Here is a 57,746-nt window from a genome sequence, read left to right on the forward strand (position 1 = left end):
AGTCACACAATCACAGAATCGTAGAATAACAGCATCACAGAATGCTTTGAGTTAGAAGGGACCATGAAGGTCTTTTAGACCAACACCCCTGAAGTGAGCTGGGACATCTTCAACCAGATCACACAGAATCTCAGAATGCCAGGTTTGAAGGGATTCCAGGCATCATCTGGTCCAACCTTTTAGGTAATAGAGAGTTTACAAAGGCATGTAGTGATAGGACAAGGGGGAACGGCTTTAAATTGGAGGGGCAAAGATTTAGACATTACGAAGAAATTCTTCACTATGAGGGCAGTGAGACACTGGCACAGGTTTCCCAGGAAAGCTGCGGCTGCCCCATCCCTGGAGGTGTTCAAGGCCAGGTTGGATGGGACTTTGGGCAGCCTGGTCTGGTGGGAGGTGTTCCTGCCCACGGCAGGCGGGTTGGAGCTGGATGATCTTTAAGGTCCTTTCCAACTCAAACCATTCTATGATTCTATGATTCTACGATTCTACGATTCTACGAAATGAGATAGCCCAGAACCTTGTCAAGCTGAGCCTTAAATGTATGGTGTGGGCTGCGTGGTGCAGGCAATGCTGTGCAGTGCTTGCAAAGAACGGCCACTTGCTCTGAGGCTGCTTCCAGGGCAAGTGGCAACTGAGGACATAAACTGTGTTTCTGCAGCTGACAGCCAGGGCCAGGGCAGGGAGAGGGCTGTAAGCTGCCTAATGAGGTGGTAGTGGTGAACTGGGAGAAGTAAAGATGCGTCCTGGCCTCCCCAGTTCAAGTGGGATGCACAGATACTGGCGTGGGTGCAACAGTGAGGCATCAGGATTTCAAGTGTCAGGAGTGCAAATCCTGGGAAAGAGAAGGGAGATGGCCTAACTCAGTCTGGCAAAGAGAAGGCTGCTATCAGCCCTTGGCCATCAACTGTTTGAAGGGCAATTTCACAGGTAACAGAGCCAGAATCTTATCAGTAGTGTTAGACAGAATCGCAGAATCACAGAATGACAGGTTGGGAGGAACCTCAGGGATCATCTGGTCCAACCTTTTAGGTAATACACACTTTAAATTAGATGGCCCAGAACCCTGTCAAGCTGAGCCTTAAGTGTCCAGTGTAGAGGAAACCACCACAGTCCTGAGATTATTCCAATGTTTAACTGTTCTCATGGTGAAATTTTGTCTTCTGGAATAAAACTGGAATCTCCCCAGAAGCAACTTATACCCATTACCCCATGTCTTTTCCATGTGACTCCTCAGTAAAAAGGGAGTCTGCTTCCTCTTGGTAGACACCCTTTATGTACTGGTGGTACATGGTAGTAAGGTTTCCCCTAAGCCTTCTCTTCTCAAGACTGAACAAACCCAGTTCTCTCAGCCTTACTTCATATGGAAGGTTTCCCTGTCCTCTGATCATCTAGTGGCCCTTCTCTGGACCCTCTCCAACCTGTACGCATCTTTTTTGTAGAGCAGGGACCAATCAGATCAGGTTGCTCAGAGCCCCATCCAACCTGACCTTGAATGCCTCCAGGGATGGGGCATCTACCACCTCTCCGGGTAGCCTGCTCCTGTGTTTCACCACCCTCAGCGTAAAAAAATCTTCCTAATATCTAGCCTAAACCTCTCCTCTTTAAGTTTAAAAACATTCCCCCTTGTCCTGTTGCTATAGGCCCTGACAACAAGTTCACCCCCATCTTTCTTATAAGCTGACTTTAAGTACTGAAAGACCACAATAAGGTCTCCCTGGAGCCTCCTCCAAGCTGAACAATCTCAACTCTCTTGGCTCTTTTCATAGCAGAGGTGTTCCAGGCCTTTGATCATTTTTGTGGCCCTCCTCTGGACCCGCCCCAACATATCCTCCTGTGCCGAGGACCACGGAGCTGAACGCAGTACTCCAGGTTAAGTCCCATCAGAGCAGAGTAGAGAGGCAGAATCCCTTTCCTTGACCTGCTGGCCATGCTTTTTTTGATGCAGCCCAGGGTTTGGTTGGCTTTCTGGGCTGCAAGTGCACGCAGCCAGCTCATGTCGAGCTTCTCATCCACCAGGACTCCGCAGCGCGGCTCTCAGTCTCTTCAGCCCCAGCCTGTATCGATACCGAGGGTTGCCCTGACCCAGCTGCAGGACCTTGCACTTTGCTTTGTCGGACCCCACAAGGTTTTCACAAACCCACTTCTCCAGCTTGTCAAGGTCCCTCTGCATGCCATCCCATCCCTGAGGGGTGTCAACCTCACCACTCGGCTTGGTGTCATCCATAGACTTGCTGAGAGTGCGCTTGAGGGCCAGCATCACTTGCCCTCTGGCCCAGAGGGGAAATCAGCAAGTCAGAGAGGGGAAGCCATGGGGGCAAAGGAGTTGTCTGTTCCAGGACCAGGTTTTCAGGCCTGAGAGCAGAGCCTGGCCCCCACTGCCTCAGCCCACACACACTAAGCCTGTGCTTGCTGCTCAGCTCCAGCCAAATCTGACGCAGGGAAAAAAACCTGCTTGCAGTGCAGAACCTCTGAAAACTCATCCCTGGCATGCCCCCGGCCCCACTCCAGGCTCCCAGCCCTGCTCCAGGCATGCACATTGGCCGCTGCCAGCGGTGGGGATGTCTGGTGGTTGCGGGGCAGGTGGAGGACACCTCCACACCAGCCCCACATTTCCCCAGCACCCTCAATCCAGCATCCATCCAGGCCCTGGGCAAGGCTGCAGAGCTGGCTGCAGCCATCAAGTGGCTGCCTAGTAACATTCTATAAAATACTTATTTTTTTTAAAAAAAAACTTTATTTAAAAATAATAAGAAGAAGATAGTGCAGATTATTTGTTTCTGCCTTCTCCCTCCCTTTCACACCCAGCTGCATCCTCAGCCCCAACATGCTGCTTTGCCCTGCAGCACCTGCTCCTCCTGCTCTGGGCCACCCGGAGCATCCCACGTCCCCTCCGAAGGTGTCACCAGAGCAAGCCCACAAGGCACTCACTCCTGGCAGACACTGGCCGAGGCCCATGTGCAGAATACGGCTTGTTTGCAGCAGGGTTGAAGTCCTTCCAGAAGGTGAGAGACAAATATTCAGAAGAAATCAAGCAATCCAGGCCAGGGCTGCTCAAGAGAGCAAGCAAGCTCCAGAGAGGCCGCGGGGGAGCCCATGCTGCGTTCCTGGCAGCATTCCATGGCGCTCTCTCTGTCTTTCCAAGACGGGAGGAGGAAGACAACAACTCACTCCGGAGCATGTCGGGTGATTGCGCCATCTGTGATTTGCCCCAAACAACAGCAGCTGCTCCCAGGCAGCAAGCGGGGAATTTCCCTGGCTGAGATGAGGTCAGGCACACTCTGTCTCCATTCCCACAGTGTCTTTGGTTGCTCGTTCCCTAATACATTGCACGTGCTCCTCTGGCATGGAGAGGGGGCAGGGAAGGGTGGCGAGCTGAACAGCAGAAGGAATGTGGAGATAACCATGCGGTCTCTGCTTTTAGCCTGGGGGAACCTAAAACACAGAGAAGACCCATGCCCTAAGTTTTTTAACACCATCTCAAGCCAGGGGATGGGGTGGCACCGTAAGGCAGCAAGATGTCAGGCATGATAGCAGAAGCAGGGATCCACGTCTGGTCTTCCTGCACCTCCTATGCTCCGTCTTCAGCCCTGAAGCTCGGCAGGACAGCACAGGAATGGAGCACCTGGCTGGGATGCCCCAGCTCTGGCCACAAGCACAGGAAAGGCTTTGCAAGAGGGGAAGCCCCTGTGCTCCCACTCACCTTCTGCCGTACTAATGACCCGAAGGAGCCGGCAGGCTGGGGAAGCCCCTGCAGCCCTCATGTGCCCAGGTGCCCAGGGTAATGCTCAGCCTTCTGATGCTGTGGGGGAGCGTGGCAGCTTAGATCACATGAGACCTTAGGCGCCCACAGCAAGAACAAACGTTTATTAGAGTGAGCGTTAATTCTTCTCACCCCACACTAAATCTGATGGCATTTAGAGGTGCCAGAGGATGCATTGTCCATTGTACAGTGTGAAAAGGAGTCCTCTCCTGCTCCTTCCCTGTGTAAGCTACAGACCCCCACAAGTCAGACCCATGGCGGGGAGGAGAAATTCAGTCCTGCTGCTGGACACAAATACTAAAAGAAAAGCCTCCCCTGTGTAGTGCTCATAGTGCCACCTTCTTCCCTCTGGGAAGGCAGCTGGGGCTAACAAAACTTTTCCAAAGAGGAGAGAGCGGGGATAAGTCTCCCAAAGTGGCTCTGCTGCCACTGAACTGCAGTCAGGCAAAGTCCCAGCGGGCAGCAGCACAGAGCGAGGAGTCAGCCTGATGGGCCAAAGGAGTCCAAGGAGTCCAGTCACTCATTCAGAGCACACGACAGGCTTTCCCGAGATCTTCAGGTCATCGAAGGGCAGCAAGGCGAGGAGCTGCAAAGGCCAAGGGTGTGGACATTTAAGGATCCAGGGTCATGTCCATGTTGGGCTTAGGTAGGGGCCCAGACCTGCCCTCCCAGCCCCACAGCCTTCCACCTCCCCGGGGAAGTGCCAAGAAACCCTGGTTGGACTTTCCCTAGAGCTCAAGCCAACAAGCACCCACGCACCCCCAGAACGAATGCCTGTACTCTTTGGGGTAGGATGGGTGTAGCTAGAAACCCCTAGGAACTCTTCTCAAACCTTCTGATTCCTGCAGCCTAACATGCTTGCAGAACCACAGGTCTCCCCCTTCACAGACTCACATCGTCGTTGCCATCAGCCAAGTCCTGGGCTGTCTCGTTCTCCATGTTCCTCAGCAAGGTGTCGGCTCCAGAGTGTGAGAGGATGGCAGCGATGGCAGCATCCTTGCGGCCCACAGCCAGGTGGAGTGGGGTGCACCCATTGTACATCTGGGCATCCACATAGGCCCCATTGCGCAGCAGGAACTGGACAGCCCTGCGGTTGTGGCACTCCACGGCCAGGTGCAAAGGGGTCTTCCCACTTGTGCCCTCCTGCAACCCGCAGACCAGAAAGGCATGAGCGTGGGATCTCCTCAGACAGACCCTGTAGAATCCACCCGCATCCCTTTGACAGAGTGCAAGACAGGCAGTCCCCACCCAACTGCAGTCATAACATCCAACAGCCCCACAAGGACCTTTCCTCTCCTCTCTTCTCCTCTTCCTCAAAACTCAGTGCCTTCGAGCCCCACGGCAGTCCTGCCACCACCCAGCAGTGCCTGCCCCAAGGCTGGAGGGCATGCTTAAGGGAGCCACACACCATGCCTGACTTCAGACGAACAACGCACCATGGCCCCAGCCTTACCCGAACATCGATGTTGGCACCGCTCTCCAGCAGAAGAGACATCATTGGGATGTTCCCCTTCAAGGTGCTGATGTGCAGGCAGGCCAAGCCTGCAATGAGAAGACAGAAGAGAGAGCCACAGTCAGCCCAGAGCATCCTGAGGCACACCAGCCCTGGCCCTGCACTCGCCTTGCTGTACTCCCAGCACACGCAACGCACCATCTCTGCCCCAACTTGGCCGCTGGCTCCACACCAGGCTGCCCTCAGGTCTCACCTTGCCAGTTCTGGAGCTGCAGGTCCTGGTGGTGCCTGTGGGGCTGGTCTGTGCCCTCCGTCAAGGCTGTGCCCTGCAGCAGCTGCTGAGCACACTGCAGGTGCTGCTGCTCGCAGGCCAGGTGCAGTGGGGTGTTTCCATTGCGATCCTGCAGCCCAAGGTTGACTCCCTTGTGGATCAGTGCCTCTATCACACTGGGCTGCTCCAGGTACACAGCGAGGTGTAGCGGGGTCTAGAAAGGAGGTGAGGACAGACGTTGTGAAAGCAGAGGATGCCCCACAGGACACCAGAGTGATGAGCTGTGCCAGCCTACAGGAGCCAGCTAGGTGGCCTGGGCAATCTGCCGCACAGGATCCCATCGCTGTCCTGAGGTTAGGCGTGGCTGACACCGGGGATGTAAATGGCTTGCTGTCCCCCTGCATCTCAGCTCAAGGATCACTTGTAGGGGCAGATCTCACTCTCCCAGGTTATCTACCCTACCACATTCAAGCCATGCCTCCTCCACCCTCTGGGGTGGTCCAAGACATCCTGGGGCCTTGTAAAGGACCCCTTTATCCTTTGGTGCTGGGAGCTGTCCCATCCTGAGAAAGAGCTATCTCCTACACCCTTATTCCCTTCCTTCAAAAGGTGCTGCTCACGTGGGACCTTTACCATAGCCTGAAGGAAGAGGGTGGGGGGGTCTTGGGGAAAGGGCAGATGGATTTGGCATCTATCTAGGGAGCAGCCTGTGGCACCTGCCTTCCTCCCATCTTCTGCCCACCACATCTGCTTACCTGGAAAAGATCATTTTGTATCTCCAGCACCTCCCTGGGCAGCTGAGCAATGCAGCAGAGTGCCACAGCTGGGACACAGTGGATAATGGCCAGGTGAACCAACCTACAGAGCGGATAAAGGGAATAGGGGAGGAAAAAAATAAGAAAAATGAGTCCTGAGTGCCAAATTCGGGAGCAGAAATCCTCCACTGCTGTATGGAGGAATAACCTCCCCACTGATCCGAGTCCCCTTCCATTCCCACCAGTTCAGAGCTCGTCCATCCTGCCCTCTCCCTGGAGAAGCTTAGCAGCAGGGCAAGGCAGGAACACGTCCTGAGGCTCCCCAGGGCAGTCCTTCACTCTGATCAGCACAAGGAATGAAAGCTCCTGACCCTGCACAGTCCTCCCTCAGACCTCACAGCATGCACAGGGCTTGGACCCAGCGCTGCCCAGAGCCAGATCTCCAATTGGGGCAGGTCCAAAGAGCCTGGGATATGTTTTGCAGAGCCCAGGGGGCTGGGTTTGGCAGCTGTGTAGGGAGGTCTGGGCTCTGGCTGCTGCCTGGGGAATTCCAGCGCCCCACTACCGGCTGTGCACCATACTTCTGCTTTCCCCTCTGTGAAGGCAGGCGGCCAAAGCTAGGCAGGGGGCCAACACCAGTCCAAGATCACCTGCGCATCACAGTCCTTGTGCCAGCTGATCTGCTGGCCCACACCAATTTCCCCTTCTCTCCCTTACATCCTTCCCTTTCGGCACTGCTGCGGTAGGGCTGGCACTCAGCCTGCCAGTGCAGAGGGATGCCAGAGGTGAGGCTGCTGGACCTCAGTGGCCAGCAGCGAGCCCATATTCTCAGGACTTTGCCCCCCACAGCCAGAGGTTGGCCGAGAAGCACAGAGTCCCCCAGCCCATGAAGAGGTTTTATTTCCAGCTGGGTCTGATGTTGGCCCCCGGTGCAGTCAGAACAGAAGTGAGAGTGCGATGGAGGCAGAGCCGAGAGGGAATTTCCAGTCCTGTCCGCCAGCCTGCTGCGATCCTGGGCCCCCACACAGAGGGGCTGCCCCCCCGCCACAGGGCAGTGCGTCTGGGCCAGCCACGGCGGGCAGCAGCGAGGAGCGAGCAGCAGTGAGTGAGAAGTGGGCAGCATCTCCTGCTCTGCAAAGCACTGCATGCAAGACCCGAGCCTCCTGCTATCTCCTCATTGCACACACTGGGGGCCCTGTGTGGCTTTTCTCTCTGGCAGGGATAAGCTCTGAACCAAAGGCCGGGCTCTAAGTGGACTCATGCCATTGGGTGGGATGAGGAATAGAGGGCAAGAGCTGCATCAGCCCCAGAAACACAACCTGCTCACCAGACAGCCCAGCTTCAGGATACCACTTGCAATGTCAGGGAGGGACGGCATCCCTTTGCAGGTGGGAAGACAACCTAGCTCTAAAGCGCAGCAGCAAAGGAGCGGAGCTGGGGCTGACCTTGCCAGCTGCAGCGAGGACATGGGTGTGCTAAGGGGCCCAAATATCTTTTATCCACATCCTGCAAGCACTGCCCAAGGCTTGAGCCAGCATCCAGGATCCCAGGTACCCTCAGTTGAGCCCCATTTTTCATGACACAAGGAAGCTGGTTCCTCTTTGCCCTGCTTCCAGGGGAGAGACTGACAGGAGAGGCTGCATCCCCCACTGCCAGGTCACACACAGCATGGAATTCCTCACTGGAAGGAAAGGCCACCCACATTTGCCTCTACACCACCATGGGGTGCCCCCTCACTGCCAGTGCTCCCCAGAGAAGGGGAGGAGGTTGCAGACTGCAATGGAGCAGGCCCATGAGCAGGGTCTAGCTGCCCTCAGTGGACCATGGGGCAGCAGCACAGCCAAAGGGCCCAGGCCAGGCTACCACAAAGCAGGAGCAAGGTGCAGAGCTGGAAGACCAGCTGTAAGAATACCCTCCCCTTCATCAGGCATTCAGTGGCCCCAGTCCAGGTATGATCCAGGCAGGGAGATTCCCTACTGGGTTTTGCATCAGGCTCCTTGTCCCTGCGGCAGCACCTATGCCAAGTTGTCCTTTGCCCACTTGTAGGGACAGCCCCTGTTTCTCCAAACCTGCTCCCAGGCACCGCATGTGGGAGGAGGCCACGGGATGTGCCTTTTTCAGGTATGGCAGAGATAACGCTGCTCAGACAGGGGACTTTCCAAGGCAATTTGGCTTGAACTTTAAACCTCTGATACTTTCACTTTCCAGAGCCACACTGAGCTCTCAGGGGAGAGAGCAGCACCCGGGGTCGCGCCCTCCTGCAGCAAGACCCTGTGTTCCTAGGAATCCCCCTGGCCCCTCTGCCACCACCCACGCCACGCTGTGCAGTCATGTGGGGACAAGCGGGGCAGTCACCCAGGGGAGATGGAAACCCCAGGCAGCCTTCCACCACCACTAGCATCTCGCTCTTCCTGGCTTGGGTGGCTTTGCAGCTCAACAAGGCAGTGGAGCCCCTGGGGGCTCAGCTGATGCTGAGCAAGTTTTGCAACAGAGGTGAAAGGGGTGACCATTCCCACGCAGCCAGAGCTCAGGCTTTCACCTTGAAGCTGGGACATGCCTGCTTTGAAGGACTGCTTTCCCTCTCCTCCTCTTCCATCTCTACCCAGGCACAGCCCTCTCCTGTGCTTTCATTTCTGCATTCATTCCCCTCTTTCTTCATTTCCAGCCCTCAACTTCCTGAAAAGGCTGTGAAAGCTGTGAGCTGCTCAGAGGAGTTGACACTCGGATGAAAGCACTGGGCTGGGATGAGCCCACCAAGAGCGTGTGTTCACTATGGCACTCTGTGATGCCAATCAGGAATCGGGACGGTCTCCTGTTAACCCAGGAAACCTCCTACCCCCAGGAGACTTGAGATGTGTGCACTGTGCAGATCTCCACTTTCTGGCAGCACGGCTACAAGCACACCTCTCTCTGCCATGTGGTCCAGCTGCTGACTGGCTGCTGCATGCTGGCACACTGCTGAGCCCCACAGCCAGGGCTGCTCACTGCCAGACACCCCTCCTCACCCAGTTACAGCCCTGCGCCTCTGCCAGAACAAGCCCTCCACCCTGCCACACTTGGACCCTTGCCCTCCTCTCAGCTGTATCTATGCCTCTTCTCTGCCTTCCCCTCCTCGCCTGCTCCCACCCTCCCACGCTCCGGCTTGCACCTGCAGCCATGGGGGTGGGTGCCCAGGGGGAAAGGGCAACAGGGAGTTTGGAAAGCACAGGGGATGGAGGAGCTGTGGCCAGAGGAAATGTAGTCAACTCAGGAGTATGGACTGCTTGGCTTGTTCGCAGCTTTTCCACTTCCTCACCAGCTCTATCCTATCATAATGGGACTCCTTAGTGCTCTGAATCACAAAGGTCCCACGGGTACAGGGCATCCCTGTCAGAAGGTGATCCACCTGTCACCAGAGAGATAACAATCCTGGAGCACAGGGGTCAGGGCTGTCCCTGGGGATGTCCCTGGGTCTGAATATGCAGCACTGTTATGCCCAAAGTGGTCCTAGTTTAGGCACAGAACACCTATTTCCACAGTGCTGTCCATCTCCCAGGCTCCTGAGTGACCTCAAGCATCTAGTAGGAAAAGCATCCACATCTGAGGATGCCTGCAATTGGAGGCAAGGAGTAAGGGTATGGGTGACACCCAGCTCTGACACACAGACAGAACCCTCTGGAAAAGGGGCTGATTATGGAGATCCCCCCAATCTGTAAAGTAAGACACCTTGTTCCCAAAGCAGCCTCTCCCTTCACCATCTCATCCCAGAAGCACCTAGGACAAGGGATCTAGCATTCAATAGAAACTGCTTGAACAGATTTTCCTCCCTCTCTAGAGAAGTTCTATGGCTGTAGTGGGAACAGTTCACTCCTGGCTCCTTATTTTGGCTGAGCAGAGCAGTAGGAAATCATGTAAACGATCTGCACAAAAGAAACTCGTTCAGGGGAGGAAATGGCCCCAGCAGCAAGAGAGGAGAGCAAGGGAGGAGGAAAACAGTAGGGGAATTCCACACTTACCCTGCTCTCCTGTTCCAGCCCCAAAACCTGTGCTGCTAACCGCTTCCTCAGCCATCAGCATGAACCTCTGCCAACAGATTCGGCAAAACCAGCTCCATCCTGCCCTGCAGCCCTCTGCCAGCCCAGCCTGGCTCCCTTCCTGCACACCAACGTGATGCTGCCCAGTTCCATAAAACTGTGCCAGCTGCCCTCTGGCAGCACCAGGGGAGCAGCTGATCCCAGCCAGCTGTAGGCTCATCCACATGTTCTCTGCTCTTGCCCTGGGTCTCCTGCAGGTTTCTTCTCGCCTTCCCTGAGCAAAGCCCCTTCAGCCCCCTGATCTCCAGCCTGGGCAGCAGCTGCTTCCCAGCCTGCTGCTCCTGGGGCCAAATGGAGGGGTGGAAAGAAATGGGCAAGCAGAGGAGACAGCCTCCACTTTTCCTGTGGTGCTCTGCAGACGGTCTGATCAGATGCTGGTGAATTAGGGGTGCTGGAAGCTGACTGGCATGGAAGGCATTGTGAGAGGGGTACGGGCACCTCGTTTTTCACTGAGATGGAGGTGGAGAAGGAGGTAGGGGGAGATGAAGGCACCCCCATTCATCCACATACTGCGCCCCTGGCCTTATGACCTGTAGACTCTGCACCTATGTGTTTGAGTATTTTGCTCCATTTCCAAGTAGGTGATGAGTCCTGGATTGCAGAAACACTAAACACCACAAGCACATGGACTGTCCCCCTGCAAAACAAGGGGTCTGTCCTGCGCTACCATCACTGCAGGGAAGAGACAAGCTAGAAAGCAGGTCACTCTGCCCCAGGCAATTGGAACTGCTTTCACAGACATGGGCTGAGAAGTGAGACAAATGATTGCAATAAAAGCAGCAAACATCCTGAAAGGTTCATTGGCCATGGCAACTCCCTTTCAAATAGAGCAAATTCCCATTCTTGCTCATCAAGAGGGAAACATATCTCTATGTGCACAGAAACTGTAGAATATCTTTAGGTCAGAACAGCCTCTTGGAAGAGGATAGTGCCTGGACTTTGCCAGAGCCAGCACAACACACCCTAATAATCATTTACAGCCACACACGTAACCTCACTGCCTCAGGATTTTCTTTTAATGAGGTACCAACCATGGTCTAGGATGTCTCAAGGCCCCCCTTCAGTCTCAGGGCCCCCTCCTTCAGCCCTGCATCTGCCGCAGTCAGAGGGACTTCCCATCCCTGGGATGCAGAGAGCATCCTACGCAGCTCACTGAGAGGTGCCCAGTAACCAGTCTCATAGTTCAGATCCCACGGCCTCTTGTCCTACACAGTCACATTTGACTCTTCTTTTATCCACATTGTACTAAAAAAAGCCCAAATGAACAAAAATCAAAACCTTCTTTGTTAATTTAGCTGAGCTTAACCCTTTCTCAGCAGCGTCCAAGCCTGTCTCCAGAGCGCAAGGACCTGAAGCCCTTCTCACCTCAACTGATCCATTACAGCCAGGCATCACCAGGCTTCTGCACCCCGGCACATGGAAATTTCCAGCCATTCTTTCCCTTCCTCTATGCTGAAGTCCCCTGTGCCTCTCCCCAGCTCCAAGGCAAACCTATGCAGGCGGAAAGTCTGAAGAAACTTCCTCTGGGCCAGGTTGAAGTCATCCAAACACAGGGAAAAAAATCTCTTCTTGCCTGCATGATCTCAGAGAGCTGCCAGGACTTACCCATCTTATGCCAGGCTGTATGTGTGTGATGCCTGTGGCAGTCTGCAATTTCTGGGACATCCCAGAGGAGCCTGTGCAGAGCAGCCTGTCCTCGCTTGGAGGGGCACTAAGCCCTCCACAGCTCACTAAATTCCTGAGCACACACAGAGGAATTGCTGAGAGGCCATTTCTCTTTCTGGCCAGCCCCACATTAGGGCTCACTCTTCTCTGCTCCACAAGAGCGGTGTGCTAGGGAGCAACCCATGATGGACTCTAACTCCCTCAGCAACTGGGCAAGGAACTTTCTGAAGCCCTCTGGAAAAAAACAAGAGTATCCCTGCTTCCCATTAACTATGGCCATCGCGCTGTTGGGCAGCCAGCAACAGCCCAGCACAACTGAGCCAGGGGGACTCCCAGCCCACCCAGCAACCAGGTGTGCTCTCTGCATTGGATTTCTTTAATTCTTCTCCTAAACTATGTCTCTCCAGTCCTCCACTTCTTTTTTTCCTTCTTTCACAGCATCACACACAGAGTGTTCCTCCAGGCACACGTGCTGGGATCCAGGGTTGTAGGGGTTCAGCAACACCCCTGTTCAGCAGGTCAAGCACCGAGCAAGCAGTCACAACAGAGCAGGCAGCCTAAATGGGGATAACCTCTATTTCCCTCCACGGGGAAGATCTCTGGCACAGGGCTACACAAGGTGGTATGTTTACAGCTGGCACGTGTCAGCGAATAGTTAGAAGTGGCTCTTGGCCCCACAAGATGAGCCTTTGCACTCCAACAGCTACCTTCACAGGCAAGGGCTCACGAGGAAAGACCCCTTTGCTACCATAATGTGGAGAAGAGCTCAGAACATCAGCTCCATAGGGCCCCAGTTTTACTCGATTAACTGTCCCCAAGCCCTTGTTAAGGCATCTCAGCCCACAAGTCACTGGCACGTGATTTCTTATCAGCAGACGGGGCAGCACTTGTCTCTGGTGGAAGGAGGAAGTCAGGCTTCCTCTGCTCCCCTCCCTCCCTGAAATGTGCACCCAACCAAAACCACTCAGTCCCATTTTCCATTTGAGGGAGGCCACGGTCTCTCTCCTGTGACTGAGCTGGGGTCCCTCAACCTTCACCCTCACAGAGAAGCAGCATTGTTTTGCAATACAGAGACCTGTGCAGAAGACAGCCACCCTCCTGCAGACACGCAGCCCCCAACCGTTCACAGCATGCACAGCCAGAGGGCCCAGAGCAAGACTACATGTGCTCTCTGCAACTGCCCAAGGTGTCCATCACCACGGCATCAGGTACGGATGGCACAAGCTAGTGTGTGGCTCAAAGACCAGCACGAGCAGAATAGAAAACATGTTTAAGACAGATTAGAGGAAGTTCAGCTTAATCTCCCACACTGACAAAACAATTCTGCCCCTCCAGAGTTGTCGGAGGTTGTCATAAGCAAAGGTAAATAATGAGGTCTTCCCTTGTGATGGAACAGTCAGTTCCATCACACCCCATCCTTCTCCAAAGGAAATGGTCCCATACCCACACCTTTCCCAGGACACTGGACTTGTGCCTTTGCCTGGTAAGCCCAGGAAGGTGGAAGTTCCCTTAGTGAATCCTAACAAAGCTTGAGCCTGTCCAGAGGCTGGTGCACAGCAATAAAGCTGCCTGCAGCCTGCTCAGAGCTAGCCATGCCTGCAGCTGGAAAGCCCCTCTCTTTCCTTCCACGCAGAGCAGTCCCACTGGGATCCAATTCAGCATAAAAGATGTTGGTTTACAAAGAAAAGATGGATGCTTGGAGCAGACCACTTGGTTCACAAGGAAAAGATGGATAACTGGAGGAGAATGCTTGAGTGCACAGGACTTGCTTTCTGCCCTGCTGTGGAATACATACGATACATATCGCTGCCCTAAGTGTACCACCATCTTCTGCCTGTCACCCTATTCCTCATCCTTGACCTCTCCTGCCATGCCAGCTGCGTCACTCTCTCTTGAGGACTAACGTGCTGCAGCCCAGCTACAGCAGATCTGACTTCCTCAAGGCAGACGGACCCCCAGTGGCACTGGGAGGTGTTGGGGGAGAGAGGCACTTTTGCAAATGATTCTTGGAAGATGACACCCACACATTTCACTGGCCATCACACCCACATCTTCCTTGTTGGTCAATTTCCTTCTTCCAGAAGCGGGACCCCTTCTAATTTTGAGCACAGGAGGAGCCAGTTTTAGCCCCATTGCTTCACTCTGCCTGGGCTAATCCTCCCCTGCTGCAGAGGCGGGCAGGAAGGTATCCAAGGAAGATCCTGCTGACACTCCGACCGCCCAAGCACATGATCCTCTGCCTCCATCTCATGCACTTCCCCCACAATCTGACAAATACAAGCCCCTTGCAGGCACACCTTTTGGTGGCACAGGTAGATGAGCTTGGCGATCTATGGACGAGCCAATACTTCTGCCAGATGGAGAGCCAAGACTTTTGCCAGCTCCCTCTGTGTGAGCCTGGTGCTGCCCTCTGCTTAGTACCAGCCAGGGCAGCAGGGGAAAAAGGAACTATTTGGCCAGAAAACCTAAATTTTTTGTATTTTCAGAATTACAACTACAAGAAAGTGTCGTTGCCCAAGTCTACCAAAATATAATGATAGCATGATCTTAATTCTCGGCCTGGAAGTGCTTTGTGGCAGACATTCAAGGAAGGAAATGTGCAGCTGACAAAGATGAAAAGAAGTCAATGGGTTTGTCTGGCTGGATGAAAGGGATGCAGCCTGCAGCCATCTGATCCTTTTTCTCTGGGGAACTTCTGTTGCTGGATGAGCAATTGCTCCTTAGCCTTCAGCATTACTATCAGCCCCCATTTGTTTTTGCATAGAAAACCGGTGGCAGTTCAATGAGTCGCTAGGCACTTGCAGCCTCCGTTTGCATTGACCGGAGTGGTGGATGTTCAGCATTTCTAAATATAAATACCGCCTACCTCTGCCGCAGCGTCAGGAGAGACAGGAATAGCAGAGGCAGAAATCCACAGCCTCAACGCTCTAACCACAAGAATAGCTTTTTTCCCCAGCACTGCGAGTGGATCCCTGGAAATCCATCCCCCTGCACGGACATGGCCAGCCTGAAGCTGCACAAGCTGCACCATCAGCAGACTTTTCACTCCCTCCCTTGCTCTCTACAGATTTCCTGTTAAGAACTGCACTGTGAGTGAGAGAAAACAGCAGAGCAGATGCAACCATGTGGAGAGAGATCGGAGAGCCTCTCCTGCCTACAGGAACCAAGGCATCACCGGTTAATGTTTCCCTACTTAATGAGATGCTTGTGTTACGCTCTGGCCAAGCAAGTCTGACAAGCAAAGCACTCAACCACCTTACAAGACTGCCCCGAGCATCTCCAAGCAGCTGCACGTACCGGGCTCACTAAAGAACAGCGAGAAGGAAACCTTGGGCAAGCCATGATGGACTGGCCTGGTGGAGGCTTTTCTGTGGTGTTACTTCCACGGCTCTGCTTAAAAGACCCCCGGGCTCTCTCCATGGGCACGCTGGCTCTAGCATTACAACCAGGAAAGGTGGTGAAGCTCCTCTGTGACGAGGAGCCCCAGAGCAAGCCCGTAGATAGGACAGCGATAGAAAGCACCATCCAGGCGCCTGGCTGGGGAGCGTGGGAGGCTGGGTTTAGTCTAACCTTGCTTGCCATGAGACTTTCGGCCAATCCTCGGAGCAGATCCCACAGTGAGCATTAATGAACTAATTAGCAGATTCACAGGCTCCTTCCTAACCAGGAAGTAAACACTCAGGCTGGCTCCCAGCTCATCTTCAGCCTCAGAACCAAATGCGCTCTGCGAGGCAAGGACAAAGGCTCCTTGCTTTTCCCAGTACCGAAGACATGTGTTTGCTAGCATTTGTGCCTCCTAGTTTCTCTTCCTCTTGCACCATTGCTTGGTATTGAACTCCAGCCTGGGTTTGGGGCAAAGCTTTGCTCTTCCCAGCTGCAAGCACATTTCATAGAATCATAGAATCACTAGGTTGGAAAGGACCCACTGGATCATCGAGTCCAATCATTCCCAACAATCACTCACGCTCTGCGCACGCACTCATGATGAAAACGTTCCACTGAGGTTCCACGCATGACAGGAAAGAGCCACGATTAGCCGAAGGCAGTTATCAGAAGCCAAACTAAACACCTTCGGCGTGATGCTTCTGCCCTTGAGTGACCATTACGGATGTGGGAAGCCCCCCTCCCCGCTATTGAAGAGACACGCTCGTCTCCGTCACGGAGGCTCTGGAGGGCAGCCCCGCACCAGGGCGTGCGTCACAGCCGTGCCAGGCGCAGCGCCTGTGCAGGCAGGTTAACAAAGCAAGGCGATTTTCCACCTGAGAACAAACAGTTCTTGCACTGCTCCGCTGAGCAGCATCCGTGGCCTCAACGCAGCCTTCTCGCGAGGTCTTACCCTGCAAAGCCAACCTTCCTTCGAGCCCCGCTTATGCACCATCGGGGAGGAAACGTTGCGTTCTCCGGGGGAGAGATAGCGGGGGCCGGGGAGGGGGGCTCTCTTTGCTCCCGCACCACCTCCCGGTCGCTAGCAGCCCCTTAGCCAAGTGGAGGTCGGCCTCCTATATCGGGTTCACTCGGTGCCACGTTGCCCTGGGCTCCTTTCCCTCCCGCTGCGGCCGGACCGGGCTCAGCTGCCCCGCCGGGGTCCGAGCATCCCCGCAGGGTCGGGGGCGCTCCGGATCGGGGGCTCGGGGAGGCCTCGGGGACCGCGACAGCCACAGCTCGGCTTATCGCTAGGCTGTGAGGGGCCACGCTCGGCGCCGGGGAAGGGGGGTGGGTTAGGGGGAGGCGGTGCTCGCAAGCCACCCCCGGGGAGGGATAGAGGGCAGGGGCCGCGGTCACTCACGTGTCTCCATCCTCCGAGACGTAGGTGAGGGCTTCGAGCTGCTGCCGGCTGAGCCCCGGCGGCGGCGGCGGCGGCTCCTCGGCGCGGCAGGCGGCCGGCAGCCCGGGCAGAGCCTCGGGGAGGGCTCCGGAGCCGTAGCTGGAGTCGAGGCGCTCCTCGGCGGCGCCCTGCGCGGGGGGGACCTCGGGGGGGACCTCGGCGGGGGTCTCCCTGCCGCCGGGCAGCGACCGCAGCGACTCGATGCCGGAGTCGCACTGCCCGTCCTCCGCCTCCCAACCCGCCGCCTCCTTGCGGCTCTCGCCGCCCGCCGCCCGCGACATCGCTCAGCGCCCGCCGCCCGCCGGGCCCGGCGCCGGGGGGCTCATGGCCGCGCAGACACCCAGCGGCGCCCGGCGCGGAGGCGAGGGCGGAGCGGCCCCTCCTCCTCCCGCCCCTGCGAGCCCTGACTCAGCCCGCACCGGCCCCGCCTGCCCGGGATTCCCCCGCCGCTCCGCAGGCTGCGCCCGCTCCCGCGGAAGGGGGGATGCTCGCCCCGGTCCCGCTGCAAGGGGGGGCGGGTGCTCGCCCGGACCGCTTTGCCCGGAGGGGGGCGACGAGGGAGCACGAATGGGGCGGAAAAAACACCCGTGGGGTGCGCGGGGGAGGTGGCTGAAGTTCTCCCCGCTGCCCCACTGGGTCCCCCTCTCCCCGCACCCGCCGCACTGGTGGGATGCTCACCCCGCTCCCGCTGCACGGGGGGAGATGCTCACGCGGACCGCTTTGCCTGGAGGGAGGCAGCGAGGGAGCAATAGTGGGGAGAAAAACAGCCGTGGGCATGGCAGGAGTGGAGTGCGCAGGGGAAGTGGCCCGGATTCTCCCTGCTGGCCCACCGGCTCCCTCGTACCTGCTGCTGTGGTGGGATGCTCCCCTGGACTGCTTTGTCTGGAGGGGGGCGATGAGGGAGCACAAGTGGGGAGAAAAAACACCCGGGGGGCACAGAGGAGGTGGGCGTACTATGCTTCTCAAAGCCAGGCAGTGCCTGCCAGTGTGTCATGAACCTGCCTCCTGCCCTGCCCTGTTTGTCTGGGTTCTTTAAATAGCAGGCAGGTTTGCCAGGGGAGGGAGAGGGACCTCGTCAGACCAGGAGGTACATGGGGGAGGATGCTCTTGCGTGCCCAGGTGCTGACGGAAGCTGCGGGCTCTGTGGGAAACGATATGGTGGATGTTACTTACTGGTAGCAGAGATAGGTGTGAACGAGACTGTTCGCTTTTCCCACGTGCACGGTTTAACCTCTTTCACCCGCTGAGATACCTTCTTGTCTGTCCTGCCTGTACAGGCAAAGGGAAAGGCCAGGGGGTCACTACAATTGGCTGTACAAGTCACTTGGTGCAGCCGCTTCCCACCGCTTTTCTCTGCTGCAAACAGAAAGCTCAAAGCTCAGAGTGGCTGCCGGGGCTCACCCAAGAGCAGCAGGGACACAGAAATTAAAGCTGAAAATAGAAGCTCAAACAAAGGTCCAGCTCTTTGCCAGTGAATGATTGACCAGGCTGCACTTCAGGGCTCTTCTCCCAACATCGACATTGTGTTCTTCGCAGATCTGTGTAGACTTCATCCAGTCATGTTGCAGTGGCCCAAGCTCATCCTTGACCTCTCCCACCATGCCAGCTCCATTGCTCTCTCTTGAGGGTTTTCCATGGAAGACAACTTAGCTAGCTCTGAATGCAGTTGATGCTTTAAAATCAGTTTCACTTGTGGCTTTTATTGCTTGAAGTGCCTCTACACCTCCACAGGGTGCCCATCTTTCCAGTTTAGCTTCACAGGATTGGAAAGATCACTTCCTGTCATTCACCTGCAAGGGAGCTCACCCGGGAAGACCTTGGTAGTGGGTACAGGACCAAGTTCACACAAGCCACATGCAAAGTGGCAATGACTTCCCTCTCCCACACTGCAGCTGCCAATTTGTGTTTGCATCAGTCCCCCAGCACTGGCCACCAGGCCTTAAACTGTAGCCTTGCTGCAGGCGAGCTACCTGCAAGAAATGTCTCTGACCAGGCAAGAAGAAAGGTTTTGGGCTGTGGGGGCAGCAGGAGGTAGGAAAGAGAAGTCCCTGTGGATATCAACAACCTCCAGACACAAGTTTCCCTTCTACGCTCAGAATCTGTTTCAATGTCTCTGTTTTTATCCCTGGCACTGCCTCGTTGCAAGATTACAAATGCTAAGGGAAAAGAGTTTTTTCCACGTCTTACCAGTTCTGTCCAACACAAGGCAGGGATCTGGGACATACATACATGTCACTCCCTCCCATACCCTGGCAGTGGCTGCACCCCAGCTCCATGTACATCTGCAGTTGACTTTCTCAACCCCCACACAGAAGTTCTGCTCTTTCAGAGTTCTGTATCCAGCTGCTACTAGTTCAAATACTATCAAATACTTTAAAAAATGCCTTTGCCATTTTCTCTTTCAACATAGTAGATATTACTAGGGATGCAGCTCCATCATGGCCTTGTTCCTTAGACAGTTTTGCATGGACGAAGTCAGGTATTGAGAGAAATCCACTCTGGTCAGATCAGCACAAACCTGTGTAGTGATGCACAAAGATTTCACTTTTCTCTGAATCAGTTGCTTCTTGACTTTGTAGCAAAAATCAGTTGTCCCTTGATTATCTTCTAATTTCCTGTTCAGTTGCAGCATACATGCGGAGCCTGCTTCCAGGGCTAGCACAGGTCTGGGGAGAGGTTCAGCCAAAGCACAGGGCCTGAACTGGTAAACTGTGGACCAGCTCTGCAGGGAGGCAGCTCAAGGTCACTTGGGATTCTACAGTCCAGTTCACAGCATGCTGTCTGTGTCTCTGGCCACCAAGCAGCCACTGGAAGTGGCCTTCCTCTGCTGTTGATGTGCACGTAGCTGGAGCTAGTGATCTTCCAGCTTTCCTGAGGAGAGCCTTGAATTTTCTTGACCTGGTTAGCATTTTCACAGGCTGGGTTGCAGAGATCTGCTAAAGCTGAGCTGCAGAGACGAGGCACTCCCCATTAAAACTGGCTATGCCACCCAGGCACTCAGGTCCAGCCACTCTGTGCTCTGATATTCAAGCTATACCGACAAATACCCAGCTCAGGCACCATCTCATTGCCATCTCTCTTCTGGCTTGGTGTGCTTCTATTGGACCTTTGGACAAGTTGACTGGTGGGTCTGAAAGACTAATTTGGCTGTTCTGACCCATTTCTTGCCTTCTGTCACTTGTTCAGCAAGGCTTGGTCTTTGTTCCATGCTGTCCTCCTAAAAGAGAGCTTTTCTGCCTGGCCACACAGAGTTTTCAACGTTCATTCTTTTCAGAGGCTTTAAATACAGAGAGATACACATATACATCATGCATGTGCACATGCACGTGTATTTTATATATACAAAATGTATTGGCAGGTAGTGGTAAAGGAAGCAAAAACTTATAAATATAATATGAGGCCAATAGTGATGTTCTGATTTGCTTTTGAGGATTTAAAAAATGAAACTCTAATTCTGGTCTGTCTCCAGTCCCCTTTAAGATGCGTCACCTAAATTAGTTAAAATTGCAGGGAAAAAAATAAAGAGGAAGCGATTTATCCCCACTAGAGGTCAGTGTCAGCACAGCCCGCTCGAAGGCACCGGGAGGTATTCAAAGTAACCTCTCCGGCAAGAAACTCGACGCAGAAAGCCTTTCCCACCACACTGTGTTGCCAGGAGCATCGGGGAAGAGCCTGGGTGTAAGAGTGGCCCAGGCGACTCCAAAAACATTCTGTCTCCAAGTACAGCCCTCTGATTTCCTCAGTGAAACTCAGGTCTCTGCCTGACTTCTTGAACCCAGCTCTGTCCACCTCTGTTGTAGCCTCGCCTGGCACCAGCATCTTCTCCACCGTTTCTAAAGCTGTTAGTTGAGTGAGATTTGCGAGATGCAGCTGACAGAGATGGAAAAAGGGAGTTTATGCTCAGATTGTGTCTGGTTTGAGTGAAAATAATGGTTCTTTGATTCTCATCTGTGGTCCTTTGCCATATTTAAGCAACACAAGTTACCTGAAATTGTTAAAAGCAGTTATTGTGACAGTAATTCATAGCAGGTGATGTGACTGGTGCTACGTTCCCCCAGCTCAGACTATCCACAGCACAGCTATGGTCCCACGCAAGTATTGGGCTGACCTGTTCCTTGGGGGTGCGGCACTTTTCCCGCACCCCCAGCATCAGAAGTGCTGAGCCCATTAGAAAGGTGCTAGATCCCTGTGAGGAAACTCCTACCGGATTTTCCACATTTGAGGTGTCCTTAGGTACCCCAAGCAGTGATCCAGACCTCCGTCTGAACCTCCAGCTCCAGGTCAGGGAACTCAGCTGAGAAGCCACGTGTTCTGGCCTCTTAACTGGGAGAGCATGGAAAGCCACAAGGAAGAACCAGGCTCTCTCCTTTGACTGCTGTTCCATATATCTGACAGCGAATCAGCTCTGTAGTGCAGCAAACTGGGTCACTTCACTTTCTGCCCTAACAGAGTAAAGCAGGAGCATGTATTTTAAAGATGCAATGCTCAGAAGCCAGGGGGTAGCTTTCTAAGAGAGCTATGCAAAGCAGGTGCTCCTCAGCTAGTCATTTTTGGGGATTGTCAGCCCAGAAAACGCTGGCTGCCCTCTTGTGGTAAATCTGACTGAAATCACATGGACCCGCTGAATCTCTCCAAGGATGTTTCTCCACATACCTGCATGCTTTTGCACTAAAGGAATATTTCCAGTCGGAGTTTCCTGCTAGCAACCTGTGTTGGATGCCTCTCATCCTTTCGCTATGTGGTCCCATAATGTTACAGGACCCATTGCGCCAGTATGGTGACGCAACCCAGAGCAGATCAGGTTTGTCTGTATGTGGTAGGTGATCAGCAAGTTGCCCAGTTAATGTCCTCCCCAATAAGAAGCCATGATTCCCACTGCTGCTCAGAGTCCTGCAGCAGATGTGGCAGTTTCTAGCTCCTTCTGTCATTCACTGCTCTGTGTGTGACATACAGGAGGTTGGACAAAGGCATCTATTGATTTTTTGAATGGGGATCAGTGCTAACACACCCCGTTGTCAACCACAGCATTCACTTCCACAAGCAGAACGAAATCAATGTAAAGGTGCACTAAAAATCCTTAAGCTTAGAAAGCAAATGAACAATACCTCCATATATTTTCACAAAATTTCATTTTAGATCAGATCTCCTTGTGTGACTCCTGTCCGGTCAGTGGCTGCAATGCTCTCTGCTCACATCTGAGTAAATGCATGGCTGATAAGGCCTTGATACATATTTATGTACGCGCATGTGTGTGTGTGCAGCTGTGTGTGCTCAGAGCTCTCCCAAAGGAGGTGGCAGATGTGGTTACAAATGGGGAAAGGGATAGCAGATGGTCTTGAAGAACTGATAATAAAACTGTGTTTAAATAGATGGTGAAACTGTACCCTAGGTGAGAAATCTCATCACCTGGGGCTCCCTTTATAGCTAGTGGAGAGACATACTCACTTCCAGAGAGTGGCTCTGATAACCTCCGTCCAGTCACACCGCTTTAACAAAGAGTGCTCCTCCCTCTCTGTAGAATAGCTGTGGCAGACAGTACTCCATCGCTGGGCTATCATTTATTCATGACCCTCCAGGTACAGTTTATCCAGCACAGTCTGTCTGAGGCAGAACAAAAACCTCAACTCACCCAATGATTCCTCAACTCACCTTGTCAGAGACTGCAGGATGGATGCTGCCAATGCTGCATCCCAGGCTTCAGCATCACCACACTGGACCTGATGACTCTTAGAAAGGACTATTCATTAACTTCCATTTTTGCATTGCTTCTGCTTGATTTCTTCGTGCTTCATCCCAGCCTTTCACTGCAGCCCTGCAACTGCTCGCTAGCCCAGTCCTTGCCTCCTTGCCTCTTAACAATGCTCCAAGAGGCTACTCTTCTGGTCCCTAGCAAGCTGCGCAGTGCTGCCAGAGGTATTACTTGTGCAAGCTGAGCTCTGCTCTCAGGAGAGTTGAACCTCCCAGCTGCCAGACTGAATTAGAGCTTTTGTCTCTCCACACTTGCATCAGAGTGATTTTGGAACAGGCCTGGTGGAGCCACACTCCTGTAGGCAAGTGAGGATTCCAGGCAGTGGTCAGGAGAGAGATGGAAGCTGGGTGGCTCACTTAGGATGGTTGAGAGGCAAGGCAGGGGTGAGCAAGCTGTTCAAAATATTCAGGCGCTGAGCAGGAGCACAGAGCATGCAGAGGACAGGTGGCCATCCCTTGGGATGGAGGAGCCCCGGTGCCATAAATAAGTGATTAATTAGTCCATGTTGCCCAGGTAACAGATGCTCCTAGCACACTGAAGGTGGGATTGCAACCATTCCTCAAGGTAGGAGCACAGCCATTCCCCAGGACAGTGTCCCCGGTCCTAGCTCTGTCCCACATGATGGCACCTAAGTAATGCAGACAGGCAGAACAGTGGTGAGGTGGCTTTTAGTCTCCTCCCCAGAATGGCCTTGTCTCTCCTGCCTGCCCAGGTCTGTGGGGCGAGTTGGGTGATGAGGGGTTGCTTCCCCAGACCACAATGTGTTGTCTGCAACCACCCAATATGAGGAAGGCAAATCGCAACAGAAGCCTGTTTTCTGCTTTTAGGGAAATGACTCCCAGGACCGTAACTAGGGACAGGCTAAAATCTCTGAGCCTTTAGTCTCCGTGGCTCATTCCTTTCTGGGGATAATGGGCAAAAAAAAATGCAGGCAGAACAAAACATTTGCTAGCGCAGGATTTGGCTCAGTTTCCAGGCACTTGGGGAGGTCAGTGCTGCTCCAGAGTCATATCAGGCAAGATATCCCAAGGACTGTCAAAAAGCATCTGGGCAGCTCTGAATCCGCTTTTCATTTCTAGGGGGGATGTGAGGGAGGGCCCTGGGTACTCTGCTGAGTTCCTGCAGAGTGAAAAGCGATTTAACCTGAGCCAGAAACCACTCTGGAGCCTCACAAATAATTGCGGTGATGAAGAAATAGACTCTCATGGGGCTGGATGGAAAATAAGCAAACTGCATGCAGGCAGCCTGTTGGAAAGGGAAGGATCAGAGCAGGGATCAAAGAGTTTCCAATGGCAGCAATTCCCATCTGTGAAATACACCCCAGAGCAGAGGCGACAAACCCAACTGCTTCATGAGGTTTCAGACTTTGAGTGTTTCTGGAATGTTGGCATCTTGCCCATGGAGATGTGGACCATTGTCTAGTAGTGCTGAATAGAAACTAATTCTCCAGTCACAAATTACTGACCCCTGCAGGTTTCCTTCCCACAAAAAAAAAGGGCACACCTATATCTCCTTCCAGCAGGCATGAAGTCTGAATGTAGCTGTGGAAAACGCAACTAATGGCACAGATTTCCTTGAGGACAATGATTGCAGAGGTAAATGGCACCCGAACAGTCAACACCGCTGAGTAGCAATGGCAACGATACGTTGTATAGGTGGAGCAAGAGGCACATTCCTTCACCCACGCTCCTCTTGTTGCATTAATGAGGAGTAATTTAATTGGAGCAACACATTCTGGAAGGCTCAGGCAAGCAGCATTAAATACACTTGAAATTTCTAAATGCAATAGGCATTAGTTTCCAAGCTCAGAAAATCCTGCATCCTAACACAAGGGGATTCTCTGCTACCCATCTGATTAAGAGAGAAAAAAGGCAGCAGATTGCTTGGAATCATTGATTGCTTCGAAACGAAAGACTAAAATTTGATCACACTTGGCCTACTGGACAAAATAAAGCTAAACCCAATGTAATACATGATGCTACAGAAATTTACTGCAAAATCCAGTTTGGCCAGTTAGGCTACAAATACCAGCCCAAGGACAGGTATCGGTATTCACCAGGATTAAAATGTAGCATCCATCAAAATTTTTCCAGAAATTAAATGCAAATTTACTGCATAGATAACAACTAAAAACATATTTAACCAGGAGCTAAAAGGCTATTTTCTGTAACTACTAGAGACAGAAGGGTGAGACCTTTTCTGGCTTGACATATTATGGAAAGTGAATGGAGAATACCATTAATATGAGCTAGCGCTTTACATCTGCTTGGAGCCAATACAAATGTCTCTGCAGAGGGGCAGATGGAGGGTATCAGGAGAATAAACCTAGGTTATGGGTTGAACTTGATGACTCGAAGGTTCTTTCTAACCTGAAGTATTCTGTGATCCTGTGATTCTGTGATATCCCAGTAAGAGCACCAGCTCTACTTCAGCTGCCATGTCTTCTTCAAAGCCTTCCTACTTTTTTTTTTTTCCAGCCATTTTGTCACATCAGAACTGCCCTTCTCCCAGAAATGTCCTACTCTCTAACATGATCTAACAGCAGAGCATCCTCAAACGTACAAGAATAACTAGGGGGAAATCTCAGATATTAAAGCAAAGATGTTTTTGTCTTTTTTCCTCAAGAGAAAGAGGAGGTGAGTATTTAGGGTAGTGGTTATAATTAGGACTCCTGGATCCTCCCTGCAATCGTGACATGGAACACAACCTTGAATGTTGGCCTTCTTGCTTCAGTTTCTAAATGGCTTATGCATCCTATAGCCTTATTTCTCGCATCCTTGGGGTAGTGCTGTGCTGTCTGTAACACATTATCAGCCATGCCCTTGGGTTCCTATCCAAGGGTCAAAACCTGCCACATACCTGTTTCCCACAGAAAATGGTTGAGAACTTGTACAACTTCAGTTCAGATGGAGCAGGGCGTGGGACTTCTTTGTGACACTTCAATTCAAAAATAGTGTAGCTGGTCATGCGCTTGGCAGTGTTGTCTCCAAGGCACAGAAAACATACTATCAGAGTGATTATCAAAGATGACTGATATAAACCCTGCTACTTGTGGCTCATCTAGTTACTGAATCACAGAATCATAGAATCACGGAATGGTTTGAGTTGGAAGGGACCTTAAAGATCATCTGATTCTAACCCCCTGCCATGGGCAGGGACACCTCCCACTAGATCAGGTAGCCCAAAGCCCCATCCAACCTGGCCTTGAACACATCCAGGGATGGGGCATCCATAACTTCATTGGGCAACGTGTGCCAGTGCCTCACCACCCTCGTTGTGAAGAATTTCCTCCTCATGTCTAGTCAATCCACTGGTAGAAGATAAATTTCAGGGCTCCTTGTGGGTGGCTCCAAGGCTTAATCCAAGTGGATAACAAGGCCAAGATGGGCACAGCGGAGGAAGTTGCTCCTTGAATCTGGGTATGCTGTGGAACTCCTTGCCACAGAATCTACAAGTCCAAAGTTAAGACAAATTTACAAGTGAAGGGACATATTCCTTCTCGGAAAAGCCGCCAGGGGCTATTGAATGCAAAGATATAAATGTTTTTTCCACCTCCACCCTCCTGCTTTGGTCTTTTTTTCCCATCTCAGGGAGAAAAATAGAGCTGGTCCTGGAGGGTGGTCATCCCACAGGTATCTTTTGGTCTAGCTGAGGTCACATCATCCAGGAGTCCCTACCACTATAAAAAGGAGAAATGCACATATGTATGCAAATTAGGTGCAACTGTCTATTAATGTGAATGCAACAGCACAAAGTGCTGCTACAGAAATCCTGGCAGCTCTGGACTTGTGCCTGTTCACTTTGCTCTGCTGTGGTACAAACACACAGGAGTGAGCTCTCCCTGGCGCATCCATCATGTGAGGATGGGTCTGAAACCCTTGAGACCCAAAGTCTGCCTAGAGGACTGGGCAGGTGGTGCCTGAGTGGTAGGCAGTGAAATTCAGAGCAGGCTGCTCCTGCTTGCTGCTGTTCCCATGGAAACAGAGGAAAGGCGAGAGGAAACGCATCCCCAGCCACTTGAAGATGAGCTTCTTCATCTGCACCTCCAGCTGCCACACCTATTCTCATAGGAAGCAGTGGCTAAGCAGTTCCCCTGGGATACATCTCCTTGAGTGAGACCACCAGGTCTATGGACCTCCTTCCCCATCCAAACCAACAGAGCGGACGAGAGCAAACCACTCATTCCAACCCCAAGGCTGAGCCCCGTAGCTCAGAAAAAGTGAAGCTATTTCCAGAGAAGTCTGTACCTTGTGTTTTCCCCCAAATTTGTATCTGGGAAAGCACCTGCAGGGACACCTGCTTTTCCAAAACTGCCAAGGAAGCTGGGCTCTACTTGCAACATCTGGATCTGGATGAGTCTGGACCTTTCCTGAGCTCTGCCTGTGTGTCCCCTTAAGATTGCTACTGTGAGCTTAGATGAAGGGTCTTGAAGACCCTTCCCACTCATGCCTGCAACCAAGCAGGTTAGGCCTATGGGTGAAATATGCTACAGTCAGCTCTGTGATAGCTATCTGAGCATCCTTGGGCCTGGTGGAGATCATAGCAGTGAAGACACTGCCTGACCTAAGGTTTTCCCCTGAGTGCTGGCATTACCATTACTTCTGAGATCAGGTGGGGATGCCCACGCATTACAGAAACATAGCTGGAGTTCACACAAAGCAGTCCTGGTCCTCTGAGCTCTCTCATTGTACCCTGGGAAGGAAAACTCACAGGTCCTCTCTCCTCCCCATGAGCAGCCCATTCGGGACTGAAGGCCACCTGACACCCCCTTGGCAAGGCTGGGAGCAGGACCCCTCCCCAGCAGTGCCTGGATGGCAGCTCCATTCCTGGTGGGGCTCCTGAGGGTTGGTGGCACTGTGCCCCCTGCCTGTCTCCCTGATGGTGTCTCAAGGTCATCTGCTGCCCAGCGGGTGTGAATCCCAGCACACCCCCATCTCAGTCTCCATCTCGGTCTCCTTTTCCATCTCGGTCTCCATCTCCATCACAGAATCATAGAATGGTTTTGATTGGAAGGGACCTTAAAGATAATCTAGTTCCAACCTCTCTGCCATGGGCAGGGACACCTCCCAACAGACCAGGCTGCTCAAGGCCTCACTCAACCTGTCTTGCACACTTCTAGGGAGGGGGCATCCACAACTCCAATACACAATTCTAATCTCTGTCTCTCTCTCCATCCCCATCCCCATCCCTATCTCATCCCCATCCCATCCTCATCTCCATTCCATCCCCATCCCCAACCCCATCCCATCTCCCCCTCTGTGCCCACCTCCCTCCCATCCCCATCTCATCCCACCCCCATCCCCACCCCTATCCCCATCCCCACCCCATCCCATCTCCCTCTCTGTGCCCACCTCCCCCCATCTCATCTCACCCCCATCCCCACCCGTATCCCCATCCCCACCCCTATCCCTATCCCTATCCCTATCCCTATCCCTATCCCTATCCCTATCCGCTTCCCATCCCCATCCCTTCTCCCTCTCCATCACCTTCCCCTTCCCATCCCCATCCCATCCCATCCCATCCCATCCCATCCCATCCCTTCTCCAACTCCATCCCCATCTCTGTCTCTATCCCCATTTTCATCCCCATGCCATGCCATGCCATGCCATCTGTATCCCATCTGTATCCCACCCCTTCTCCCCCTCCATCACCATACCATCCCCATCGCCTTCTCCTTCCCATCCCATCCCATCCCATCCCATCTCACCCCACCCCATCCCTATCCCTATCCCTATCCCTATCCCTATCCCTATCCCTATCCCTATCCCTATCCCTATCCCTATCCCTATCCCTATCCCTATCCCTATCCCTCCCCATCCCTTCTCCCTCCCCATCCCATCCCATCCCATCTCACCCCACCCCATCCCATCCCTATCCCTATCCCTATCCCTATCCCTATCCCTATCCCTATCCCTATCCCTATCCCTCCCCATCCCTTCTCCCTCCCCATCCCATCCCATCCCATCCCATCCCATCCCAATCCCTGTCCCCATCCCCATCCCCATCCCCATCCCCATCCCCGTCCCGATCCCCATCCCCATCCCCATCCCTTCTCCCATCCCATCCCATCCCATCCCAATCCCTGTCCCCATCCCCATCCCCATCCCCATCCCCATCCCCGTCCCGATCCCCATCCCCATCCCTTCTCCCATCCCATCCCATCCCATCCCATCCCATCCCAATCCCTGTCCCCATCCCCATCCCCATCCCCAACCCCATCCCCATCCCCGTCCCCATCCCCATCCCCATCCCCATCCCCATCCCTTCTCCCTCCCCATCCCATCCCATCCTATCCCCATCCCCATCCCTTCTCCCTCCCCATCCCATCCCATCCCATCCCATCCCATCCCATCCCATCCCATCCCATCCCCATCCCTTCTCCCTCCCCATCCCATCCCTTCTCCCTCCCCATCCCATCCCATCCCATCCCGTCCCCGTCCCCATCCCTTCTCCCTCCCCATCCCATCCCCGTCCCTATCTCCCATCCCCATTCCCACCCCACCCGCCCCCCCCGCCTCCGCCGCGACCCTCCCACCGCGGCTCAGCCCGCCCCCCTCCGCCGTGCGGGGCGCTGCGCTGCGGCGGGGCCGGGGGCCGGCGGGCGGCGAGCGCTGGCAGGCGCCGCCGGGGGATCCGCACCGGGGGCTCCGCACCGCGCCGCCCGCCCGCCCCGGCCCCGGCGAGGCGGCGCCCGGGAGAATGCGCCCCCGCCGCCGACATGTCCCCCCCGGCCTCGGCGGCCGCCGCCAGCGACGGAGGCAGCAGCACGCCGGTGCCTCCGGAGGAGGAGGCGGAGGGGGCCCGCGAGGAGGTGAGGAGCCCCGACCCGGCAGCGCCCCGCTCCGCTTCTCCGGCGCTCGCCGGTCCCCTCGGGCTCGGCGCCGGCAGGGGATGGGGGCGGGCGGGGGGCCGGGGGAAGGGAGAAAACGAAGAGCTCGGGGCGGCGGGCGGAGGTCGTCGCGCCGCGGAGAAGTGGCTGCGGGGACCCCCCTTCCTCTGCTCTCAGCTGGAGGCGGCAGAAGGTGCGGGATGGGGCAGGCCAGGTACCGGCGCAGCCTTGCCCCCAGGTGCGCTGCAGCCCCCCTCCGCCTGTCAACTCCTCCAGCATCCAGGCAGCAGGTGCCAAAAAAAAGGTGAGGAGCCGGGTGCTCCGTGCAGGGGGAGGCAGGTGTGTGAACCCCTTTGTCTGCCCCCACCGATCCCGCTTGGGCTTCTGAAGAGGAGAGAAAACAACCGCACTGACTAGCAAGACCCTCCTCACGCTGTGGGGGCAGCAGCCCGTGGGGGGCACCTGGGGGCATAGGAAGGGCAGCATTCACCTGGTGTGGTGGGTTGTCCTCACCGGTGAGACCACAGCCCGAGGGGCTGCTCAGGAGCTGGTGCATCGCTTGTCCTCCGCCGCTGAGGAGCTGCAGTTAGCAAGTACTGCATAATCCTGGTATTCTCTGCCTTCGTGGCTTAGGGAGAATGTGCATGCCCGTGCGTGGTTATTCTACATATACAGACTTATATTTTGACATAAATAATTGCGGGAGAGGAATGCTGAGGTTCAAGGACTGTGAAGCTGTGTGAATACCGTATACTCTGCTCTGCGGCTGTTCCTCTTTTTTTTCTGCTTCCGTTCAGCAGCCCCTGGTGCCATGAACACAGGTTCTCCAAACAGATCCTGACCAGTGAAGCTAAACTGTGAGGTACCATTTTAGCGTGAGGACGTGCTTGTGCCTTGCTGGGACGTGGTCTTTTGCCCCCAGTGCCCTGTCGGTGCTGTCGCTGCCTTCAAGAGAGCACAGTGGCTTTTGAGAGCTGCCAGAGCAAGAGCCAGTTTGGATGAAAGAAGCATAGCAGGGGCAGTGCCTGAATGAGTTTCCCCTCACCTACAGTGTCCCCTGCCTCATGAGGATTATAAGAAGATCGTCTGGGCTTTGATTGCTCCACGGTGGCTGCCAAGTAGGGTGTCAGTGTAATCTTACCCCATGGGAGCAGGCAGAAGGGCTGCAGTCCATGACCTGCACTGTTTAGGCTAAGGACAAGCTTCCCGCGGCCAGAATCTATCATAGACTTGCATGAAGCAGCTGGTGGAGGAGAGGGAAGCTGCAGCCTTTCCTGATGATGCCGTGCTTGCTGGTGTCTCGTCTGATGCAACGAGGAGAGACCTTAGCAGGCAGCTTGGGTTCATGGACTGACCTAGGGCAATCATCTTGTCTTCAGAAATATCAGAAGGGATGAGTGTTCCTGCTCCCCTACAGTTCCTCTGTAAGGCTTTACTGGCAGTGTGTTGTCCTCGTTTCCATCAGGACAAACTGCTGCCACTAGCACTGCTGAGCTGAATCCCACCTGTAAGGGTCCATTGGCCAGGGAGCCAGAGGAGATGTCTGGGGACTGGAAAATGGGAAATGACCTCTGTCCAGTTTGAAGGTACCTCATCTTGACATATCTTGGGTCACTGTACTTCAGAACCTTGCAAGATTTCAGGTGCTGCTCAGCTAGTCCCAGCTGACTGTGTTGGGCTGACTGAGCCCTTTGTCCCTCTTGGCATCATATGCATACACCTGCACTTAATGGTGGTGAGCTGAATCTCACTCAGCAATGCATTTCCACCTTGGAGGGTATGAAACGTCCAGGGATAAGCTCTTCAGCCTGGGAACAAGTTAAAAAAAAAATGTCCTACTGTTCAGGTGGGGTCTGATAGAGGGAACCAGTTCTCCTCCAAGTTGCTGTGTAAAATGGAGACCTTGGTACCATTGCAGGAGCTGACTGCTGGCAGGGTTCCCTGGTTTCTAGATGCTCAGCCTTCTCCTTTCCTCTGCAGTTGGCAATGCTACCACCCTGAGGCTGAGCCAGCTCTATTTTTCTGGGCAGGTAGTTCCTGAATCTGGGCAGTAGGCATGTGGGGTGTGATGTGGGGGTTTGCTGGGACCGTCCTCACCAAGAGTTGCTGATGTCTGTCTGGGGCCTTGGGAGATGGTGGCAATTCCTAGAAATCACTGTGTCCTCCTTGCTTGCTTTGTTCTGCAGATTTGAGGTTAAAGGGGACAGGGCTTATTAAATCGTTGCATGGTGTAAGCAAATCGGCAGGGCACAGCCATGGAAATGGATACTCGTGAATCCCACTGGAGTCTCCTGCAGGCTGCTGCCATAGCCTGGCACTCAGGAGCTACCTGCAGGCTTGCTGCTCTGGCACTTTTGTTTATTTTTTTGAGCACCATAGAGGGCCGTCTATAGGACACCTAACCCTGTGAACCCCAGGGCATCTTGTAAAGTGAAGGCTTAGTGTTTTGGGGTGAATTGGAGATTTTGGGCTGGTCTCTGCAGGGAGAAGCAGGCAAGAGGTGCAGATGTTGAAGACATGGGAACACTTATCAAGTGGAAGGACAGTAGATGGGGCCAGGACCAGGCTGTTCCGGAGAGGAGCTTTGTAGAGCTTGAAGGATTTCTGGAGTTGTTTAGTGTTCAAAGTTGCAAGGCCAAGTTTGTAGGGGCAATGAAGGTACTTTGGCCCATGTGCTTGGCCGTCATGGCTCTGAGCAGGTTTATCCTCTCATGGCTTTTTTTGCTAAAAGGGTTCCCCAGATCTCAGAGAAGTTTAGTGCAAGCAATGGTGAGGACCCTCTCTTCTACTGCCTCTGCCCTGTGCATTGCAGGCATCTCCCTTTGCTTCATGGGTGCTCATTAGTCATCCCCTCCACCCATTCCTGTCCATCCCAGAGCAGCAGCTGCGGATGTGGGAATCCTCTCCTTTCACTGTAGGGGCAATGTCAGAGGCAAACGCTATGTATGAGGGAGGGGAGGCAGTAACAACACTCTACCCCTTGCCCTTCCCAATGTGTTACAGTCACAGTTAGCTCCTAGGCACCTGGTAAGGGTTGCCCCATATGTTCTCTACATTTGAAGCACAGAGAAGGGCATCTGCTGTGGTCCCAGAAAGTGGCCGTGGCTGGAGCAGTTTTGCCCTCTAGCAGTGCTGAGATGTTCAGGTGCACCTAGAATAGTGGATTTGCTCACCACTCTCTAGCGCTCACGCCAGAGCAACAAGAGAGGCTCCTGGTGATGGAGGGAAACCCTATTTGCAGTGAAGTAGGGCAAGCCTTTCGCTTCGTTTCATCAGACTGCAGTGGGAACATGATGATGGCATTTATATCAGAGCCTGCTCTCCTCTCGGTGACACCGTTCTGGGACAGAAAGGATTTCCCTTTCCCCAGCTTTTTCATCTGTATATTTGCTGTTCTGGACCTCTCCAAAGCTGGTTAAGAGGTCAAGGAGGCAACCTTATTTAGCTGCTTCTGCAAGGAGAAGCTGTGGAGCTGGTTGTTTGCTCCTGTGAGCCCTCTGCAGCCCAGGAGAGAAGCAGGGATGCTGCAGTTCCTACTGGGATTATACTCTGCAGCTGGCTCCTCCTCTGTCTCTGCTGTTATTGCATCCCCTGTCATTGACACTTGATCAGCTTTCAGAAACCCCACCGGCACGGTGGATGTGTAGGTATTTTGCCTCAAAAGCCTAGGACAAAACCGGGTTGTAAACAGTTTACAGCAGGGGTTAGCGTGACCCTGTAAAAGCGCTGCAGTATCTCAATGCTGCGTAGTCCTAGGAGGAGACTAATGCATGGACTAGAGCCCTGCTAACACAGTTCCTGGAACCAAGCCTGAGCTGCATCGCACTGCCTGCCGACCTGCCCTGATGGGTAACCGCAGCAGGGTTTGCCTGCATCTCTGCAGGGCGAAAGCCGATATTGCCCTTCTCCTGAGCAGGGTGACTCAGGCAGTGCAGGGTGTTAGGGGCCCAGGAGTGACAGGGAGGTGGAATTTGCTTTTCCAAAACAGACCTGGCCAAAAACTTGCCTCCCTGGTGCCCCTTCCCCAACTTGTCAAATGAGTGAGCTGAATGCTTTGCGTTATTCCTTGTGCTCCATTTGCAGATCCATCCCTGCAGACAAGGCACCGTTTCTGTGCAAGCCCTTTCACCCCACAGATACCCCAGGGTTACCGTGTGCCTCACGTCTCCTGCTCAGACACCTTGTGCTCCTCCTCCTTTGGCTGAGCACTCCCCTTAGAGCCTTGCAGCCTGGGCTGGTGCTAGGGAGGATTTGCAAGGCAGAAGGCAGCTGTGGGATAGGAAACCTTCAGCCACCTGGGCAGTGGCACAGCAGAGCTGTGCTGTGGCTGAGCGAGGGCAGAAAGATCTGGGCAGGCTCTTGTAGCAGCAGTGTGGACCTGAGCAGGGAGGGCACAGCTCAGTTGGCTCTGCCTACTGGGTGCCCCCTCTTCCTCTCCTCGCTCCCTCTTCTCTTGCCCAGATTCCCTTCTTGCCTCATGACTGTGAGGCTGCTGCAGTGGAGGGTCACGCTGAGAAGTCTGGGGCACAGGTGGGTCTGTGCCAGGGCTACTGAGCAGAGCTGCCGGACACCCTTAACTGTTGCCTGCAGACTAGCATTGCCCCACCTGCTTTCCCTGAGCTCTGTGTCTTTGTCGCTAGCTCTTGCTCTCAGATGGTTTCCCCGAAGAGGAGGACTCAGCGCTACTGATGCTCAGGGCCCCCAGGGGAATGTGCCGTTGTTCCCCTCACCGCCCCTCTGGATGTGCTGCCTGCTCTACTCATCACAGACTGGCTGCTGGATGAGCGGAAAGGGAAGCTCCCTGCCTCTGGGAGAGAAACCTCTGTTGGAGATTTGGGCTGGATCCAGACCTGCTAATCACAGTGGCAGAAGTCCCACTGGCATGGGGTGGGCTAGGCTTTGGCAAGTGTAGAGAGGAAAGATTAGCATGTGGTACTCCAGGGGACCAAGCCAGGTCTGATGGACTTTCCAGGGGGAGGAAGGGGGATTTCATAGAGGGAAGAAAAGGCCCAGATCTGTCCCTAGACCTGCCAGTGACATTGTGACCTCTGGTTCTTGCTTTGATTTCCCTTTTCATGCAAGAGTGCCCCCCATCCATTTTCTAACAGCCCTTTGGGATCCCTGGCTGAAAGACCTCTCCAGCCCAGTGCACTGGGGAATGGAGGAGGGATGGGACTAGGCTTGGAATTCAGGGCCCTGAGTGGTGCCATTACAGCTGGTGTTAGCCACTGTAGTGGTGGAGGTGAGCTTAGGAGCTGTGCTGTGTGCAGCTGGGGAGGGAAAGCAATGCTGGAAGCTGCTTGGTGAGTTTAGTAGCATCTGCACAGGGATTGAGTTCTTTCCCCCCTCTTTCAGGTCATGCCTTTGGAGATTGCTGGGTTGGATGGTATTTGTGCTGGATCAAGTCTTTTGTATAAGAAAGCAAATAACATCTTTGTATGTTTCCCCTTTGGGTGCGATACTCTCAGGTCTCACTGACCAGGCTGAATCAGTACTTGAGACTTCAGAGTGTTGCGGAGAGTGACAGAGGATTTCTTAAGTGGGACATTTTCCTGGGTCTTTGTGAAATGCTCCACGGTTCCTGTGGTGAAGGCAATCTCTTTTAGCAGTCCTGTTGCTGAAGTCCTGCCTTTTCCTCACCGTGAGAGAGCTGAGAGCAGTTTTTCCAGAAACGCGAGCTGTCACACCTATATCTTAGTTCCAGCAGGGACATTTACTGGCAGTCCTGTCTGGCTGCTCACCCTCCCTGCTGCTGCAGAGCAGTGGTGTGCTCTTCTCTTCCAGCTTGAACACCTTCTAGGACATTATTCCACATTTTCTTTCTCTCCCATCAGAGGTGGCTGTGTTTCGATAGTGGAAAAGTACTTTCCCACTTGTGTGGTTTATAAAGCACTTGAGAAGCACTTCAGAGCCCCTTTGGTTGCCAAGTGTTGTGTTGGGAATCACCATTACCAAACAGAGGCCGTTCCAGCTGCAGAAGGTCCATTTCTCTGCCTTACAGGAACCTCAGGCTGCTTGTGCTGGCCTGGTGGGAGAAATCTGAATGTTGCTGTCAGATTTTACTGGGAAAGAGGGAGAGACTCATGTGCGAGCAGTGAGAGGCACGTTGGGATGAGCTGTGGTGAGGTGTTCAGATGAGATGACCCATAAATTAGAGCTGTTTGCGTTGGTGGGACGGATGCAGAGGACATCCCCCAGCCTCTATCTTGCTGTGCTTCAGTACACCTCCCTGGGGTGTGGCAGTGGTGGCAGTTACTCCCCACTGAAGAAGGAGGATGCTTGGGTTGCAGGCCAGCAGAGTTGCCTTCTGCTGCTCTTCTCCACATCCAACTGGGCTTTAGCCATCTGCCAAGCTGGGGCAGAGCACTGCAAAGGGAAATGAGGGCGACAGCCACCTGCACTGTGGGACTGTCATCCCGGCCTCTGGTCTGCATGCTGAGGCTAGGAGCCCTATGGCATTTTGTCTCCGTTCACATTGCCACGGGTGCCACCGCAGCAACCCACTGCTTGCTCCCTTTTCCCCCTGCCACTGCAGCCTACTGACTCCTCTCTTGTTTTCTCTCCTCTTTTCCTGGTCCCCTGGAGCAGCAGCGGCCGGTGAAGCAGTCTCTCAGCAAGTCCCTGTGCCGAGAGTCACACTGGAAATGCCTGCTGCTGTCCCTCCTCATGTATGGCTGCATGGGAGCCATGACCTGGTGCCATGTCACCAAGGTGACTCGGCTGACCTTTGACAGTGCTTACAAGGGCAAGTCAATGATGTACCATGACAGCCCCTGTTCCAACGGCTACGTCTACATCCCCTTGGCCTTCCTGGTCATGCTCTATGTGGTGTACCTAGTGGAGTGCTGGCACTGCTACACCCGCAATGAGCTGCAGTACAAAGTGGATGTGGAAAGCGTTCATGAGCGTGTGCAGCGGATGCAGCAGGCGACCCCCTGCATCTGGTGGAAGGCCATCAGCTACCACTACGTCCGTAGGACCCGGCAGGTTACCCGCTACCGCAATGGGGATGCCTACACCACCACACAAGTGTATCACGAGCGGGTCAACACCCATGTGGCAGAAGCAGAGTTTGATTATTCCAATTGTGGAGTTAAGGACATCTCCAAGGATCTCATTGACTTGGAGAGCTACCCAGCCACGCGGCTCCGCTTCACCAAGTGTTTCAGCTTTGCCAATGTGGAGTCGGAGAACTCCTACCTGACTCAGCGGGCCCGCTTCTTCACAGAGAACGAGGGCCTAGATGACTACATGGAGGCCAGAGAGGGGATGCACCTCAAAAACGTGGACTTCAAGGAATACATGGTGGCCTTTTCTGACCCAGACAACCTGCCTTGGTATGTGTCCCACTATGTCTTCTGGGTGGCAGCTCTGCTGACCCTGTCCTGGCCCCTGCGGGTGCTAAACGAGTACCGCACCTCCTATGTCCATTACCATGTGGAGAAACTCTTTGGGTTTGACTACGTGGCGGTGACGCCAGCCGAGGAGCGTTCCTTCTGCCGGAGGATGCCTCGTGTCAACACGGTGGACAGTACTGAGCTGGAGTGGCACATTCGATCCAACCAACAGCTGGTGCCGAGCTACTCGGAAGCAGTCCTGATGGACTTGGTGGGGCTTTCTGGTTGCACTAGCTACTCTGCTTGCCGGTATGGTGGCTACCGGCAGAACTGTGAGCGGTGCCACAGGACTATAAGTAGCTCCTCCATCTTCTCCCGCAGTGCCCTGAGCATCTGCAACGGCAGCCCCAGGATCCCCTTCAGCAGCAGCCGCTTCTCCCTGGGCCGCCTGTATGGCTCACGACGCAGCTGTCTCTGGCAGAGCAGGAGTGGGAGCCTGAATGAGCAGAGCTGTCCCACGGAGCAGACCCGCCTCTCCAGCCAGGTGACTGTGGAGGAGGAAGACCCCCCTCCTTACCAGGACGCCCTCTACTTTCCCATTCTCATCGTGCACCGCAATGAAGGCTGCCTGAACCACGACCACCGTCACCTCCACCGAAATGGGTCCTGTGTGGAGACCTCACTGTGAAAGCAGAGGGCAGTGAGATCTCATTATCTGTTGCCTGGCCAGAGCCAGCACAGGATTTGGGGAGAGGAGTGCAAGGGAGGGAGATGGCCCAGGAGGATATCAGGATGGAGCAGACACGGCATCTTGCTCTGGCAGCCAGTGAAAGCTCCTCCTCGCCATGGCTCTGACCTCCCGAAGGGGTGAGTGCTCATGCTCCCCGAGATGTGGCACAGAACTCTAGACCAACCACCACATGCAAAAAAACCCAACCAAACCAACCCCAAACCCATAATTCATGACATCAAGATCTAAAGGGGGGAATAAAAAGACAGGCCTGATGCAGGGAGGGGAGTGCTTTGGCTCCCAGCCCTGGATTCAGGCTGGCTCGTGCTCTGAGGAACCAGCAGCCACCAGAAAGCGCCCTGCTGCACCTCTGCCCAACCCGCTGCCCACGATGGAGCGAGACGTCTTGCAGGGTGGAGAGGAACAGGCCCTTTGGGAGCAGCATGTAACTGCCTGTGCCAAAAGGTCTTGGGCACCCAAGCACCTGGAGCTGAGCAGCAGGTTAGAGCAAAGGCTGAAAGCCACGAATCCAGCTCTTTCCCTTCACCCTGACCGTTCCCCACCCTCCCCACTTTTCTTTTTTTTAGACAATGCTTCGACTGTTACTCTGTTCTCACTGCTGGGAATGGCACCACATGCAGAGGATCCCAGGCTCGGCTCCTTAGGAAGCCTCAGCATCCCCTAGGTAAAGGGCTTTTGTTTTGGGATTACAGCAGGCAGGGAGCACCGGGGAAAGGGTGAATGTGCAAACCCAGATGAAGCGGAATTCTGCGGCGCTACTGATCCGCTTGCTGGAGGAAGGCTCAGCTGGAAAGAGAAAACAAGAGGTCCCCAAGGAGCTGAGGGAAGGGAAGAGGATGGCACTGGGACAGGCATCGTGGTAATAGGCGGCGTGTCAAGTGGCTGGGGTCCCTTCCTGGCTTTGAAGTGTGTCCTAATTGGTACAGACACGCATCAAGGAAGGCTCTGGTAGGTTCAGCTGTAGTTCACCTATTGATAGTAGAGCAGCAGGTTGGTGCATGTTTGCAAGAGTGAATTTTGCATGAGATCAGGCTGGGGTCTGGCTGTAGACTCTGAGCTGCAGGCTCTTGGCAACTGGGCTTTGGCAAAGAGCTCTGAGAGGCTGGGAGGGAGAGATGCAAAAGCATGCTGGAGTGTCAGGAACCTGGGCTGGGGAAATGAAGAACAAAGGGATTTCCCTACTGTAAGGCGCCACTGTGGGTGCAGGTCCCACAGCTGGGAGGCATCTGCCCTGGAGGATGCTCTGCAGAACAGGGGCTGAGGATACATTAGAGGGGAACCTGCTTAAAACCAAGAGATTTGCACTACAGAGATTTTTGTAGAAAGGTGTCAGACTGTGAGAAGTGGGGTGGCTTCTGTGTAGCCCAGTAGCCCCTGGCTTACTCTGCTTTGCTCTTGTCAGGGCAGGTTGGTCTGCTCTGAGGTCTATGCTGCCCTTTCTATCCTGCTGGAAAAGCTCTCAGTGATGTTGGGCCAGGAGGCTTCATGTCATGAAGCTGCATCAGTGGCTGCAGAATGCAGGCACCCAGCTTTTACTTCTCTATCAACACATCCCCAGATTTCTTGCATCTCTCTGTTCTCAGAAAAGTTGTCTCCTTTTCAGTCAGCTCTTTGAGGCAGTGCATGCCAAATCAGCTAGCAATTTCTCCAGACAGCACTGCTCCTCATCCACCACACTTCTCTCATCCAGTGGGTCCAACAACAGATGAGAACAGCATGTCCTGGGTGACAAGAGCAAGTCCATTAGAACCTGAGTGTTCAAGCTTGGTGTCTGCCTCTGCATCCATCACAGAAGGGTAAGATGCTACAGCAAACAGTGAGGCATTTTTAGTTCAGCCAGTCTTCCACCTGCCAACTTATTAATGAAAGGTCTGTTTCTCTGGTCACACTGCTGTACTGCTTCCTCCTAGGTCCTGGGAAGGATGCAAATGGACTCTTCCACCACATCTGTCCTCTTTCGAAAATCTGCCTGGAGCAGTTAATGCCTGTGGGAATTATAAGGCTCTGTTTGTCTTTGCCCCCAGAGTGATCTGTTCTACTCTTTGTTCCTTGCATGTCCTGGCTGGTGTCACTTGCCATTGTCCTCCTGGATCTCAAAGGCTAGACTCTGAAAAATTTTAGTTTGAACAGAAAGGCTTTTAAAATCCCACCCCATTATGATTCTGTCTTGTAATCTGCCCTTACTATCACTGCCAGATCTAGATGTTTGCTTAAATAAGAGAAAACAGGGAAGCAGGAGGTCCCCAGTGTGGGCACATCCTTCCTCTGCCTTTTGTTCTCATCATTATTGGCACAGATTCAGACTGGGTGAAAGCTGCTACAGCCCCCTTGGCTGCCCTGGGATTTTCTTGCATCAGGAGACATTTGGTTTGGTGTGTGTTTGTGCTTCTTTCTCCAAGGGTCTAATGTAAGCCAAGGCCAATGCTTGTGACTCTGGGGAGATAACGGTCTGTGCTTGGTTGTCCTGGTGAATCAGGAGATCCGTTCAGTCAATGGAGCTGCAATGGGTCTTTAGTGAGGAAAGTGGTCTGCTTGTCCTTCCCAATAAGTTCTCTTTGAAATCCCTAACATGTGGCTTAAATTAGGCTGTGGTGGCCGATCTTTCTATCTCCAGCCTCCAAGGTGCCTTGGACAGATGGATTTATCAAAGGTTTGGCAGGCCTTTTAGCTCCCTGGGGCAAAGACAGTCCTCAGAATAGAGACAGATTAGCAGGGTCTCTGTGCTTTTGCCCTTTAGCGCCTGCAGCAGAGTTCTGCTTTCAGGCACCTTGTCCTTGGCTCTTTCCAGGCCTCTTCATGAGATTTTCTGAGTTTATCCCTCTGGCCCCATTTTTACCCATGAAATCTTATTCTGGAGGTGGCCTGTCCAGGTGGATACATGTGTCTTTGAGGCATGGCCGGTGTTCTGGCCTGCAGGATCCATGCATAGTCTTCCTGCTGCTGAACACTTTCCCCATGCACTTAATGCCAGGTCCCAGATGTGGTCCCAGATGTGGTCCCAGATGTAGTCCCAGTGACACAGTCTATGGCCATGCCAGACACTCAGTGCCCTGAGGACTGGCACTTCTCTCACCAGTGCTCTCACACTGTGTGCCAGGATTTTTCAGAGATCACTCCCTCTTATCCTTGGCCCTCCTACCCTACTGCATGTGGTGGAGCTAGCACCCCTCCACCCTGAGTCTATCCTGCTCCATTCTTGCCAGGCTGGAGACCTTCCTGCCCTGTCTTAGGCTCAGGAAAGGGGGATGGCATACTTAGGCATGGGGGAGGAGAGCAGGAGTGGGCAGGAGGGTCAGGAACTGCCCAATGTCTTGGTAGGGAAGTGGTGAAGGTGAACAGGACAGACTGAAGCTGGGGTTATGCTCCCTTTCCATCTCCCTGCCTGTAATGGATGGGCAGCATGTCTATCCAGGCAGGGAAGTCCATGGCAGACAACTGGGCCCTCCCTTCCCACCCCCAGCATGGGATGCAGCCAGCGGAAGGGCTGTGCACGTATAGGTTTCCTCTTAAGTGTTGTTGAAGGACCCTAGTGCCCTGGGCAAAGGGCAGCTGATGTAATTCTCGTTGTATCTCAGGTTATCAGCACAGATATCCAAAGACAGTCTGTCCCTCTTCTGGTGCACAGACTGTCTGCGATGGAGTGGTCCCATCTCCCCCGGCACACAGACGTCCACCCGCCACAGCTCCAGGCTCAGCAGCAGTCAGGCGCCTGCTCTTCCTGCAGACTTATGTCTGTTCTCTGCCATGTCTGTGTCGGTGATGACGATTCCTTTGGCAGCTCGGTCGATGGCCCAGTCTGCTCCTTTCATGATAGCATGCTCCCTTCTATCTAACCTGAATTCTCCCTGCTGTATCTTAATCCCATTACTTCTCCTCCATTGACTGGTGAGTTTAATTGGCTCTGCTCCTTTCCCCCATGGCCTTCCCAACAGAAGCAGGTGTTATCTGGTTTCTGCAGCCTTCCATTCACCAATTCCAGGGTCTTCTCTCCCCCAGGTTCTTACTGGACAAGCTGTGGGTTGCATGATGGTGCTGAAGTTTTCTCTGTGTAGTGAGTATATCATTCCTGCTCTAAGCCTGACCTGGCCGAGAAGAGAGGGCCAAAGGTGTCTGCAGTGCTTTGGTCTGTCAGGATGGCTGTGTCCTCATTTCTGGTTCAGATCTCTTCAAAGTGAGCAAAGTACACAGAACTGCTGGCCCCTTACGCAAGGAGAGCAGGACAGCCTGCATCCTCTTTTGGGAAGGTGAAAACCATGTGCTCATCAGTACACAGGGGCACAACTAGTAGATCTCTGCAGTCAGACAACTTTGTTTTTTTCCATACGTCATTCACCCATTGCAGCTTTCTAGGCTCAGCATTGCACTTGTCAACAGGCTTTCCTCCCATACTGGGACAAGTGAAGCAGGAACATTGTCAGCTTCTCTTCTTGGTGCTTCATGGTATTAATACATTCCTAGAAGAGAGCCAGTCCTCACTGCTGCAAGGCTGGACCATAAGCTTGGGCTGTTTGGTGTTTCCTCTTGTTGACAGTATGCTTGCCAGGTACTTAAAAGCTCTCCAGCTTTCCTGAACTAGAAAGAGAAAGAGTGTGAGCATATGAGGAGCTCTGGATTAGCTGATCCTCAAGACATGTCACCACCCATTCATCCATCTTTCAGTACACACTGGAAGCTTCCCATATAGTGCCCAGTTCTTTGTTCAACCAAAACCAGGTGGTGACAACAGTCAGCCTGGTGGTACTTTTTGAGACCACTGCATGTCATGCAGATCACACCAAGGAGGGAGATTTCAGAGAGGGCTTTTGGTTAGGGGCATTTGTTAGGACAAGAAGAGGAAATCTTATGACCAACACCAAGCCTCCCAGAGTCCAGGCAAATATTCAGGATTAGTGCTGGGGAAGCTGCTGTTTTTCTGATTTCAAACAAGCAAGCACCTGTCTCTTTCGTCTCCCCATAAAATACACGTTAGAGACCCAGCCCATCCCTGCCCTCTTCAATGTATTTACACTCATGCTTGAGAGGCTGCAGAGCTGGTTAGTAACTCTTAAGGATGCCCATGGAGAGGGGACCACGGGAAGAAGTTTATTAAGTGCAAGTTTCAGAAAATTAGGTAGCATCCAATGCCAGTAAATAATTGCCTGCTGATCAGCCTAAGGGAAGAACAATACTTTTTAAGCTCTCCCTCTAGCCTTTCCAATTATTGCTTCAGTACTGCTGTCTGTTATCACCAGGGTGCTGCCTTACTTTTAGTAGGGTACAACCTTGCTGCAGCATGCTCATATCCTGCTGCAGCAGCTGTAGGACATGGGTCTGAAATACTACAACACCACCAAGAACTTGTGTTACCGAAGAGCTATGAAACTCACTTTGTGATATGTGGTTTTAATCATGTTTCAGTCATATATAGTGGTTAGAATAAGGTCCATATGACTATGATCTGAATCCATTTCATCCCAGAAATGTAGGAGGGTTTAGGTGTTAGCTCTGTATGGTAATACTGCCTCCACGATGCACATGGGCCTAGAGTCTCCACTGAGCCAAGTATGTGCGAGCACCAAAGGCTGATTCATAGGTATTGGGAGCTAAGTGGGAACTTGCGGCTGAGCCTGCCTAGGTCTCTTTTCCTCGAGGGCATTCTGGAAAAAGGGGAAAGGGGCTTGGTCACACTTCAGGTAGAAATTAATGGGCTATGTTTATTTCTAGTATAATTTTATTAAAGCCAGTGGTGCTATACCAATGTGAGCTTGGCTAGCAGCTCCTCAGAGTCCTTGAGTCCAGACAAATACATCTGTCACAGCGTTGCTTTGATGCATGGAGTTCATGTTGGGACTTGGCCAACATGAATGAATGTTAAATATCTACTGTCTCTACAAGCAGTGGGTTGAATTGTTCTGCTCTACTGCCTCCATCACAGCTGCTCTGCCAAGGGAAACGTTATGTCCATGGATGCGATCTCGTCAACTCCCTCAAAAGGAAGCTAACAAGAAAATTGACCTCCGTGGGAGAGGAGCCTTCTCCCATAGGACCATAGCTTTTCTGCACACGAGGAAAAAGAGGTCCCAAGGACAGAACTGAACCTGCAAGACCCATGGCCTCATGGCATCCCCTTCCTTCTTCCCTCCTCACCTCGTCTGTCTGTCTTGAGGAAGGTACAGTTTCTTTGTGGAGTTCAGCAAGCTTCTCTTCCTGCAGCTCAATAACAGGCTCTACTAAGAGGTACATCATCCACCTATGCAACACTTCCAGAAGCTGCTGAGTTTTCAGGAGCCCATTACAATGTGCAGCATGGCCATCCAGCACTGAGAATAAGCACAGCGGCTGCTGGAAAGCTAAGTGGGTTTTATTCCTCCCCTCCTCCTGAGGAAGACTGTTTTTGTTGGGGCTTTTTGTTCGTTCATTTGTTTTTTGTAAAATTCATTTGGGGAAAAGAAGCTTGTGAGAAATTGGTGCCCATCCTGAACCTTCCCCTGTCCTTCGAACTTCGGGAACAGATGGATCACCTACTGTGATTATAATTTAGTGGACTTTGTAGAGCAAAGTAACTTCACACACAGACACACGAGGTTCTTTCACTCTCCATCAGCACAAGCTGCTTCTGCAATCTTAGCTACTCACATTAGTGAAAGAAAAAGCATAGCTAGAATGTGGTGAGATGACTTAGTATTTTGTATCAGTCCTATGGTCCCAATATCCATTAGCAGCTCTATCAGCTGCTGTGCCATGAATTCAGACTTCGGATGGTAGCCCACGAGCCGGTCAGGGTGAAAAGGTTTGGCAAAATCCAAGCCTGAGTCTATATGCATCTCCAGAAGCACATGTAGAGAGAAGATCAGCTGAAGGCAGACGCTGCCTCCTGCTCAGCCCAGGCAGAAGCTGGTGGGCTCTGTTTGTGCTGCACCTGCCCTTCGAGGGAAAGCTGGTCCCTAGGGGCTGAGTGGAGGGCAAGGAAAGTAATGGAGAGTCTGACAAAGCAGTGTGTGCAGCACTGCTCAGCTGCTTGGGAATAAAGTGGTAACAACCAGACTCCAATATAACAGGATTTCATTTTGGAAATGCTAGTGGCTTTTCCAAACTGAAATGAGACTGAAAGGTCTTAACAGTTGTGAGGAGCATTTCGGGTTGCTGTTCCCTGCTTACAAAATTTAATTTTTGATAATAAGTTGGGTTTAAACACTCTTCTTCAGCCAGCTCTGTTAAAAATGTGCAGTGCTGGTAGAGAAGAAATGCTCAAGGAAGACTGGGATGGCAGCCCTGTGGCTTTGCAGTGGGGTAGGCTGGTCAGGAACGGAGGCTGGAGTTTATAAAGTCTTCCTCTGTGTCTGGAGGTGTGACCAGGCCATCGACCCAAGTATGTGTGCACAGCAGGGTGGGCTTCTGTGTTCTCGTGGGTACAGCTGGGACCCATGGCTCTGCAGAGGGTTTGTGTGTTTGTGGCTTTGGTCTGGTGTTGACCATCTGTCCTCGCAGCAAGGGCTTTGCAGAGTGACAGAGCATTACTTGTTTCTCATGAGACAAAACTTCTGGCCTGGTTTTTGTGAGGAGATGGTGTGAAGTGTCACATTTGCTGCAGTGAGTGGCGGGAAGGAGGGATAAAAGCATGGAGCAAGCTGTGTTTTAGAACAAGCTAATCCCTTGCTGCCTGCCTGAAACAAGAGCTGCTCGATCTACTCCCTGGCCAGCACTCTCCAGCTCTTCTCACCCTCCCCAAATGCAATGTGCAAACTGTCATTCCTCTCAGCTAGCCAGAGCACTCCCCCTAACTCCTCTGAGGACTTGTGTTTGCATCTTTTCAGACCTTTCCTTGCTAGGCGCCGCGGGCCAGCTGTGAGATGCCAGCAGATGCATGATGACCTCAGGTGTGCTGGTGGCCAGACCTCACCATAACCTGCTGTTTTACCTATGTGCATGGCCTTCCAACAGTGCTCACTACCCTGGCATGCCCCATGCTTGCTTGATGGAGAGCCCACAGCCTGCAGAGCATTGCAGCACATCCTAGCCTCACTTTTGCATCACTTTATGCTTTCCCAGAGAATTCCACGGCAATTCTCTGAACCTTTGTAGACAGGGTAAGTTCAACAGACCAAAATTAGAAAACAGAAGGCCTTGACATTTTGGTGGTCCTGGTGCTGCCCCTGGGGAGGAGAGTCAGGTTGGCTGCTGTGGTGGTACGGGACTAGGGGTCAGCATCATGGTGAAAGCAGCACGACTGCTGGGAAGTCACTGAACATGGTCTCTGTGCTTCTCCACTGGGAATGAGAGCAGCTTTGCTATGGGCTGAACAAGGCACAGCTGACAGAGGAGCTAACTGAGGAGGGCAGAATAGTATATAAATGCACAGCAATACACGTGGAGAGGAGAGGGTGTATGAAAACATCTGTAAAAGGCTTTGCAGATGTGGTGGTTTTAATGGGAGACATGAGGCAAGACAGGGCAGGAGGCTGCTGTGCTGGAGCAGCAGTGCTGTGAGGCAGGGAGAGTGAAAAGGAAACAGAGGGAACGGGGCATTTGGTGGAGAAGCCTGGAAATGAAGTGGGCTTTCAAAGCAGGCTGTGTACGCTCTGGCTGAGGAGAGAGGTAGGAGGTGTTTCGAAGCTGAGGTGCCCAGGCCAAGCCTTGCTTCACTGTCGAAGCAGCGGTGTTTCCTCCAAGCCCAGCACTGACAGCTCCAGCACATGTCACCAAGCTGCAATGGCTAATGCAGCCACAAGGTGTAAATGTCACTAATGAATAAATTGCCTTGTGCCTTGGAGAAGCTAATCCATCACGGCCAGGGATGGGGATCTGACAGGCGTGGCTATTTCAGGCATAGCCTGTAGGGAGGAGGAACACTTAATTTTTAGGGAAGCTGATGCAGGGTTTGGCTCTGCGCTGCTCCCCAGCTACATAAGCTCAGACTTTGCTGTGACTGAAAGGAGAAGGAGAGGGTCTAGGTTAGCAAAAAGTGCCCCGTCAGCAGGGTGATGTGTGGGCCCTGGCCAGGGATAGGTGGTGACTGAATTTGGAAGGAGGATGCTGCACACAGAACATGGATGCTGTAGGTGGTGACAGGGTCTCCAGTGATCAGGAGAGTTTGCATCAGTTGTCTGGGGTGCAGGGCGATGGCCTGTGCTGTGTGTGTTTCAGGCCAGTTAGCGCTTGGTGCTGTATTTTACAAACTGGCCATTTACTTCTCAATCCAGTTTCATAGTTTGCCCCTATAAGAGGTGACATGGAAATGCTCTGAGCCTGCCCGGACCCTCACGCTGTCAGTTTGGAGATGGCTCTGTTGTGCTGTCCCTGGGGCAGCACACTGCCACCCCTCCGCCTTCTCCTCGTGCTGTTGAACCTCAGCCACCAGCACCTTGGCTGACTGGGCAGAGGGCCGGCAGGGACAGAAGCTCAGTGTGGACAAATCCAGTTCAGTCGGAGCAAAGGGAGGCTGAACGCAGCAACCATTTCCATACGCAGCCTCTGCCCATCTCTGCAGCACCCTGCTCCTCCACTCCCAGTCAGTGCTCAAAATCAACCTTCTGTCCTGTTTACGACATATGCCAGTGTGACACCTTGCAAATGGATGCCTGGATCACTGAGAGCAGAAGCTGCCAGGCTCGGGAAGTCAGCCACCGGCTCCTACTACCACACACACTGTGCTCAGAGCGGTGGAAGCAGGGCTCACCATCTGCTGCAGGGGGGAGCCAGCCGGGTGCCTCTGCTCTGGTCCAATGGGGCACCTGCTGGCACAGCTCAAGTGCAAGTCTTTGTGTCATTCCCCCTCCTTTACTTCCCAGCTACCTCTGTCTCCCCTCATTTCTCTGGCACAGACCCACGGGCCAGGGGATCCTCCCAGCTTGGCTGGGGTCTCTCTGCTGCTGCGTGCTGCTCAATAGTTGAAGATACCCCTGCTCACTGCAGGAGCATTGGACTAGATGACCTTTGCAGGTCTCTTCCAAACCAAACTGTTCTGTGATTCTGTGTGATTCATGCCGCATTGGTGGATGGCAGTGGAGGTAAGACCAGCTCCCAGGCAAGGTGCTGGAGGATGTACCCTCCTCAGGATGGAGGCCCACAGCTGATGCCCCATCTCAAGGCCCTGGAATGGATCCTGGAGATGGATCTCGTGGGAGAGCTGAGGGCTTTGTATTCGCCCTGTGCTGGCACATGCCCTTCCCACCAGAGTGACCTGCTAGTTAATGCTCTGCAAGGCAGTCCCACACCATGGTCTTCATGCTCAGACAATTTGCTGTTGCTGTCAGAGCTTTCATTTTTACTAGTAGGCATGGCATTTGAAATGGTTTCCACCTTTGCAAACTAGCAGATAGTGTGGACTGTTGGTCTTAGATGTAGGCACGTAGTGTGGGGCTTTGCTCTTTGGCTAAGAAATTGAAAGGAGGGAAGGCAAAGGGTTCTCCAGGCAGCAGCTACCTGTCCAGGGATTCCTGTGTGTGGCATCACAGGAGTGGGTTTTGAGGGTGCTCACGTGGTGTTCACTGTCTTGGCCATTTGTAGGAAGAGGAGATGCGAGAATCCTAGAAAGTGAGTCAATAGTTGTTCTGGTGATGGTACATTTTCCCAAGCCCTTTTCTTTCCATCCTTGTTCCTCACTGGCTCTGGTGGCCGATTCCTCAAGTGTCTGCTAGCATGTCTGAGGGATCTCATTGCTGCCCTCCCAGCACGAGCTTTCATTGCACAACTGGCTGATGCGATGCAGCCCTGTACTTGGAGCTACAGGCAGGCTTCCCCAGGACCAGGCCACCTCCATTAATCTCCCAACCCACCCTCGCTGCTGGAGCTGTTCTTTCATCAGTCTGATGCTGATCTGGGTCTTTTCTGCTGTTTCTGAACACAAGTTCTCATCTCATTCAGGTGTGTCATTCAGTGGAAATATTTTGTAAATGCAAATAAAAAGAAATAAATCTATTCAATACCTCGGTCTCGAGGACGAGAAACAAATAGTAGAGGATGTCCAGGTGGAGATGTATCACAGCTGCTGTCGCTGATTAAGTTTTCTTGCAGATGTAGCCCCTAGAGCATCCACAAATAGTTGGAAAGGGAGCTACGCAGACCTGTGAGAGCATGAGGCTGAGCCCTCTTGGCACCCCTTGTGTGGCCACTGCCACAAGGGACGGCCTCGCACTCTATCCTTTCTGATCCATAAGGAGGAGGCATGATGCAGGTAAAAGTCTTGTTGGCCAGGGGCTGGTGGCCAGCAGCAATGCGGGTGTCTGTATCCATCAGGCAGAGCAAGGCAGAAGCGGGTACATGGTGAACAAATTCTTTTGTGAACACTGGGAAACAGTTTTTACTTTTCAACTCTGTCAATAAGATCTAGCTCTGTCTGTCTCTCTATATATGTACAAACAGTATATCACAATGTTGCCTTTTTTGTTGGAAATATCAAAGTACAAAGATTGTAAACCAAATCGGTGTAATAAAAGTTTCAGATGATTCACTGAGGTGGCTGCCAGTGGTGGGTCTGTGAGTAGTTACCAGGCAGGGCTGGGAGACTTGTGAAGCCCTTGCATTGCTCAGCCAATGGGAGTGGATGGATGGATGGAGGTCAGCCTGCTTACTTAATGCCCTGCTGTGACCTCTCCTGAGTGGGGTGGTTGAAGGTCCGAGGCAAACAGGTATGTGCCTATCTTGCCCTCAGGTGGCCACAGCCTGTGGGACTGCTCTGTTTTTAGCCCTGTAGGCTGTGTGGGCCAGCAGTTCTGCAGGTACCCCTTAAGCTTGAAGTTATGTGAAACACAGGGTTTTTTTATGGGTTTACATTGAGGTCAAGGTTACCAACTACTTAGTAGTTAAGGTAAGCATCTGGTTATACAGAATTTACCTCTTTGCAAAGCAGGCTAGCACTGACCAGAAACATAGCATGGCAAAGCAGGAAACTGCGGTGGAAAGACCTATCATTTATTGAGTTTTTTTCACCACCCATATTTGAGACTCCAGATAGATTTTGCTATAAAAATGAACTATATCCAGTTGCCTGAACTAAACATGCTGCCGGAGCACATAAGAAACACCAGAGGGAGTTGGATTTAGCCTTGGGTGCAGCGGGAGAGCAGGCTCAAGAGACAGGTTGCTTCTGTGATGCCACTACAGTCCCATGAGTTCTAATGTCTGTCTCATATTAAGTCACAGGTTGGATGATGGGGATCTGGAGAAGGCTGAGGTGGCAGCCACAAGTTGAGTGTTTCTTAGAAATATGAGTAAAAACAAGCCTCTGAAGTAAAGTTATCTCCAATGCTGCACCTGCAAAGCTAATTGCTCTCTGGAGCGTTTTCTTCAGAGGCGTTTGGCAGGGGATTGCTGCAGAGATCCCAGCTTCGCCACTTCCCGGTTGGACTGTACAATTTGTTGAATGAGGAACTCTGTCTCTTGGCCCACCTCTGACAGGCGGAGGTCGAACTCAGTCAAAGCCTTATTATCTGCCAGCCCATCAAGCAGATGCTTCCCACCAACCTGCAAAGGGGTAAGAAAGAGGGGTTAAAGGAGGAGATCCAAAAGTGAAGTTTAGTGTTCTATTTTCTCCCTCCTATTTTCTCCCTCCCTGGGGCAACTTCTCCTGTGCTTCCTTGCTACCAGTGGTGGGGAGCCTATGATATGATAACAAAAGTGGCGAAAGCCTTTGCCCAACCCTGAAATGTTGTTCACAGGAAAAGTACACAGGAAAAGAGTGTAACCTTATGCAGCACTCAGTGATATGACACATGCTAATGACTCCCTCTGGGTACTGTGTCAGGAGTTCTCAAGCTCAGGCTGGTTAATAGCACAGCTGGAGATGATAACCTGAGAAGACTCTCTGCTCTACCCTGTCTCCTGTCCCCAGCTCATTGCTGGCTGGGGACAAAGGGCAGTGTGTTTAGTGTGCTGCTCATCATCTCGGCAGTGGTGAGAGCCTCAGTGCTGGCAGTCTCCTGCCTGGATACCATTTCCCAAGCCGAGTTGGCTTTCCTGGGGGGAACATCTTACACAACTGAAGTCCAGGCTGTATGGGACAGAAAACGCAACGTAGATACCCTTAGGAAGAGAGCTTACTTTGGGACATTTCCATCCCTTACCTGAAGCACTGTCTTTAGGGATGTGGGATGTGACGATTTGACTTTTCCCCCCCATAGCTATTCTCTTTCAGGTATCAAATATGCCTCCTGCCCACATCTCCTCCACCCAGGCAGCCCCCTCATCTGAGCACCTTTTGCTTAAACATTCTTAGACCTTTTGCTAGAAAGGACTGGGCAAAAAGGACAGGAAAGAAATCTGGTTTTAATGCGGTATGGAGGTAAGAATTTGATGCACCTCCATTTCCTCAAAGATAATACCACCAGCCCGCTTGTTGGGCTGCTGTGGAGCTTCACAAATGGGTACCAGGAGAACCGATCAGAAGGAAGATGCTAAGCATGGAGATTATTTGCTAAGCAAAAATTCTTCTCTCCTTTCCAACCTTTGCCCCCTTGTATCGTTAGATTCAAATTGTTTTCCACATCTAGGATCATAAACCTCAGAACTCACAAAAGGTTTTCTACCATCGAATCCTTTTAAAACCATCGTCAAACACATTGATGCCAATATTCCTGCCAGCAGGGACAGCTGGTCTTGCTGACTCTTTATTGTGACAGTGAGAAAAATTGAGGCAGTGCAGAAAGTTTAAAAGCCAGCATGATTGCATTTGGCTGTCTAGTTTCAGATTTCTAAAGCTCTTTTTAATCAGCAGGAGAGGAGCGATCTGGTTTGTGGGCATGTTGCATACTGCAGTTGTTAGGGATGTAGGTAAGATCTGTGGGTGCTCCTCTGTCTAGAAAATGTAAGCCTGTGGCTTAGAAGCCACTTCTAGGCACCCAGATGTGACACATTTAACCTACCACACCACTCCAGAGCTGCAGGGTGAGTTAAAGAAGCTCAACAACCAAGCCAATTTTCTAACTGTCTCCCCTGAGTGCATGACGGACAGGAGAGATTCTGGGAAGGGTGACACTATCTGTGTGCTGCTGAGTGACAGATGGCATAGCACATTCAAAGTACAGAGGATATGCATAAGGCTCACTTCTCATACTGCCTATCATTATTTTCTACTCCCACGTGTGTGAAGTGGCTGTGATTTTTCTGAGACATACTCGCTGGTTTTCAGTTTCCGGGGTGGAGTGGGGAATTCCTCTCTGCCCAAAAGCCCAAAGCCTGAAAGCCAGATTCATCCCTGTGGACAGAGCTAGATGTAACAAGTGAGATAAATGCATGTGTGGTCACAGAGATTGTCCTTCCCCTTCCTGCCGTCTGCTAGTCTGTTCCCTGCTCACAACTGATTTCTGTTGCAAGATTGCAAAGTGAGGGATGCATTTGATTCTGCAGCCTTGAGGCAGGGCAGGCTCAGCACCTGCTTTGCATGGCCACCACATAGGCTCAGAAACTTCAGGGAGAAGGGTTTTCTCTTACTAGCCCCAGGTGGTTGCACGAGAAGTTGATACTTGTCAGGCTGGTGTTCTTAGCCAGGACCTCGGAGAAAAGTACAGCAGTTGGCTCTGATAGGTTATTACTTCCCAGATGGATGGACTTCAGGGTGGTGTTGGTCAGCAGGGCACGGCCAATCACCTCTCCGCCTTCATCCTCCACGCAGTTGAGGCGCAGATTCAGGAAGATCAGGGTGGTGTTCTTAGCCAAGGCTTGAGCAAGAGCCTGAGCCCCAAGGTGATGGATCTGGTTGTTACACAGATTAAGGGTTTCTAATCTGCTGTGGTTGATCAACTTGCCAACAGCTCGTGCCCCCTTGTCCTTGATGAGATTATGGGATAAGTTGAGCTCCACCAAGCTGGGGTGATCCAGCAAGTTACGCACCAGCAGCCTGGTCTTGTCATCATCTACTTTGCTGTGTGTCAACTTGAAAACCTGTGGGGATAAAGGACAGGGACACCAAAACTGTCAGTGCTTTGGACTGAGCTTTGTACAAGACCTCCAGTGAATTAAGCCCATAGCCCACCAGACAGGATTCACCTCCCTTCACTTCAAATGTCTTTAGCAGTAGGCTCAAATAGTTGCTTTTATAATGAACAGATAATTCCAGCAGGCAGGACATGCCACCGATGGCCCATATCTGTTCTAGCAAGAAATGGTTAATCTCCTGGAAATACCTGGTCTTCTCCTCTAACTCCATGAGCTTTCCTGACAGTGGACTAAATTAAAATGAGATAGAGTTGCCCAAACATCTGCAGAGAGTAACAGCAGAACTCACCCACATCACAGTCAAACACTGTCTGAACAAGCATATGCACTGGTGGTAACCACAGTGCTCTCTGCAAAGGGCAACGCCCTGCATGGCCAAAGCACCTTAATAGCCACATGAGAAGTAATTTCTCTTCTGGAAGCCAAGCAGACAAGCATTTCCCAAAGCAGGCCAGTCTGTAGGGAGAGCATTCAGCCAGCTCCCTCTGGCTGCGCTGTGGGTATCGCTGCTTGCTGACAGTTTGGGGGCTGAGTATATGTACTGCAGGTGCCACAGAACTGAACATTGTGTTAGCACCCAGAAAGAAAAAACCTCATCACTCTAAGGCAAATACGAGTATATCCCCATGTTGTTCTTGGAGGTTTCTGCTGCTCTGGAGCAGGTTGACATGTATTTACTGAGCATAACCACCAAGATATCCTTATGAAAAACTCTAGGCTTCTCCTCTCCTTCCTCCTGGAAATATGTGAGGAGTTAGGAGTGGATCATTGCTTTCTTGTGGGCTCCATGGAACATGTTTTGTGCCGACCCTCTGACAATTTCTTCTAAGACCACGTGCAGAACAAAATATCTCTGCACCCTGCCAGACTGCAACATGCAACAGGAAGCAAACAAAACTGGTCCCTAGATTTCTGTCCCCAGGCAATTGGGAGATCTAGCTGAGGAAGAAAGGTTCATTTTGAGATATGTTACTTTCAAGCTGTGGCACTTCTTCACAGCAACAGCCAGGTTGCAGCAGTCTTGGTAGGTGAAGTTAAAAAGGTTCCACTCGAAGTTCATGCCACAGTCCTTCACGCCATAACTAAGATGAAGCTCCTCTAGGTGAGGGAGTGCAGTAATGAGAACTCCCAGGTCGTAGTGATGCATGGGGACCTCATCAAGCCCCATATCAGAGAGGTCATCCTTCTCCTCCTTCTGATCCACCTTCACTGGTGGCAGGAACTGATCAACCTTCAGCTTCTGCACATAGTTTTTGCAGAGCGGAATGACGTCTAGGACCTGGTTGGGGTCTGTGGTGTTAGGGATGAAACATTTCAGGATGTTTTCCAGGTGACGCTCCAAGAACATTCGTTTCCAGCTGTCTCCGTAATTGGAGATGTTACACACTTGCCAGCGCTCAGTGCAGCATCTCTTCCAGTATTCCTCATCACTTATTAGGTTGGCAGTCACTGTGAGTGGAAGGCCAGTAGAGAGTCTGTCCAACACCTTCCTTTGGTGCTCAGGCAGAAGAAGGTCCAAAATAGGATTCTCTGGAAGGCATGAAAAGGAGAGGAGGTTGGTTTGAGCTTTAAGAACCATGGCTGGTGCTATGATTCTGCTTGGGCCACAGGTACACACCCATGCCCTCCTCTCTGCTGATACTGGCTCTCTTCTCAGTTGCCAGAAGCTGGTGCAGGGAGCTAAGCTGGCAGAAAATGTATAGGATTCATCTTCTACGTTTCTGTATAGGATTTCTAACTTTTACAATAAAGCATCAGTGTAATTGGGTTTACTCCCCTAATATTTGGGAACTGCATCAGAAATTTAGCTCCCAGCTTAAATTTAACTTGAATGCAGTTTATATTTAGAGCAAGACATCTGCTCCCGAGACTGCTAATTCAGCTTTACAGCAATGGCAGGGTTTGGCTTGTCATTTGTTGAACTTTCTCTGTTTGGTTTCAAAGCGTATTGAAGGACAATATTTGAGAACAACTGTCTATGTGCTTTTCCTTCCTATCTTAACTCAGATGTTTGTCTTACCCTGAACTTATTCCTGTTCCTTGCCACTGAGACATACTCTTAGCCTTTAGGTCCAACTTATTTAAATAAAAGTTCTCGTTTCCCAGGAGCTTTCTCCCCACAGTTTCTTTCCCAATGATCAACATAAGTCTCAGCTGGCTTCTGTCTGGTGAAAGTTCTTTATAGTAAAAAGCACCAGAAAAATGCCACGCGTACCTATATCACAAATGCTTGATGACAGGTACACAGTAGTGCTGAGTAACAGAAATCATCAGTGGAGAGGCCTGTCTTCACATGGGAAATCAGATTTTGAGACACAAAATGGGGTTAGCTTTATATGTCCTCTGTCTCTGTAGCATTTCCTTTCTAAGGACACCCAGAGTTTTACCACAGCCTTTTCCTAGAGTCTAGTCTCCAGTGTCCTGCAGCTGGCACTGCAGTGACCTTCTCTGCAAAGTGCTGTGAGCAGAGGTGGGATACATATGCAGAACTGGGCTAGCTTCACTCAGGCTCACTAAAGCCGCATCAGTGGACAAGATGCAGCTACACAGCTCAGGTAATGGCATGAGGGTCCCCAAGACACCACACACACTGCTTTTATGTGCACACAATGTAGGTCAAATCCATTTGGCATCAGACTAACTGACCAGACAGATAGGACTGCAAGGGTGTCCCAGGTCAGACTCCCAACTACCATCAGCTCCTGGAGCAAGGCAGCACTGAGCTTCTCTGTACTGTCTTACAGTCCCAATGTATCTTTGGTTTTTGCTGCCACTTCACGGAGTCAGCCAAAAAGACAGGTAGGCCCTTTCTTTCCCCCTCCCAGCCAGTTCCTAGATGAGACATGCATTTTCTTTTTTTCCTGAGTTTTATCAGTCCACTTGTTTCAAAAGCACATTCACATCACTACCAAAAGCCATGGAGAAGGCCTGAGACTGGGCACACAATACATATTCTGAGATGGTAACTCCTCTCAGCAGGGAACAACTCTCCTTCTCTTTTTACAGCACTCCAAACAATGGGCTCCACCCCTGAGTGCTGCTGTAATGGATGCATATTCAGAGAAGGAAACAGCAATTCCACAGCCCTGGCCATGTTTGTGGTAGGTAAGTCCAGCAGAGCATGGGAGGAAGATGAAGCGATAGGACAAGGTTGGGGCAGACTCACATCCTGGACAGCAGCCCAGAGGAATACAGCCATCCCTGGAGTGTACAAGTACGTACTTGGGAACTAAACAGTTTGTTTAACTAGGTGCCTGAGGGGATATTTCTTCCCATCTGTTCCTTTGGCAGGGCTGGGTACCACACTGCCTTTCAGATGCATCTGCCGGCCTTGTTGACCCTCTGCTCTCCGGGACTGACACTATCTCTCTCTGTGAAACACACTCCTGCTTACTTTCAAAATTGTCGGCGATGTGCTGGAGGCAGAGCTCGGTGAGGCAGGGGACAGTGACAAGAGACCACTCAGGATCCTCAGCGATGCAGTGTTTATAGTACGAGTCAGCAGTGGGGCCGGCCTGGGATGGGTACAGTGAAGGAATGCCTGTGCTCCTGCCACTGGCTGCAGGCTGCTGCATCCTGCTCAGCATGCGCTTCTTCAGGAGAAGCAAGAAAATTGCTTGAGAGCAGGAGTTGCCACCATATTTTCCAGCTGGGCTGTCTGCAAAAGAAAAAGGCAACTTTAGAAAGAGGTCAGTGCTAAGAATGGTCTCCTCACGCTGCTCTCCTGTAATGCACTTGGTCCCTGCCCTTTGCCTGCCTTCTCTGCTTGGACTGGAAGCACTGCAGCAAAACAACTATTATTCAGCCTTATCTTTATATAATGTCCTGTGCAAAGAGGTCTCTATGTACCATGTGTCATAAGCATATAATAACATGTTAATTCAGAGTTCTGTTGAAGAGGATGGACAAGAATTGAGCATTTATTGTCTTTTCCAATAAAAGAAATACATGAAGTTGGCAGGAGCTGGGTTTAAAGTAAAGGAAAACAATGATTCTTCACACTGTTTGCAGCTGAACTGCGGAATTCCTTGCCATGGGATGTTGTGCATGCTGAGAGTCTGTACAGATTTCAGGACAAGTCTAGGGAAGAGAAACCCCTCAAGAATGATTCAATGCACAGAAACCACACCTGGCTGGCTGTAAGTAGAATACAGCTGGAGCAAGGAGAGTACTGGAGGACACACATATACACACACACATACTTGCATTGGTTTTCCACTTTTCTCCATGCACCTGCTCCTAGCCACTGTCAGAGATGGTATGCTGGGCCAGACCATACGCTGGTTTGATCCAGTATGCCTTTTCTTATGACTCTTTAAAGACAGACACTTTACAGATGAATACACCTGAAGTGTATTTCTGTTCTTCCCAATTACTCTCCAGCTGAACTCCTTCCAAACATCCATTAATTGATGAGATGGGTCAGACCTGTTCAGATCACGTTGAGCCTATGCAGATATGAGCTAGAAGAACCAGCCTGGAGCAGAAGGCAGGATGCCCAGTCCTATTAACTCTGCACAGCTTTCCCAGACCAAAGTTTCCCAACAGTTGTTTCCTACTCCAGCCTCAGAACCAGCACTCTTAGACATCAGGATCTCGCATGTATGGTTATTAGCTGGAAGTCCTAATGGTTGCCCTCCCAAGCTCCATCATTCTGAAAGACACAGAGAAGACGTTAGGAAGAAGCCTGCCCCTTGAGTTCTGGGTTCAACAAGAGTACTCAGTCTTGGTGAGCATCTCCCAGGACATACAGACTCGTGCTGATCCTTACTGGGGCTAACTGAACATAAAAGTGTCAGGGCTGAGCTGTTAGAGTCTGCAGGACACCTAAAAGAGCATGAGGTAGCTGCATGGATGGCAACGTCAGAGGTGTAGACAGCTTTCTGCAAGACCAAGGGGATCCCTCAGGGCAAAGGTGGCCTTGCACCATAGTAAAGTCAAAAGGATCCTGTGATAACATCCTGCACAGAAGATAACTGCCACCTAGTACCTTGTGCCACAGCGTCCCTTAGCTGGACAGAGCTTTGATCCCAAACAACCCCTCCTTTTATGAAGGGTGTGAGCCAGACAGTGCTCCGCAGATGAAACCTCCTATGTCCTTCTTCTGCACCAGCCTGGCTGCTCCCTTCTCCTCTGCCCTCCCAGTTTGTACAGCCTCAGTCAGCACAGCCCCCTCTCTCTCTGAAACATCTGTAGCTTGCTTTGTTAAGAGTTCCTCTCTCTGCTCCTTCCTCCTCCCAACGACATCTGAGGAAGAGCCTGCAAAAGAACTGGCAAAACAGGGGAGAGAGGAGATCCATGAAATGCTGAGAACTAGAGGAAAGGAGCAAAATGATTCATACTGTACTGCAGAAAATACATCAGC

General features: G+C 52.3%; 3 protein-coding genes across 3 annotated transcripts; 1 reads left to right on the forward strand and 2 right to left on the reverse strand.

The window, feature by feature from the left end:
• Nucleotides 1-3,839: 3,839 nt before the first annotated feature.
• NFKBIE (NFKB inhibitor epsilon) lies at nt 3,840-17,197 on the reverse strand. The gene is made up of 6 exons (XM_069852571.1): nt 16,767-17,197; nt 6,243-6,345; nt 5,470-5,701; nt 5,217-5,305; nt 4,658-4,906; nt 3,840-4,349 (listed from the first exon to the last, which is right to left on the reverse strand). Exons 1-6 carry the CDS (start codon nt 17,084-17,086, stop codon nt 4,284-4,286), a joined length of 1,059 nt encoding a protein of 352 aa, XP_069708672.1. The 5' UTR covers nt 17,087-17,197; the 3' UTR covers nt 3,840-4,283.
• A 12,064-nt stretch (nt 17,198-29,261) lies between these two features.
• Nucleotides 29,262-38,131, forward strand: TMEM151B (transmembrane protein 151B). The gene is made up of 3 exons (XM_069852519.1): nt 29,262-29,365; nt 35,972-37,951; nt 38,038-38,131. Exons 1-2 carry the CDS (start codon nt 29,273-29,275, stop codon nt 37,406-37,408), a joined length of 1,530 nt encoding a protein of 509 aa, XP_069708620.1. The 5' UTR covers nt 29,262-29,272; the 3' UTR covers nt 37,409-37,951; nt 38,038-38,131.
• Nucleotides 38,132-49,585: 11,454 nt separating this feature from the next.
• TCTE1 (t-complex-associated-testis-expressed 1) lies at nt 49,586-55,996 on the reverse strand. The gene is made up of 4 exons (XM_069851010.1): nt 55,776-55,996; nt 53,355-53,911; nt 51,878-52,327; nt 49,586-49,912 (listed from the first exon to the last, which is right to left on the reverse strand). Exons 1-4 carry the CDS (start codon nt 55,966-55,968, stop codon nt 49,736-49,738), a joined length of 1,377 nt encoding a protein of 458 aa, XP_069707111.1. The 5' UTR covers nt 55,969-55,996; the 3' UTR covers nt 49,586-49,735.
• Nucleotides 55,997-57,746: the final 1,750 nt, after the last annotated feature.

The sequence above is a fragment of the Phaenicophaeus curvirostris genome, chromosome 2 (genome assembly GCF_032191515.1).
Source record: "Phaenicophaeus curvirostris isolate KB17595 chromosome 2, BPBGC_Pcur_1.0, whole genome shotgun sequence".
Lineage (NCBI taxonomy): Eukaryota > Metazoa > Chordata > Aves > Cuculiformes > Cuculidae > Phaenicophaeus > Phaenicophaeus curvirostris.

What these genes read in the sequence shown, in the direction of transcription:
- NFKBIE (XM_069852571.1), bottom strand. Translation starts at nt 17,086, where the DNA reads ATGTCGCGGGCGGCGGGCGGCGAGAGCCGCAAGGAGGCGGCGGGTTGG. An exon ending in GTCTCGGAGGATGGAGACAC is followed by an intron (nt 6,346 to 16,766) that starts GTGAGTGACCGC and finishes TCCGCTCTGTAG; the next exon opens with GTTGGTTCACCTGGCCATTA. An exon ending in GCAGCTCCAGAACTGGCAAG is followed by an intron (nt 5,306 to 5,469) that starts GTGAGACCTGAG and finishes TTCTCATTGCAG; the next exon opens with GCTTGGCCTGCCTGCACATC.
- TMEM151B (XM_069852519.1), top strand. Translation starts at nt 29,273, where the DNA reads ATGTCCCCCCCGGCCTCGGCGGCCGCCGCCAGCGACGGAGGCAGCAGC. An exon ending in CGGAGGGGGCCCGCGAGGAG is followed by an intron (nt 29,366 to 35,971) that starts GTGAGGAGCCCC and finishes CCCCTGGAGCAG; the next exon opens with CAGCGGCCGGTGAAGCAGTC.
- TCTE1 (XM_069851010.1), bottom strand. Translation starts at nt 55,968, where the DNA reads ATGCTGAGCAGGATGCAGCAGCCTGCAGCCAGTGGCAGGAGCACAGGC. An exon ending in CATCGCCGACAATTTTGAAA is followed by an intron (nt 53,912 to 55,775) that starts GTAAGCAGGAGT and finishes CATGCCTTCCAG; the next exon opens with AGAATCCTATTTTGGACCTT. An exon ending in CGTGCAACCACCTGGGGCTA is followed by an intron (nt 49,913 to 51,877) that starts GTAAGAGAAAAC and finishes ACCCCTTTGCAG; the next exon opens with GTTGGTGGGAAGCATCTGCT.